Genomic DNA, 68701 nt, shown 5'->3' with positions numbered 1-68701 from the left:
TTTTTCATTAGCATTAACATCTGTTTACTTACCACTCAAGGAGAAATGTTGCGAGTTCAGAATTAAACATCATTTCTTTACACACTACTTCTTCACCCTCTCATGCTTAACTGAGGGCAGACTGGATGCTACAGTGACTCACTATTGCGAAGTGGTAATATTAGATGGGAAGGGCCAGGGCTAGCCGGTTAGCATGCTAACTTAAGTAGAAGAAAAGAGGTGATAGAAATAGAAGCAGAACAAGAGTTAACATTGCTTTCCACCACTGGACACAGCTCTTGGTGAGTAGAGGAACGAAGTTTGATCCTGAACTTGCAACTTTTCTATTACACTGGAAAGTAAAGAGTTGTTAATGCTAATGTTAGTTATGTAGCGATAGCAAATACTTACGCATAGCACCTTTAAGGCCAAGAATTGATAAGAAGTATATACACGTATACAAGATAAGTTATAATTGTTAACAAATTGTGTACCTTAATAATGTCTCCTTATATTTGCTCATAGCTACATTATAGTCTGTTGTAAACCAATTATTAAGTATTTATGTACTGCTTATTAATACTAAATAAGGGGACTTAAAGTAAAATATTACCCATGATACCTTCTTCTACAGTGCCTGCCATAAACTAGTGTCATGTATGTTTTGGGATGTTGTAGCTCTGATTAGCTCGCTGCATTATTTTGGCCCTCAGGATTTCTTTTTTCATCTGTTCTCGATGTCACCACTTCCCTGGTAATTAAATGTTCTTCATCTCTGTCTGTCTCCCTTTCTCTGCTTTCAGCGTCTCGGTCTGTTTGTCATCTGGACGCTCCATGGTATTTCGGTTTTTATCAGTACAAACACTTGCATTCATCCATTTGTAATCTAATAAAGAAATGGCAGCAATCTGTATGTTCCTTTTGGGGGACTGGATGACTTTGAGCACCAGATGCTGATGTTCCCCCAGAGTCGTTACCGTGATGGAGCCGATCCTTAACTGTCTCCAATAAAGACACATACTTCCTCACACACATAGACACCTCCTCCCCTCGCTTAGTCAGTATGGAGGGAGGATTAACCTGCTGGTAGCAGAGTAAATCCAGGGCTGTGCTGCCTCCGCCTCTCTGTCTCTGTGTCTGAGGAGGCCTGGTTATCCCTTCACACAAGCTCCCTGTTCAAAGGGGCGGTTGCCGGGTATTAATGACGTGTTAAAGGGGCGACCATGGGGGATTTAGACGCAGCTTGCTGTAAGGACAGGAGATTTGAGAACACGGACCAGTGGTTAGTGCTTACTGAGGTAAGATTAGTTAGAGACTGAACCCCCAACACACACACACATACACAGACAATGACAGACAGTTCCTATATTATTATTTTATATACCCAGAGGATGGCGTGGTGGTGGAAGGACAATACCACCGTGCTTGTCTTATAGTAAATATACCCCTGTAACCCTGCTGACCTATAGGACAACAGTAGAAGCCTTCAGGATCATTGTCACAGCAGAAAGAGTGTCTACTTCTTGAAGTCAGTTTTGAATGTGTGTGATTTATTTCTTTCTTCTCATCTTTTTAATTTCTTTTAAAGGGGTTTCTTTTCTTTTTGGTAATGATTTTTTATTGGTGAAAATACAATACACCAAATACAGAGCAAAGTTGCTCTGCATTTTACATTATTCAGCAATACTGATTAAAAAAGAAAATACAAACAACAAAATAGGAGGAAAAAAGAGAAAGAGAAAACTGTAATGCTCAGGAAAAAAATGTACAATGCACACACTTTCTTCCTTTAAAAATAACAGTGACGGCTCAAAAAGACAAGCAACACCCCCACACTCACCAAGGCTCCCCAGGTCTTCCTAAACATTGTGGGTCTTTTCCTTTCATTGTAGAGGATCTTCTCTGGAGTACAGTATGATGTTAATTCATCGATTTAGTGTCTTTGGGAGGGAGGGAGATCAGATTTCCAGTATACTAAAATGCTTTTTTTTCCCCAGCTGTACTAGCACATAAAATTAAGTGCTTAACAGAGTTATCAATTTTCAATGGGTTTGCGTCTCCTAAAATCCACACCTTTGGATCTGTGGAATATTCTTTTCTATAATTCCTGAGGTAGTTTTAGTAATATGTTTCCAAAACTGTGCAATCATTGGGCAATACCAGATCATGTGAAAAAGATAAGAATTTGTAATTTTCCTTTTTTGGCACACAGGTAGGTTTCTGCTCTTTCAATATATATTGTGACACTATATTTTATGTATATGTAAAGCAACTTGAATTGCTTTTGTGTATACAGTTTGCTATATAAATGAACCTGCCTGGTCTAACCTTGGATATTTAACGTGTTTAAAAGTTTAATTAGCATGTTAGGACTTAAGTGACATTTCAAACTTGTGAGACAGAGTTGCAATTGTCCAACCTAAAGTATGTGATAACAACGTCCCAGGTGATAAAATAAAGGCCGATTTATACTTCTGCGTAGGATTGATGCAGAGCCTGGGCACGTGGCCTATGCCGTTTTGAGCATTGAATGTTGGATCATGTTGGAGTTGGAACTAAAACATGTTGAACAGTTACTTTTACCGAAATTACTGCAATGCAGAAAAGAGAGAAGACATTGGAGGAAATGACGTGTACGACCACTGAACCGATTGAGGCAGAAGGAGGGTGAATTATCAGTGAATTTCTGGCCACTGTGACACATGGCGCCCAAATGGACCCATCACAGTTGTAGTGGTCCGTTTCGCCGCGATGTGTAGTTACATTTCTAGGGAGGTGCACATAAGGCTACAGTGTAGTGTACGCGGCCCTGCCGTACGTACGGCATCGAATCTACGCAGAAGTATAAACTGGCCTGAAGTGCAAAGAGTAGGCTATTGTTTGTGAAGGAGACACCGATGTGCCCCGTTGGCTAAAACTGCAGTGTGAATACCGTTTGTGTGCGTACACGAAAAGCAGATGAAGTTGCCGCTAAATACGACTGCATAGTTATATAGCATAATGGATAAGATGTAACATATGTATTCATGATCAGGTAGTGTTGGTGATTGACAGATGTTTCTTTTGTAGTTCAAACCCTAACTACACCTGTTGAAATGTTAAGCTGCTGTAACACTGTGGTCTGTGGTTATCATGCAAACAAAAGTCACATAGCGGAGCGTGGTACTTGTTTCAACTTTTTTGTTGTCGTGGGAACAACGGCAAGAACAAGAATGCTGGAAATATTTTTTAAAAGTTATGCAATTTGCAATGCAATCAAATAGTATACTTTTATATTTTTTTGTAAAATGAATAATTTAGTAGAGCCTTATAACATCAGACTTTCCTAAGATTTATGATCCTGCACTATGTGTAGGATTAGAAAATTAGGCTGACTCCCATGACTTGGGACTTGGGACTCTGAGATGTACGGGCTGAAACCGACATGTAGTTCACCCTACGTGCCAGTTTTTGCCAGGATTGTTTCATTTATCTACAAACAACAACTTATGCCATAAGCAAAATCTAAATTGCCACCACATTTGTCTTAAATCATAGCAACATATCCATACAGTGAAATATTAGTATAGAGATATAAAATATTGTTTGAACACACAGAGCTTTGCTGTCACTTCGGGCAATCATTTGCCATCACCACAAGTGGACCTGGTGAGAGAAAGACAGTTAACATACATAATAAGCTTGTATCAATGTTCATAGGACATACAGTGTAATATTTTTCAGTCAGTAGTGCACCACAGAAGTTTACAGCTCATCACCAGGTCTCAGTGTCGCTCCACTAATCATGGGACACATCAGTTCAGAGGCTTGAAGCGTAGCTGCTGTTTCAACAAATATGACCATATATGGTTTTATCCTCATTTGGAAAAAAAAACTCAATAGCTGTAATATCGTTGTGATTAAATTTCCCAACGAAACCTGAGGAGGATTCGGATTTCAGTTGTCTGGAAAACTGAATTGCCTTATTAAACTGTCCAATGAGACTGATATTTGATTTGTTAACAAATGCACCATCTCCACCCGTGGTACGCTTTGGCCTTGGTAGCGCTACTTTAGGTGTGTTTTGGTCTGTACCGGACTCAATCTTCAGACAACCTTGACAAATTACAGCCTACGTTGTTTGAAAGCTCAAAGTCTCCTGATGCTATCTGTGCAAAGCATTTTAGGATCCTCATATCACTGCAATAGCTGCTGACACAGGATTGGTTCAGACTCGCGGCTATGGCTCCAAAGTGTTTTCCACACAAAAGTTCTACTGCTTTACATTCCCTTTTTATGCCAAAAAAGAAGACTAGGGTTATGACTGTAATCAAAAGGGTTGAAGAACAGTGCCGGTTAAGAAAAAAATCTGTTCGAATGACTGGTTCTTGCGTGGGGCTGCATATGTTTACCCCACCTCTTTAGCTGGTGCCACTGTGGATGTAACTTGGCTGATAATTTGTTATCTCCCCCTGTTGTGCATTTTCACTTAAGCTGCACCTTCTAAATGACTTGGATTGGATGTGGCTCTCCGAATAAATCAATGCTTTCTGGTGCTGGGCAGCTGCAGTTGAAGCCCGAAAAAGGGTAAAATGCTATGGACTGTGTGTGAGATTGCAGGGATGTAAACGTAATAGTGAGGGAGTAATATCGAAAATAAGAATATGCTGTAGAAAGTGTGTGTATTTGTGTGTGTGAAAGAGTGAAAGAGAGGGAGGGATAGAAAAGGAGAACAGCAGAGAAATTAAGAGACATATGTACAGGTGCTGATAGCTAGTCGGGATCAGTGCACTGAGCAAGATGTTAAGGCTGGGTTTCGTCACCACACACTCCCTACCACAACCCATGACAAGCCTACCTCCTCCCCCTTAATCCCCCCTCCCTCAGTAAGCCACTCTGCCCACCATGCACACACACATACACACACACACACACACACACACACACACCCATCCAGCCAGCTACCCCTCAAAATACGATCCTGTGCAATCTCCTGCGCATCAGCTGCCAAATGAAGTTCCTCTTTAGAAAAAAAAAAAAAAAAAAAAACGCGGCTGTCGAATCGTCTGAGGCATCGTGGCTGGCGGCAAAGGCAGCCCTTGTGTTGAAGCCAATAATCCGGCGTCAGGGCTTCAGGTGCGCAGAGGGTCGTGATTGACAGGGCTCGATATGAGGCCCTCGCCTCACTTGACATTTGGGTTTCATAAGGTCTGGAACAAAAGGCAGGGGCAAAATAATCAGAGAGGGGAGCAGGCAAATAAATCTGTTTATTCCTCCTCACCTGCCCCCCTCCCTCACCTCTGCACCTCCCCTGCTCGCCCACATCACAGCTCAACCCTTCGAGGGGAAAGAGGGAGGGCACGATATTACCTTTTCGGAGCCTTAGTGGATTCACGCACCACGACAGCAGGTCACTTTAGGCCCTGTGCTTACCTGAGATATTAGTTTGTATGTGTGGTAGATAGAGATGTGTATTTGAATGGCTGAGGCGGTGTGTATGTGTGCACAATCCTGTCTATGTATGAGGGAGAGGCAGAGACAACAGGAAAGACAGGGAGACAGAGGCAGACAGCCCGATGAAGGAGGGGGGATTGATGCGGTGTCATATTGTGGATAACCATTTGTAAGCCTGTGTGTGTGTGTGTGTGTGTGTGTGTGTGTGTGTGTGTTTGAGCAAGAAAAAAATGAAAAAGGTAACATGTAACGATGATAGATGCCCTTCTTTATCATGTTAGAGCAGCACCGCAGCTTTAATATACAATTAGTCACACACATTATAACCAATCCAATCCTAAATGTAGCTATAAGAGGTGATAACAAATTCCGAGAAAGACAGAAGAAATATGAAGTTTAATGCAGCATGAGATGATTAAGATTTTCGACAGTTACTCAGTCAGTTAGTGCAGCTAAATGACTGAGCACAGCAGTTAGGCGAGCCGCTGACCCAGCAACAGTGTGTTTCTTCTACCCACACTGAACGTCTACTCATAGTGATGAATGTAGACTGACGTACTGTACACACTCATTCCCTCACACTGAATGGGTGTGTGCACACGGGAGACGCATTGAGGGACTGGGTTCCGATCATGCTGTATTTCAATTAAAACTGAGCAATAGGTGTTTTAACCGGATAGTATTAATTAGAAGGGGTAGACAAAATAATGTCTTGTAAAATGATCTCAAAGCCCTCCGCACACACACAGGTGTCTCCAAATGCGCCGCTTGATCAGACCTCAGGTGTAAGTAACAGGGTATATGCAGGAATCAGTTCAGTACCTTTTAAGACCTTTTAAGAGCTTTTCAATATATTTTTTAAGACCCCTTACATCAGCAACACGCCTTTAACTCACAAGTACTATACATTGATTTTGACATCGCAAAACTAAACGGCCTGTAGTTTGCGATAACCCATATGGACCACTGTGTCAATACGACAGAATTTATATAGGCCAGGAGGAAACAAAGCAAAAGGGAACAAGCTGAGTGACTAACCCAAAGGCAAGGTTTATTAAAAGTACTAAAAGTAACACGCTCTGTCTCTCTCTCAAACACACACACACACACACACACACACACATACACACACACACACACACACAGGCACACAGGCACACGCGACACTGTCATTAACAAAAATCTCTGTGGTCTTTGCATGCTTTGCTGTCTTTCCCATTCACTTTCTGTTGCATTTCCACTAACAAATGAGGCCATACAACATTTTCACACAAAACATTGTTGGGAATTACATCGTCAGCATGCTTTTGCGCAGGTGGAGCCTTTACAGCACTGAACTGCAACACAGCCATTAGAAGGACAAACACACACACACACACACACACGCACACAGTCTTATGAAAATCATTAATTTCAGAACTCAGAAAGGAGTGAATGAAATGAGAGGAAACACTTTTAAAGAGAGGAGGCTCTCTAAGTTTTGGACGATTACATCACCTATAACACTGACGGGGAAAATGAAAGCAGTAATTATTGGTAGCTCATTCAACTTTATCCCAGTCACCTGCTTCGTCGTTCACTTGAAAAATACATGGCTCACAGCATCTATACACGTAAAAAAGGTAAGTGAGTGTAGATTTCTTCGGAAAGTGTAAAAATCATTTCATTCAGAAGCCTTTGGAATGAGCTTAGACACTTTCAGACTTTGTACAGAAGAATGCACAAAAAGGAAACTGTCTAGCACAATGAGACCTTTAACCAATAACAATAACCAATGCACTTCTACTGTCCCTGTACAATATCTTTCCCTACCTGCTGAAACCGCTGCCGCCAACTGCTTGCCCTGCAGGAATGTTTGGGCTACACTCTTCACATCTTTGTGATCCACTACTTTGGATCCCTGTTCATCTTTGTGGGATCGGGAAACACTGTTTTAAAAATATCTAAAATTCCTTCGTTGGAATTGAGAGACTGGGGTTTTACCGCCATTTCAAGACACCGCAGAACCTCTATGCACAAAGTGTTGGTGTGGCGCCCGTCGTCACTCTGAGGTCGGCAGATGAAGTGGCAGCCGTCTTAGTAACCTCCTGGGTTGTACGGGGTAGTGGTGTAGCTGGTGGAGAAATGCACGATCCCTGCTGTCTGCGTCCTATAGGGGGTTTGTGACTAGCACTGCGCATATGGGACCAGATAGTGGATACACTTATTGCTTTCTTACACACGGAACAACGTGCCTGCTGGTTATTTCCATTGACGAACCTCAGCCATGTTTCAAATTCAGTGTCCTCCAACCACTTGACCGAAAACTTGCATTTCCCCATTACGTTTGTTAGTTTATAACCCATAAAGGGACCTTCGCATTGTGTCGACGAACTGACAGTCAGTGGTTGCGAAATGTCTGACCTTTTTCATATGATGTAAAACTTGGCCTGGATTCCACCAGGCGCAGGTCTATGACGTCGCGTCTGCAACGCGGTTTAGCCTACACAGAAGAACCCCATGAGCGCTACATGGCTACGCGATATAAATAAATAAATTCACACATACAAACTCTTTGGACAAATAGGCTATTCACATGGAAAAAAAATAGCTAAAAAATGTAATTGCTCGTAAAATTGCGATTAAGACGTTTTAATACTTTGTAAGGGCCTTAATTTTTTCTCTAAATTGATTAATTACATTTGAATACTTCTCAAGACCCCGCAGGCACCCTGAATAAACTGGAGCAATGTTGGGAATTACTTTGTGCCACCAAACTCTATGTACTAACAGAGCTGCAACGTGGGAAGAGTTATTTCTGGTGCCTGTGGTTCCTGAAGTAAAAGTCCCATTTATTTATCCCACAGACAATGTTACGTGACTCCCAGTTGGAGCCGTTCTATGGCTTGGATCAGCATGAAACTCTCCCAGTTCAATCATCAGTCCAAATGATTAATAACTATGTTACAAAATATATAATTCTCTGATAAAACGTTGAAAGTGCAAGCCTAGGTGCATAAAATTTTGGCTGAGAAGTTGACCATGACTCCCAAGGTGGATTTTGGCAACAAACAGCGAGTCACCAAGCTTAAAATTCATGGGCATTGTAGTACTTAGACCCGCCTGCCATAGCAAAATAATGGACAAGACATCATTTCTTATAAATGAAGCTGAAATAATTTTTAAAAAAAGGTGGCCATAGCATCAACCTACAGGGTTGTTACGTTATCTGGGAGAGTCCCATGAAAAGGTTGAAATGGGAATGCAAAATTGGGAAACCCACTTCCGGATCCAGCGATTCCTCCCACTTCGCAACTCGTCAAGAACCATAATGATGTACTGTAAGTGCAGCCCTAACTGAGGTGCGACAAAGCGGTTAGACTGAAGGAGACGTCAGTCAATTAAGAAATAAACTCAGTTGCAGTTTTGTACATGCTCACACAGCCAAGGAGAAGAGGCCTAATTAGGCAACATCAGTGAAAACACCTGCTCACCTGCCCCACAGCAGATGTTGGATCAACCTTTTTTGGTGCGTTCTGTATACAAAACACACAGGGAATCTGACGCTCCATGCAATGTCAAGAACAAACGTGCGGGAAGATACGCATATAGACATCTAAACAGAGAACCCTGAAACTGAAGCAGCTAAATGGCATTCAGCTGTCGTTAATGGTGTTGTTTACGCCCGTGCCTTCCCTGCCGTGACACGTCAAAACGTTTTCGGTGAAAAAAGACCAGACAGTAAACCACAAAAGGTGACTGAGACCGAAAAGATTGGTCACCGCCGACTATATGGCAAGTCAGTAGCAACGACTGGGGCTCTGCCAGTCAGCACTTATGTGTGTTCTCTTAAGCCGAGCGAGGAGCTCCTGCAGGTGCGTCATTCAAAAAGAGAGAGAAAAAGTGTTTATATCGAAGGAAACTGTAAAGAAATCCCGTGTCATCGTTTGACGACACGTCGCTGACACAGAATAGAGGGGAATGCCAAAGAACCAATTGACATTCAACTTCATATAAGCCACCATTGTAGCAGTAACAATAATTTAGATTTAATTTAATTAAGTGTTTTTGTCAACCGCCCTATATGATTTACATCCCATACAAGCAGGCCGACGTACGTGTGAGCGAGCTGAATGAGAATTTAATTGCAAGGTTGTAAATGCACTCTGTGGACATAATAGCAGACTGTTTTAATAGGCGATTCAATTAAAACACAACGACGACAAAAAACAAAACAAAAAAACAAACAGGAAAAACATGACACCGAGGGGCCATATGTTTGCTTCTGCCTGGAAGTCTCCATAAAAAACAAAAACAAAAACAAAAAACAAAACAACAACAACACATAAATCAACAGATAGTTTCCAGATTAATCCCTGTGACATCTTTTAGTACAAGACCGAGCCCCCACGTGGGGCGTCTGCATAAATCGCATCCTGTTGGAGGTGATTGGTCGGCATATGGGTGATTGGCAGGAGGGTGGAGCGCAGTAGGTGCGCTTCTCTCTCCCTATTGGCTGTCTTTAATGGCCGATCCTCCTTCGGACCGCACGCCATTGGCTCCGGGGACCTCGCGGAGGAGCCGGGAAGTTGTAGTTCTCCACGGCGGACGCACATCTGTAGTGCTTATTAGCGACTAATGTGAATTAAACTACACGTCCCGACGTCACGGTACGGGGCTCTCGTAATTGTTGTGAATATGTAATTGCGCTCGTGCGACCGGTTGCTTTCTAAATTTGGCTTCGCGAGGGGCGGGCTCCCGCAGTCGGTGAGGCGGTCGCTCCGCGCGGTCCTGCGTGAGGATGTCAACCTTAACGGGGGCCGTAGGAAATTGAGCGGCACACGCGCGACGACGAGACGCCGCGGAGCAGCTCGGGCGCGGACAAGCGGGGTCGTCATGTGCCAGAGGTCCACGCTTCGTGGGGGGAATCAGAGAAAATAGAGGATCCGTTGTTCGTCCGGAGGATGATTTAAAGCTCCGTGCGCACAGAATAACGCGCTGGGAATTTTGGAGAAGACCGAGGCAGCCCCCCCGCTGTGGTTATCGCACCGAATGGACTTTTGAAATAACGGTCCCGCAGCCTCTGACCAACCAGAGATCCGGAGATGTTTTCGCTCCTCGCGGAACCTGCGCACAGCCCGCACGCAGACCACTGACCTGGCCTTTTACGCACGAGGGGGAAAGGTCCGTGCTCGCACAGTTTGTTCTCGTGTTTATGTGGATGAACTTTGCAATACGTTTTTAATGATTCGAGATCTGAGCAAGATGTACCCCCCGGCACGGCATCCGGTAAGTAGAAAGCAGTAGCAGCCGAGGCAGAATGTCAAAACAGCGCAGATTAACAGCCGCGCCTGATGCGTAATCAGTTTAGATCAAGTTTCCGTGCCACTGCGCGCTCGCAAGGACAATTGCGCTCATTGTCAAACTGCTGCAGCTGTATGTGTGTGTCTGCGAGTGTGCGTGGGCTAACGTGTGAGGAGACGGAGTAAAACCAAAAGGCCATCCGTATCACAGAGGCCTATTGTCATCTACAGTCTTGCCTCTGTGTGTGTGTGTGTGTGTGTGTGTGTGTGTGTGTGTGTCGTGACACTGAACTTTAGTTCTTCCTCTCCTCCCTTTACACGCTGCTTGGTTGGGGTTGAGGTCCCCCACCAGCCGGGACAGCCGTTCAAGTTCACTGTCACCGAGTCCTGCGACCGGATCAAGGAGGAGTTCCAGTTTCTGCAAGCCCAGTATCACAGGTAAGAGTTTGGATGGCGCATGGCATGGAACCATCTTCTCATCGACCATATATTAACGAAATGCTAATGAAACCCAATGCATGGGGTTGACGAGTGATTATAAATTTGATCTGTGTGTTAATCTGGGTCCGTGGAGCCGCAACGCTTCGTGGTTTAATCGATTAGTTGATCAACAGAACATTTATCAGAAGCATTTGCAATCAAATAATTGTAATGAGCAGTTTTTAAAGAGCAATGGTTCCAGATTCTCCACTGTCAGTATTTTCTGATTTCCTTGCTGTTCTGTGGTAAAACATTTTTTTTTAATATTTTTGGATTTTGGACTCTTGGTGTTGCTTACATTATACAGGCCAAACGACTAATCGGGAAAATAACCAGCAGAATAATCAACAGTGAAAATAACTGTCAGTTGGCCTTAGCCCGTATTATAAACTGAAAGCCCCAGAGGATCATTTCTGTGCCGCTGACCTGCCTTGCACTAGTCATGTATGAGTCATACAGCGTGACCGAAATATTAGGGAAATGCATGATACGATGCGAGGACATACAAGGCAGACACTGATTTTTTTCATCAGGATTTGATTGAGATATAAAACATGCTCAGTGTGAGGTAAATATCCATCTGGAGATCCCATGAAATGATTCTCTTTAGATCCTGGGGCTAGAGGTAACACACCGGCAGTCCACATTTGTCTCAGGTCCATCTCACACTGGTGCCTAACCACATGTAAACCCCCATCAACCTTGGTGTACACGTCTCTCTCTGCAAGTGCAAGCGGTGTGAAATACTTTTTTACCCGGCATGATGAAGTGTGAAATACATAAGCACGATACCAATGCATAGTAATCGCTCACCTCTGGCCAGCTCGTAATTATCGCCAAATCACCTGGTGAGATGAACCGGCGGTCCAGTTTGCTTCCCAGTCCTGGGGCTGATTGAGCTGAACCAAGGATAGTGCCTGCTGCATGTGTGTGATCGAACTGCTGCGTACCAGTGAAACCCTAACAGCAAGGAGACACTGATTTGGTTAAAAAAAAAAAAAAGAAAAGAAAGAAAAGAAAAGAAAGAAAGCGTTGAGAGTGGTTCAAAATCACGCTCTCTTAGGAGACTCTGTTTTTATGGATGTCAGGCTTTATTTAAAGTTCAGTAAAATGTCTTCTGAAAAGTAAAAATGTGATTTGCCGTGCTGTTGATTTACCTTCTCGCTGAGAAAAATCCAGGCCTCTGAGCTGCTTAAACCCACTGGACACTTTCAAGAATGCACTGGCGTCCACCTTGAGTTAAAACCCTTATTTTTGAAAAAGATAACCTAATTAAGAGATTCAAAGTGTTTATCCAAAATCGATAACCCATGACCCATAACCGATACTAACCTTTAAATCCCTCCGTTTGTCTTTATTTGGCACGTCAGTGTCCTAACTTTACCCGAACAAAGGCTTTGTGCAGTGATGTGTCGCAGCTTACCAGCAACAAACAACATCTGAAAGAGTTAAGCTTTTGTGTAACCACAGTTGTAAAATGGATCCTCAATATATATGGTTGCTTTTTTTGTTGATGGTGCAGTTTGGGAACCACTCACACTGTAAGAATATATGATGACATTTCTGTGGTCGTTTATTGATCCATTAATTACTGCACTGTACCCGCTGAGTAAGTGTCTATGTCTGCAGGCTGGTGTGATCCAGGCAACTCTCCTTTCCTTTTATCTGTCGCACTCAGATTTAGAAATGCAAATTTAAAGTAACAGGATGTAGTCATTTAGAGGCTCAGTATTCGACAAGTGACATTTCCAATTTCATTTTTTTTTTTTGTGAATTTGTTTTGTGTGACAAAACATCAAAACGTCTTGTAGAGTATCATGATTTAGAAAGTTTATTTAGTCATTAATTATTTCAGGTGTCTTTTTTTTTTTTTGTTTCCTTACCAACGTGCGTGAGGGTTGCTATGGGTCCGATCATTACATACACTAACATAACATTTACCTTCTGCCTCACAGTCTGAAATTGGAGTGTGAGAAACTGGCCAGTGAGAAAACTGAGATGCAGAGACACTATGTTATGGTGAGTTTCATTGACTGCTATTGTGCGTGTGTGTGTGTGTGTGTGTGTGTGTGTGTGTGTGCGCGCGCACGCACGCATATTTGCATTAGTGTTTTTGATGTGTGCAAAAAGAGGAATAGAGAGGATACATTTGCTTGACCCTACTTTGATCTTTGTTTTTTTCAGTACTACGAAATGTCATATGGACTCAACATCGAGATGCACAAGCAGGTAGGAAACTTTTTTTTTTTTTTTTTTTGCTTGCGTGTCAAAAGGAAGTAAAACGTAAAACTGATTCTACACTGTAGAAAGTGTCAGAGGACTGCAGATGATATAGATCAACGTGAGGTTTTGGTTTTAAATTCTGATTTTTGAAATCAGTAGATCCTGCAGGCCAAACTGCTGTCAGTTTCAAAATGTTCCACCATGTTTTTCCAGGTACCACTTTTTGAACTGGTATTCACAGTTTCGCTAAATTCTGCAAGAATACGTACGTTTTAATTTTTTTTTTTTTAACCTCCTTTTAGTAATCCCTTTGCCTTTTTGTGGTCAACATATTCCTTGCTATTGTTAGCTAAGCAGCTGATCTCCCTAAAAATTTGTGATCTTAGAAAAACCCAAAAGGTCATTTAGCAACACTTACTGCTTTTTTGAAGATATTTCCAGAATCCTAAAAGATGGAATAAATGTTATGTTTACTGAATTTTTTTACTGAAAGATTTATCATGTAGCAAACTACTCTTTTTCATAATCCAAAGATGGTAGCCGCAAATGACATATCTCCTGCCCCAATTTGTTAACCACAATTAAAAATGGTATTATTATCATTTGTATATATAGATGTTTCTTTCCAATATTTAAAATTTTCCTACATAATAATGTGTGAATATTGGGCTTATGTTTTACAAAAAGAGTCATTTCTGGCAACCTATATCAGGAAATATAGTCGCAACATGAAACTGGGATTAAAAGTAAAACAAACAGAATACCTTTTCATCCAAATAGTTACAAGAGTCTTCGGAGATTCTGGAAATACCTTCAGTTTTGTTAAGCAACCTTCTGTATGTTTTAAAAAAAATGACGGGTAATTATTTTTTAGGAAAATCGGATACTTAGCTGTGATTTGAATGTAACGATACAACATGAGATGCACAAAGCGAGGTTAGGCTTTAGGGAAAATCAACCCAGAATGCACAGTATGTTAGAAATGATATATTTCATCAACAAAATCTGATTTATTGTACTGAGTAAAAAAAAGAGCAGGCTTAAGAATTTCCCCCAGTTTTCATTTGTTCTATTTTAGCGTGTTCTGTTGCCACGTGAAGTTGATTAGTAATTTCACATGTGAATAATAATCCAGCAGTTTAATTGAAAGAGAAAATGGGCTGAAAAACGGCTCCAATGAACGAGGATTTGGCCTTTAACGAGCCTTTACATTACCGCTGCCTTTTTTTAAACACTGATGGTCATTAGCATAAATGTCTGTGTTAACCACACATCAGCTGCCAGGCTAAATGGGCCACAGCTAACAAGCTACACATTCATTTCCAGAGAAATGGTGTGTGTAGTGTGTTTTTGTGTGTTTGTGTGTGTGTGTGCTTGTAAGTATGAGAGGATGTGATAAATGCTTGGCCTTTGTCTTGCTGTGTGTGTTTTTGTGTTTGTGTGTATCTATTCTGTGTTTTTTCTTTGCTTTGTGTGTGTGCGTGTGTATGAGTGTGTTGTGGGATGTGTATAACAGACATTATGTAAAATTGTACATGTTTACTTGGTGTGTGTGTGCATGAGTGTGTGTGTGTGTGTGTGTGTGTGTGTGTGTGTTTGTCTGTATGTCCACTTTGGTTGTTTATTTAGTTTTCTGTGCACTATTTGTGTGTGTTGTGTACGTGCTCATACAGTATATTTTAGATGTTTACTGGGGGGTGTGTGTTGGTCTTTGTGTTTGGTTCTATTGTATTATGTGTCTGTGTGTGTGTTTGTCTGTGCATGAATGTTGCGCACACACGCAGCTTTTTACTGGCACACTAATCAGACTTGTCTGATTAAATATGGGATGTCTACTATAAATCCTGCTGTTTGTGTGTGTGTGTGTGTGTGTGTGTGTGTGTGTGTGTGTGTGTGTGTGTGTGTGTGTGTGTGTGTGTGTGTGTGTGTGTTTATGTTTATTGGGAAAGGGAGAAAAAACCAAAAGAGAGAAAATGTGAACGGTGGCTCTCTGTGGTGCCCAATGATTTCTGTCAGGAAACAGTTTTGGAGAGTGAATCCTTAATTTCAGCCAGCAGTCTGTGAGTGCTTGTTTTGAGTGTGTGCGTGTGCCTGTGTGTGTGTGTGTGTGTGTGTGTGTGTGTGTGTGTGTGTGTGTGTGTGTGTGTGTGTGTGTGTGTGTGTGTGTGTGTTTGTTTTGGAAGCAAATGATTTTGATGTGCAGGCTGTGTTTGTGTGCACCCTCACGCCAGCATGGTTGTGCGTTAATGTGTGTTTTCTTTCCATGGCATTCGATATGATAGTATGACGTGTGTGGCTTATGCAGGGTTTGGGGGGGGTAATTGGGGGGGGCTACAGTCCCATTAAGGCAGACAGCCTCCGCTACCAAACGAAATGCAAATATTGCTTGTTTAGCATTTTCTGAGGGTAATAGGCCCATTGATTTTTGGCTCTGCTCTCTGTTTTATTTACACAGAAGGGCTCTGGTGCCCGGGGAGTGAAATGTACCAATGCTCGTTAAAGAGAAATTGACTCGTAGACGAAGGAGAGGACGGGCGGGGAGGCAGGGAACCGGGGAGGGGTGAGGACAGATATCGAGGGGGGAGGGTACGAGGGGGTGTAGAGCATGGGACTGCGCTTCGAGAGGACAGCTAATCAATTGCAAATTAGAGAGACTGAGAGAGGAATAAAGCAAGCCAAGGATGGGCAGAAAAAGGGAAGGAGGAGGCAGGAGAAAGTGGTGAAAGAAGGAAGTAATAAGACATTTTGATACTGAAGAATGGCAGTGTTTTCAATGAGATCTGACAACTCATTTTAACTGCAGCAGACAAGGAGCCATTTTTTCCATTTGGTGGGTTTTGATCACCTAATGCTGCATTTGGAACAAGATTAAAAGCTCATTGGAACCTTTAATTTATAGTAAATACCATTTGAAATTACGTTCTTGTAATTATACCTTCATATTTTGTGATTGTTTACAAATGTACAACTTTCATAGAGACATTTTAACAATCTTCAGATTCAGGTTTCACTTTAAATTTCACTTCAGTATGTAACTGGAGGGTGAACATGGTGGTATACTCTGTATTTTAGTGGTTTCCCCCATGGGAGTCGGGAACCACAAGGGGTCACAAGATTAATCTGAGTGGTCCTGAGATGACTGAAGGAATAGTTTGACATTTTGGGAAAAATGCTTGTTCCTCTTTTTTTTGCTGAGAGTGAGAAGATGAGAAGATCGATACCACTCTCACGCCGTATCTCTCTGCTAAATGTAATGCTACCGCCAGCAGCTGCTTAGCTTAGCTTAGCATTAAGACCGGAAATGGGGATGCTCTAATGCTCACTAATTAACACTTTGTATCTTGTTCTGTTAAACGTTTAAGCCATACAAAAAGTGACATTTAAAAATGACAAGTTGGGGTTTTACAGGGTGTAATGTCTCAGACTAGTTTTTGCTGTGGGCGTAAAAAACTCTCTTTAATTGAGTCGGTGCCAGGCGCCTGTTTCACAAAAGCAGGTTGCGAAGAGTTGCATCATATCAACCACAAACTAAATCTATACATTAAGCACTAATTTTGCAGCTTGAGCTGTTTGTATCCTGTCTGTATGGCGCCCTTTGTTTTCCCTCCCTGTCTCTGCCTACCTATCACTCACGCACACACGCAGTCGCAAGGGACTACAGCCTTTATATGGCGGGATCCATTAGGTGTATTAGCTGGTGGTGAAAAGTGGTGCTGATGTGGTGCTTACAAAGCTCCACAGGGGAGATGGACATTTGATCTTCTATCTGACCCAATCTGACTCCAGGGCTCCTGCCTGATCTAATTTCTTTGTTGTTAGGAGTTGAAGGGGGAGTATTTGAACTGTTTTCTCATTCTTTTGGGCAATATCTTTGGTGATAAGTGGTTATAGCTGGGGGTTTTTTGTGTCACACGAGCTCACCATGCTGTTATCTCAAAGAGATCACTGTAATACAGGCATCTAAGAGATTGCAAGTAGGTTATCTCAGGTAAATCATGAAAGCGTATTCCGTGGTAAATTCTGCATTAGCCCTCTTCCTGGTCTGTTCACAGGCAATTCAGGCCATTTATTGCATGTTGTTGATCTGACCACAATGGGCAAACCATAAAATAAGAAGTTTGATTTTCTACATCCCCTCTCTAAGCTGCTGCTGCTGCTGCTCTGATTTTTCTCTTTTTTAACCGGAGGAACTTTTCTCCAGTGACTCACATACAAGGTCAAAGATAAATTCAGCACACATGATCTTACCTCAGAGGTTGCTGGGATTTATGTGACCACAGAGTCCTCTAATCTAGCAATAAACTCCATGGATCGACCTGGTTTGAGTCCCAACCTTAGTAGACTCTCTGGCCAGTCGTTTCTTATTGTTTATTCACTGTCAAGACGGTGACAGGTCCAGGTCAAAGTTGGGGCCTGTTCTCTGCAGAATCCAACCCTCCAGGTTTTCACAAACCACTGGACACTTTTCGAGAAAAAAAAAGGCCTGCTTTTTCGCTTTTGTGTCTGCAAGTGTGAACAAACATGTTTGCCAAACGGGCTGTCATCCCTGCACTCTGGCCGAAAGTCAGGATTGTTTGCCATTGATGTAAAATGTCACCTGAAATTGGTTGCGTTGCCTCGTGGAGAAGCATCTCCATTTCCTTTTCTGCTCCAGCGCTTTTCTCTCCATTTCTCTGCCAACATCTCTATGTCAGCTCTTCTAAATGAATTGGTCGGAGGTTCAGGTTTTAAGAGTTGTTAGTGGAGATCTGCATCTTTACAACTGAATCTTAGAATCCATATTTTTTTTACGCTGATGTGTGTGTTGGGCAGTCTTTCAAAATAAAACCATTGCACTTTTAAAGTACTATATCAGAAGTTTTGCATGTTTTAGCCTGTTTGCTACAAGATGCGTTATGGGTGCAACAAATGATTATTGCATTATCGATTCATCTGTTGAATATTTTCTAGATTATTTGTTTGGTTCATAATATGTTATGAAATAGTAAAAACCTAAAGATAATTCTTGTAATACCACGGAGGACTAAGAAAACTGGCAGTTTTGAGGAGCTGGAGCCTGTGAATTCTGTGGCATTTTTTCTGAAATTACTTTTACAATTCATCGATTGTCGAAATAGTTACCAATAAATAGTTGCCACTAACTTTTTTGTTAAAAAACTAATTGATTAATCGACATATTGTCAAAAACAACCAGACAGCCATAAGTTTTCATTCATTTCTGTATGATATAAGATATAATTAGCAGACTCTGAAGCAGACCAGATTAGCCATCATTTGGTTGAGTTGTGTGAACAGCAGATTGATTTGAAAATACAGCCAAAAGTTTAAACTCTACAGAATGTGTTTTAAAAATGCAAAAATGTCAAGCGTACATTATTTGTAGTTATTTATTTATTTGTTTATTTAACTTTGACCGTACAAATAAACATTGTTACATACAGAAAAAAGTAGTGCAACAGATTTAATGCCTTTACTGTATATACTGTAGGGCTTGTAGCTGAAGCGAATTTGCAGCCCCCATCCCTAGTTAGGCTTTTAAATTGAGGTTAAAACATCCAAACAAATAACTTCATAAAACACAATAAGCATAAAAACAACAGGACAGATACAACTGACTGTGTGCATAAATGCCTGTGTCTATGTATTGTACATGAATGTGTTAACATTGACATCTAGGTTTCACATTAATGTTGCTGTTTAATCCACTGTTTGACTCGTGTGCTGAGGACTCCAAGTTCCGATTGTGATAAACATCACACGACGTGGTAAGTTGCGATAATAATTGTGAGCCTTTTACTGAAGACGACGACTGACCAAAAGTACTGTAGTTCTACACCTTTGAGCTCTGTAGTTCCCACTTGCTGCCCCTATGGTCTTGACTCCTTCACTATTATTGACAGATTGAACACTGACAGATTACATCAGGGGTGAGGCCGTTCATACACTTAAATATTGGTGGGTGGGGATGCCTGGCTGGCCTAATGCCTTAACACGCTGACTAAATAACTGCAACGTCCACAGTTCGGTCTAACCAAAGACCGTTGTTGCACGTCATTCCCCATCCCTCTCTGTCACCATTTGCTGTCAGCTCTCTACTTTCTAGTCTCTAATAGAGCCATTAAATGCCCCCATTCTGCCTATGCCCCCTAGAACAACACATGGAAGCTTTTTCTGATCTGACGCCTCTATCAGCAGGAGGACATCCTGTGCCTGTGCCTTCCAAAAACTGTTATGAATCACAGTTGAAAAATAAATCTGTTTCATGATATGACAACGCTGTGGCTAAGGTTTGGTTAGGTTTAGGCATAAAAACAACGTCTAGGAAAAGATCAGGGTTTGGGATAAAATTACTATTTTTTTGAGGATAGGGGAGCTTCGTTATCATGGTTAAACACGTGGTTGGGGTTAGGAAACAGTCTTGTTCAAAACAATGGTGACTGTCAGTTAGAAGCAGCAAAAGAACAGCAATCTCTCATGGTTAAGTCAGATTTTTTATTGACCAATAGGTCCATAGGTTGGTTTGGGGCACCTGCTGAAACAACTGATGCTGTTGTTCTTCTTGGGAGGACAGTCTTTTTTTTTTTGCCAACTTTTGATAGGTGATGTCGTTCTAATTGTGGCAGTGCCTGGCGCCTCTTTGGTTCAAGTGGATGTGGCAACAACTTATATAGCACGATCCTCACCACTGTAGCTGTCTGCCATCCTGTCACTGTCCCATTGATCATCTGTTTCTTTATGCCAGACCAGACGAAGCAGTCCTTTCATTTTCTTCAGCTGCAAGGTTGGTGTTAGCCTTATGGAGGATCAGCAACTGATTCCCCAGCTGTAAAATACTGAGCGTGGCCTCCTTTCCCCTCTACACCTAACACTAAGGTACCGTTGAGCAAAGTATTTAAACTCCAACCAACTGCTTCAGTGGAGTTTCTCAGAGTCTAATATGTACTGGGCAGTTCCCCGGTGTGCATGAATGTGAAGCAGAACCAAGCTGAAAAAGGGCATGTGTGCACAGCAAGTCTTCCATGGATAAACATTAAATATAAAATGAAAATGTCAGTGTTTTAGGTTGTGTGTGCAGCTGCAGCTCTGAGTTAATCGCAGGTAAGCTGAACTGTAACCCTCCCTCGAGTCCCCCATCTGCCTGACGCTAAATGGCTCCCTAACTCTACCGATAGTTGGTGCTCAGACATCCCGCGTCTTACAAAATTCTCCACATGCATGGCCTCGGATGTCTTGTCTTAAAAGCTCAGCACAACACTCAGGACCATTCAAGAAAAAAAGCATAATCAGAAAGAATGAGAGCCCGTGGATGTCTGAGATGTTTTAGGGTATTTTCAGACACAGCATCGTAGTTTGTGCAGCAGGAAGTGAAAAATCAAGCTCGAGCACTGAATGAATCAATGTACTCAGTGGAACCTTTTGAGTACATTGGCTCTCAAATCTCAGGGAATGACTGAAAGTGTCCGAAGAGTAAATCAGACTATGTTTGTAGAAGTGCTTCTGCCCTTTGGTTTTCCGTTTGTGTATTGTCTGGTTGAGCACATTTTTGGAGGACGTGGCTGCCTTTTATAGTTGCACCTCTCCTCTGCGTCATCTTCTCTAAACTGGCAAAATCTTGCTGCTCCTTTGGCCTCAGTAAAGGTTAAGTCAGACATGTAAAAGTCAACTTTGAGCGCCTGGACTGGTGGTCTGTAACACTGAACACCTCCAAAGTTTTAGACATAATAAATAAGAATAAACTTATTTATCCAGCACTGTTTTCTATAAAATTCAGCTGAAAGTGCTTTTTATAAATAACGGTTGCTCTGCATTCACTAAACTCACTATTCTTTTAATTGTCAATTTGATTGGCAGGAAATTAATCAGCAACTATTTTAATAATCCATTATTTGTTTTAGTCAAATTTCAAGCCACAATGCCAAAGAGTCAATGGCCCCAGCAACTTGAATATGAGGATATGCTTCTTTTCTTTGTGTTATGTGACAATGACCTGATCTGGGTTTCATACTGTTAGTTAGAAAAACCAGGACATAATAATTGTTACTTGGAACCCAACTCCAGTGTATTCTCAACAATGCTGTGAATGGATTAGTATTTTATTTGCATCCAGTTCATCATTTAATCACACACTTTTTTCACCAAATGTGATTCTTTTTTTTAAAAAGCAGAAGATTGTTTATTGTAAACGGGATTTTGTTCTCACTACTAAGGTTTGAATCTTACAGAAAAAAAATTACTCTTGAGGACTAAACATTATAGATTACATTTCAGTTCACCGTTACCTTTGAAAAAGTTGTTAACTGAATTAAGGTCAACTAGAGAAGTTTGAATTTGAACTGGAGTAATCTGCGCACAGATTCACTCAAAAATACTGTGACACAAATCCCTTCGTCATTCAGCCAATAGCCAAGATATCAAGCGTGTCACAACAACACTATAAATAAATCTCAGACAGATTAGTGCCAGCAATTTCCACATAAATTTACCTGCTGCAGGTATTGATACCATAATGCTCATCCCAGTCAATCACAAATGAAAAGAGTCTCTGCTATGTAGTTGTATGCATTTAGTCTCACAAATATGCCTGTGTTTGTATTTACATATATATATATATATATATATATACTTACATTTATACTAGCGCTCCCTTTGGGATAGTGGATCAGGCAATTTCCTGTTTAAAAAAAAAATCCTACCTGATGTGGGAGAGAGAGTGCCGTATAATCTTTAAGAGCCAACCCTTGGGTTCGGTAAAAACATCTGATGAATACAAAGAAGCCTGTGGTGGTGTGTATCTGCTAGTGTATCTGTGGTGCACATGGCTGTGTTTATGTGCGTAGCATACTGCCGCAGCGTTGCATGTGCTTCTGTCTGAAGGGTTTGTATCAGTGGGTTTGCTCTCATGGCCTCTGGGGACTTCTGTTACCACTGATACCAGAGCAAAGTTCACCTCTGTCAAGGTTATATAAACGAAACAAGTGCCTGACAAGGTTAGAGATGTGGCCTCGTCTGCATTTGTGTCAGACCTAGAGGAATTATCTCACTTCTCATGATTGTGCTTTTTCGCTTGGCTCTTAATTTACATCATTGAATTGACAAAGATCTCCCATGTGGCTTACGTTTGCCTTCAGCTATCTGCTCGAGTGGACTCCTCTCCTTGTGCTCCTCAAAAATTCTGAGGTGGGACAAAACCTGGATTTATATTCACAAATCATCCATCAGGCTGCTGCTGATTGATGTTCAGGGAGAGCAGCAGTAAAATAACCTTCCGGAGATCCTGAAGGATATAGCCTGGTTGATACCGGATTTTTGAGGCTGATAGTAATTTCAATATTTGGAAGTTTAATAAATCCGATAACAGTGTATCGGCTGCTGATTTTGTTTTTTAACATAAGCATGTAAAAAAAAAAAAAAAACAATACTCACACAGATCATTTAAATTTTTTTTTGTGATTAAAAATTATCGGCCAACGTATACACCAATAACGACATATCTGCAGTAAGCTGATGTCAACCAATATATAAGCCTAGCTCTGAGGGGGGTAGTCACTGTAAGTGAGGTACGGAAGCTTGACTGTCATGAAGTTAGCGCTAAATCTTGCTGACAACATTGTCTCTCAAATGGTTTTAAAAAGTCACAAATCTTGTCATTGCAATGCTTCTAACTCCACTTAGTAAATATTAAGATATAAGTGCTGTGATCATTGTGACGGTACTTAAATGAAATCCAACTAATACTATATACACATACATGTACATACATCCGCATCAAAGTCTGTTCACAGGTGTTGGACTCATGCATATGTTAAAAATGTTGTATAAAGCCTTCTTATGTGGCTCTAGACGGAGCTGCACAAAGTCTGATAAATTGCCTCAAGTGATGTCATTTGAGGCAGTGTTGGCTGGGGCTGAGCCACTACAAGATTGAGAATGAAAGAAATCTGGGGCTGTGGCGTTAGAAGGACGTGAGTTCAACAGGCCTCCGTAGCCCGCTCCTCATCTCTGTTTTGAGGCTAACGACCCGAGGCTACATTAGGTGCTACTAGTATACCATACCTAAATTTACGATTGGAGCGTTCAGCAGTCAAGTTGCATTGTGGGTAATGTATGCACCAGTTTGAAAAGGAAGTAGAATGCATGGAAGAAAAAGTACGGTATCTCTGTTTCTGCTGCATTGATTTTAATCTTTTAAAAAAAATCAACAATATTATAAGAGTGCAATGCTAATTCGGTGGAGTACTCTTTTAATATAGTTATTTTTAGTCCATTATTCTGTCATGAATGGTTTAGACAGAAGGGTAGGCAGTTAGTCTTTGGCATCTTGACAGAAACGACACCGAATGACTGAGTCTTGTCATATCTATAGTGTATTTTTTTTTTGTTGTTGTCTTTTTTTTTAGCAAATTAACAAAATCATCTTTGGCTACTTTTTTTGGTTTTAATATTAAAATGTATCTGAAGAAACAACTGGATGAACGAAAAACAACTTGAGATTATTGGAAAAAAAGGTACCATCTCATAACTCTATTTTAAACTTTAACATGGGAATCAACTCTTGTGGCTTTTTAGGTGTTGTTTTGCTACTTATTGTGCAGAGATCACATAGAGATCACCAACATTGCAAGCAAAAAACTGCAAGATCGCAAAGCCACAGATGTAATGTCCTACATCAAGAATGATGATCATGTAGCCTAAGCGAGAGTTATTTTAAAATGAAATATTCAACTGTAATGAATAGTAGATAGGAGCACAAAAAGCTTCATCCTTCCATGTGTGTGTATTTGTGTGTGTTTACAGTATCTGTGTTTGTATTTCTGTGAGTTGTTCAGATACAGATTCCTGTCCTGAAGCCTTTTACAGCTCCAAATACAACATAATGACTAGTAATAACTGTAGTGACAACAGCAATAAAGGAGTCTGCAGGCGGGCTGTAGCCTACTCTGCTCCATAGTGGATGTGTATTATAGTCATGGGAAATGTGAAAAAGTTTGTGTGTTTGTCTGTGGAGGTGTAGTTACTAAAAGGGTGTGGGTTGGATGACTGGATTGGAGGGACTCGTTAAAACCTGAAATCTTAATCGCTGAAAAATTAGCTTGTTATTATTTTCGTCCAGGCATGTTTGATTTCTGTAAAGTTTTTTTTGTGCACAGCAAATTAGCAGAAAGCTCAATCACTCCCTGATTGACATGCAAACGTTCACATTTTTGTTTAACTGTGGATAGTTATTGATAGAAAAAGTTATAGGATAGAAAAAATAGGAGCATCATTACAACACGTCTTTATGTTTAGTCAGACTTCTTGGCCGATACGACCTACTTTAAGATAAGCACTGAATGATAAAGTTGTTTTGGTGACACTGGTGCTCATTACTGTGCTGTTTCGGCAATGTACTTTCCAGAAATCGTTTTTAAATCAAACAATGTGGGTGGTATTTAAATATCTTATTTCCTGCATTTTTGGAAAGTTTGAGCTTCTCTTTGTCTTGCTCTTTTCATGGCCATTTCTGCTCATGCTATCCTCCCAGTTCTTCTCTTGGTAATTACGATACTTAACTAAACGTCCTGAAATTTAAAATGCACAACTTCCCATGAGCCAAGAGATTTTTCTTGGGAAAAACCCACCAGACGAGGTGTTTCTAAGAGCAAGTGCAAAGGCTTTCAACAGCCGAGTATACATCAAATTACTTATTGAACTGGCCTTACAGACGCTGATGTGGAAATAATCTAGGTTATTACTTTAGTTTAACACACATTAAACTGTGTTGATGTGAGCAGTTGTGGGTTGTGTGCAGAGGAAGACGGCCTTCTTGTCTGTCGGTGAATTTGAAGATAAAAGTCTTTTCTGCGCCCACCTCTTTGTCTTGCAGGCGGAGATCGTCAAACGGCTGAACGCAATCTGCGCCCAAGTCATCCCCTTCCTCTCTCAAGAGGTAAGACTCAAAAAAGGCCTGTCACTGTGAGTTAAGACAGAGGTGGGTGAGAGAGAAAGAGAGAGAGAGAGGGAGGGGGGGGGGTAGATAGGAACCATAGAAGGAGGAAAAGAAGTGTGTGGTGGATTGTGAGGCAAAACAGACAGATACGGACACACACAGGCATGCACACTAGCATGTACACACACACACACACACAGATTATCCTGGGCTAATCCTCCCTGCTCGGGATAGGCAGATATGCTCTGAACTTATTAAATGTCTCCCACTAACTTATGCAGGAGGCAGTGGCTGAGCTGTGTGTGAGAAAATTCTTTTGTGTTTGATTTTATTTTTTGTCTCTCTCTGTCTCTCTCTCTCTCTCTCTCTCTCTCTCTGTGTGTGTGTGTGTGTGTGTGTATTTGTCCATCTGAATACACATTAAAATGAGTTAATTTTCACTCTACACACATGCACATACAGTAGTGCGTGTGAGAAGTATGTTTTTATAGTGTGTTTATTATGAAATCTTTAGGTGAGCACGTGTGTGTGTGTGTGTGTGTGTGTGTGTGTGTTGAGCTGATAAATCCTTCTGGGGGAGGTGAAAGTGTGTGTGTGTGTGTGTCTGTGTGTGTGTGTGTGTGTGTATCTGTGTGCGTGTGTGCGTGTGGAGGGGTGGGAAAAGCAGGAAGGAGTGAGGTGAGTGTGGAACGCCAAAGCTCTCCTCCAGATTAGCCATGGATTAGGAGGGTTTAGGGTGGATTAGGAATAATGGCATTAGACTGTGGTGCTGCTACACAGCCCTGAGGCCCACAGAGAGGGGAGGCAGGGAGAGGAAACAGCTTTTACTGCTTTTGTTTTGATGCACAGCCTCGTTTACTGAGTGCGCATCTGAAATGCAACACAATCATATTATTATTATGCAGCAAATCACGTCGACCGTGTTTTTGCATGTGTTTGTGCGAGCTCTTTGTTTTATTTTTATTTTCGTCATTTTCTGATGTTGTTCCTTCCTGCAGTTTGATAATTTTTCTTGACAGTAGTATTGTTGTCACTAATAGGATGATGCGTCAGCCAACCTACTGTATCCAGAAATAATTGCTCAGAAATATTTCACCCAATAAGGAGTAATGCCACCATAGAATTATTTATAATACATATAATTGTGCCTATATAGAAGAGGTTGATCTTACACAGAGTAGCTGTCAAGTAACCAAAGTTGGCACCGACCCCTGGGTGATAGTCATGTTATGCTTGTTCTCTGACTTAAATCATGATTTTTACGAAATTTATGCTCAATTTCCTTTTAGCAAACTTATCATATATTCAGTGTTTCCCGTACATAGGCTCTAATCGGGTGGCCCACCCAGGTAGACCAAGACCCACCCAGGTAGATAAAATCACTCGCTTTCAACTTAGCTAAATCTTACATTTGAACGCCTGATATTGTTGTTCATGTTTGTCGCTTTTTTCAAGAACAAAAAAAAGGTTTTTGTAGACAAGCGTTTGTACTGAGCAAGTAATGAAATCAAATGAGGTAATTTAGTAAAAAAGTAATGTTTTGGTATCTATGCCAAAACTCTGTTACAGCATAATTTAGCTTGACTGTAATTTTTATCTGTTTTAATATAACACGTGAATTTCTAAAATATTTTGTAATGATTGCAGGTGGCTTTTGATATTTAGAGTCTTGTTTACCCTTGCAACAGTGTAAAAGTGTACTCTACACTAAACAGTGTCAAAGGTTGTTTGACAGTGTTAGTAAAATTACCTGTTTTCTGCATTTGATGTCAGGTAATTTTTGCTCATCTCATTCAGCGATTGCAGACACTTAGAAACGGCATTTTACTAAAAGAGCAGGGTTTCAGATGTTTGTTTCTGCATCAAGTATCATGTTACAGTATAACAGGTAAACTCTAATTGTAATGTAATGAAATGAAAAGGTCTGCATTGGCTGAAATGGCACTTTTTTACAGAATTTTTTTGCATTGTCCATCCCAGATCTCTCATTATTAGAATTATTTGACAATAATGGGATAAAAGCTATTTGCCAATATTCAAAGGAATGATGGATCTTTTTGTGTGCATGTGTGTCACGTTCAGGCAGGTTCTACTCAGTCTGCAGAGGTGTAGCTGAACTCGATGGTCAGGTTCATTTCCACACCTGATAAGCTCTTTCATCTCTGGCCCACTTTGATGTTTTGCTCTCCTGGATGAATCTTGCTGCTCTCTCTCACCGTCTGGATCTGTCTTTTTCTCTCTGTACCCTCTGAATGACTTTGCCTTGTTAGCTGTCTGTCTCTCTGGGTATCTGTCTCTTTCTCTTTCTCACTGCAAACAGGTCTTTTTCTCTAAATTGAAGATTTTGCACCTGCACTATTTTGAGATGTGTGAGGAGACTGGGCAGAAAACAGACCACAGGATTGCATAGAATTTAAACACTGGGCTTCTCCATAAGATATAGTTGGAGTTAATATCAGGATGTCTGACCACTTGTACCACTGTATATATTGGACCCATTAGCAAACATGAGCCGTTCCCTTTGAAATCCAACTGTTTGGTTTTCAAATTCTGCCCCCCAAGAAGGAATTAACTGGCCTGTGCAAGTTACACCTGGTCAGAGCCTTGGATTTTAGCAACACACGGTGGATGCTTTCGCCCAGAAACTGGTGGGTTAAAAAAATGTCTGCTTCAAAGTACAGTAAGATACTGTAGCTCGCTCTGTTACTGCACGTTTGTGGCTGGTTTAATGAGATGAGCAACAGTTTGTCGAGCTGCATGATGCTTTGCTGATTGATATAGTGTGTGTCAGGCTGTGTAAAATTTGCTACGTGGTAAAAACTGCCAGTTAGCTGTGATACATGTTTGAGAGAAAAGGGGAAGACTGATGGCTCTGACTGAAGAATGCATCATTTAGTTGTGATTTTCGGAGGAAAAAAAATCACAAACCTGTGGTAATTCACAGGTGTGCAGAGCACAGTGTATTACTATCTTTATTTTAATTTTATAGGAGGAATAAATGTGCAATAATGTTGCTGCAGTTCCCTCTGTTTGTCCATAGGTGACATGAGCTTCATAACCCCACTTTAAAATCCAGATGTCTAAATTCAACAAGTCTTTTCTCCGTCTCAGTTGCTGTTTCAGTATCTCACTCCCTCTGATTGTTTCTCTGTGTCTTTCTCTCTCTCAGCACCAGCAGCAGGTGGTGCAGGCGGTGGAGAGGGCCAAGCAGGTCACCATGGCTGAGCTCAACGCCATCATAGGAGTGGGTGCATTGCAAGCACACACACACACACACACACACTGAAAAAGAAGATGCTCTAAGAAAGATCTATCAGATCAATAAATCCAACAAATTGGCCAACATTTTTCAACTTCATTGAACTTGCTTTCTGCCAGGGATTTAAAGCTTTTCAAGTCTGGCAGATTTAAGCAGCCACATTTAGCTGATCACAGATATTTGATTGTCATTGTACATATCGGACGATAAGCGTCAGGAAATTGCAGTACAGAAATCCGAAAGACACTGTAGGTTTGAGGTAGTTTAGAAACAATATTGGCAGTTCGTCAACAACAGAGCACCGACAAGTTTACTTTTCAACAGCAAAATATCCTGCTTAGTCCATATCTTGATCACAACTCTTTAATAACCAAATTTAGATTAAAAAAAAAAACTTTTTAAAATTACAAAATCATTAAATCCTCCCACACACTGCCCTGTTTACTGCTGGTATGTTTATTTATTTAAAATGTTTTGGTCTGCTCAGACCTTTTTTCAGGAGACCACTGACATGTTGTAAATGAATAAATAAGCCAGCGAGACAGTGTGTGTGGGATATTTTTTCCATTTTTATTGAAGTTCTGCTTTCCGCCAACGCACCTTCGGTTTCATTTTTATTCAACTCGCGTTCCCCCAACGCAAGTTGTGCTTTCCTCCAGCACACATATTTAAATGTCCAGAACTTAGGTGTACAGAAACTTTTAAAATTTTTTGAGGAGACTTGAAGATACTGGAATGAGCTTCTGAGATGCAACACTGGTCAGGATCCAGATGTTTTGGGCACCATATGGTGCTGATAATGTTAGTTTCTTTCCCTTCCTTTCCGTGTGTTTTGTCTCTTTCTCTCCTCAGTTTTGCCATCCTGTCAAGTCAGAATGTAGCATGAACCAGTGTTTCTGTATGTGCTCCAGCAGCAGCAGCTCCAGGCTCAGCACCTCTCCCACGGCCACGCCATCCCCATCCCCCTCACGCCCCACCCGGCTGGCCTCCAGCCCCCCCTGCCCCCTGGGGCCGGTACTGCCAGCCTGCTGGCGCTCTCCTCCGCCCTGAGTCACCAGCTGCCGCTCAAAGACGAGAGGAAACACCATGATAACAACAGTGAACACCCGAGAGGTAAGGCCGGTTCTGTAAGTAGGTATGGTACAGTAGGAGTCGATATGTTAGGACAGATTATTTACCTAGATAAATTTTAAATATCATTTTGTTTATCTGAGATAAAACTTCCATATTCAATACAAATTGTAGAAACTTGTGTTGTTTTGTTTCACTCATAAGCAGACGCTAAATATGTTAGAAATAAATACTGAAGCTTTTATCATTTGTTCGGTTAATGAACCCAAACCAGTTTTACATGTCTAGAATATTCAGTCAAAGTTATGAATTATATCACCACTTGTATTGGCTGATGCTTAATTGTTAGTGCTCTGAATGAACAACAATTAAAGCTATTAAAAACTGATTTGTCATTATGCCATTTTAATTGGCCTAATAGGGAGTGATACACAACCACCATGATGCCTCTTTTTTCTTGTACACACAGAACGCCTCTAATTCTTCTCCACACTGACTTTGAGCTCAAGCATTTAATTACCTTACATAGAGACTGTGTGCGTATGTGCGTTACCTGCGTGCGTGTGTGTGTGTGTGATAGAGACAGTCTGTGCCGGCTCTTGATTACTCTGTTGCAGTGTGGCTGTGAGGGTTTTTACAGTGCAGCAGAGTAGTTAACCTTGCCCCGTAGCTGCAGTAAAGCTAACAGCTGCCAACTCAGGTAATGCTCACCCCGATTAGGAGCACAATCAATAACAACGCAATTCCATCTCCATCTGACTTCCAGAGAGTGAGTGTGGATGTAGGGAGGAAGGGGGTTTTGTTATTTGTTTTTAACAAAGTTAGTTTTTAAATGCATTTCTTTACTGTAATTTCTGTTGCAAATTGGGTCACTTTGGTACCGAATCCAGTGTCATTTTAACCGTCTGAGCTCCTTAATTTACAAATCAGGCTACTTTTTTGGACAGTATCTCCATTAGCAGTATTGATGAGTTGACAGACAAACAGCTGATCATATGTACATAGCATGTATATTTAGGCCTGGTTAGATCAGGGTACTAGTCCTGATGTAGACAGGCCGTTTATACAAGTTATTAAATGATGCAGCACTTACATTGGAAAAGTGCAGTTCCTCTTTCTGCTGAGAGCTGATCGTTGTAGCAAATACGACTCAATGCACTAAAGGTACCTTTAGTTCTTGATTCATTACTGAGTTTAGTTTGCGTGACTCCTTGGTTTGGGTCTTTCTCTTTGATAAGAGAGTGCTCATGTTGTGAATGTGGTGGCCAATATAATTCTGTATTTCTGCTTTGTTGCCCTACATTTGACCTTGTTAACATGCTGCAGGCTAGCTTTCAAATGCTAATAAGTATTGATTAAAAATAAAAAAGTAAAATGCAGAATTCGCTGTTAGTCTTAGCTGGCATTAAAAGAGTACTCCACCAATTTAGCATCGTGCTTATATAACACTGTAGGATTTACAGTGGACTTGCAAGGATCAGAACTGGCGCGGCAGAAACAGAGATGTGTCGTCTTTTTTTATCCCGTGCATTCTTCTTCCTTGTCAAAACCTGATGCCGACATTACCCACAATGCAGCATGACCACCGGCAGCTCACTTGGAGATTTGGGTGCCTTATTTTAGTAGTGGCCAATGTAGCCTCGAGCTGCCCCTAACACTTGTAAACAGTATAAAAACCGGTGTTCCCAGGTAACGTGCTCATTAAGCAGAAGAATCGGCGGTAAAATAAAAATCCACCATTAGTTGTGTTGTTCTGTGTGTGTTTGTGTTTCATAATCTGTTACACTGTGTTTCTTTGCACGTGTTCTTGTGCCTGTTCTCCAGACATTAAATGCTTCAATCAGTAATTTTCCTTATTTTCTTGTCTCTTACCTTCTCAGACAGAGACTCAGTCAAGGTAAGCCCATTCTTTATTTCTACCCTTTGCAAAAAGACATGTTTGGAACATATCTTCATTTCTGTTCACTCTATTTAAGATCTTGCACCCTGCAATATAAATTGAAATACAGACAAGTAAACAGATTAATTGATTTTGCACACATTAGGCAGCAATTGCTTCTCTTTATTCATTTTTATTCTTCATAAACCTGCTCGTGGCTGAAATCTAATGTTATGCATAAAAGGCAAAGAACATGAAGTGAATTAAGTGGGTGATATATGAAACATGCCCTCCTACTTGAAAACTGTGTCGACAATGAAGGAAAAAGTAAACACATAAAACTACTTAAGACTGACATACACTGTACTGTGAGAGCACAAACATGTTATTATAATATGGTATGGAAAATATTAGAGAGAAAGGTATCACATCGAAAACAGTTGCTATTTTTAAAAGGTTTTTAATGTCAGGTCTTAGATTTTAAATAACATTTATACATTAAATATTTGATGTTAAAAAAAATTATGCCACACCTTCATATGTTCACACAAATTATCCATTCTAAAGTTTGTATGTATATTTAAAAAAAAAAAACTTGACTGCAGCTCATCACACTGATATTATTAAGTAATGATAAGACATGCATCCAAAATAAATAATAACTTCTATAAGAACTTTAGTTTCTTATAGAATATTGTCATTTATGTATTCTACACTTGTGCTCTGCAGAAAAATCATGTATTTGAAATATCTGATAAGTGAACATGGTGCCAAATTGGAAGAAAGACCGGGTGAAAGAGAAACCCCAAGATGCGCAAAGAAAAAAGCACAAGTCTTGTTAGTGAAGGAAGGAGGGAGCAGAAAGAGGCTGCACAATGGATCAGCGTAACTACCAGCGCTTGTAGTAATTACTCCCTTAAGCGGAGCTTTTTTTTTCCCAAGGCAAACATTTGGTTTGTTGAATACTCAATGAACAGATTAGCATTTCTTTATTCCAGCAGCCCGAGCTCACACACTATTACACACACACACACACATGCGTTAGTTTATCTTGTCATGTGTTTTCTTTGGTTTTTGGGAGTAGGTGGAGACAGAGGGAATGTTTTAATATGTTATCTCCTGCCCCCAATGTAGTATATCCTCCTCCCTACACACACACACACACACACACACACTGAGAGCTGTAGGCACCATGATGGGAGCGATTAGCAGTGTACGCGCGCGTGCGTGTGTTTGTGTGCGTGTGTATGTGTGTGTGAGGTCGTCAGAAATCAGCGGTAAAGATAGAGAGACCAGAATGATGAATGCTCTTCATTAGCACCCTGTGAGAACACACACACACACACACACACACACACACACGCGCGCACAGTGCTGCTCTTTGACATGGCGGCCAACAGTCACTTCATGAAACCAATAAGCCCCTTGTCAGTGGTCTACAGTTGCCTTGGCAACAGTCCACAGGCTACAGTCCGTGTGAATCGCACGAACATCTGTGCTTTAATGTCCTTGGCGTTAGCACCTCACACACTGACAAAGGTATGTAGACATACATGTGTGTCTGCATACTTATTGCTGACAGTACAAGCAGTCAGTTATGTAGTCATGGTGTGTTCAAGGACTGCACCTCCCTCAGGTGTGTTGTTGTAGTTCATGGGACTGAGTACACTTATCAAATGAAGCTAATTGTTGGTTCACTTACTGTATCAGCGCTAATTGATTTTTGCCTCTGGGGTTTTTGTGTACTCGTCATGATCCCCTTCAGTCCACCATGCGATGAATTCCCTTCATCTGAAAGTGCCCGCAAATAAGCAACGGATTCTTCTCTTTGATTATGTACTGTATGTTTAGAGAAAGGGGGGAAATTAATTCCTAAGGAGGCCACTTTCAAGTTTAGGCTGACCTTTACAATGAATCACCTGTTGAAGTAAACACACTGGAGCTTGTTGGTAGCCTGATCGCTGCAGTGGTAATCGGACTTCTTGGTTCTTTTCGTCTTGGTTTTTTAACTGGTGACTGAGATTTACAGTTGCAGTCTGCTTCTCTTTGTTACTGGTAGGACGTTCTTTCTAAAAAACCTGTATACAGCGTACAGTCTGGCCCTCCATGCTGTGTTGTCTGCAGGATAAGAACCAAACTGAGTTGAACAGAAGGATAGGAGGTGATGGATTAGACCAACTGACCTGAACCCAGGTTTTTTTGTTGGTGTGAACAGAGCCATCATTTTTGTGGATTAGTGCGTGAAAAAAAGTAAGATTTCCAAATAGTACGCACGTGGTAAGAAGCAAACTGGTGAAGTCTTGGTTAAGGGAAGGAAAGAGAAAACAGGGAAGGTGGAAGAGAAGAAAGAAGAGAAACGACGTAAAGATTTAATACACAGTAATGGCACTGTTCATACTGGATCCATTTAATATGTGGTACAAATGGCTGAATTTGCTGTGAATGTGTACAAATTATATTGTTTTTGAGAAAACAGTCTCAATACAGGGTCCATTTAGGAGCCGTTCTGGACTTTTTCAATAATATTTTTTTGTCTTGCCCAGATGACATGGAAATGTAGGTGTTCACATTTCCATCTTTTTCTGAGAACTTTATGCACCTCGCGTCCAAAGCTGAGGCTACTTTCTGTCCTTGGATACAGCAGTGGAGAAAACAATCTCACCTCAAGGCCCTTTTAATAGCTTTTCTGAAGCTTTTGGCCATAGTACATGATATTATATCCCATAAAACATTTTTATACTGCTTTTCTTTTAGCATTTTCAAGTGTTCATTTTTCTGATAGGTTTGCTTTTAGTTAGTTATTTGATGCTATAAAAATGGGGTGTGACGTCATGACTGACAGCTGTGCGTGTACTCGCCATTGTGTCGGGCGGGTACGTAGGCGGGACCTCAGTATCGCGCCTCAACCTGCGGATCACAACTGCGCAGACTCTGGCTCCAGATGACGTAACCAGAGCAAGATGGCAGCGCCCGTGTCCAGGATATTCTGGCTTCATTTTTGTACAGTGGGGGGAAGTGTGGAGACGTGTCGTCCATCTTTATTTACAGTCAGTGCCTTGGATCAGTAGGATTAATATGGGTGGGGAAATTGAAAGAGCAGCAGTTGAAAGTCCCTCGTTGCCGTCACTGAGGCGACTGTCCTTTATCAGCATCGTTTCAGCATGGTTCCCCAAAACACCATGTTTGTGTTCAGGTGACAAAGCCCTGTAGTGGCCAAAGTAATTACGGCGGGAGCAAAGGAGGAAGTCAGATGACCTTATTATAGAGTGACAAAGCTCACGTGAGAGAAAAAAACATCGAACCACGATCTGTCCCTAAACCTAACCAAGTTGTTTTTGTGCCTGAACTTAACCAGATCTCAACCACTGCATTGTCACATCCTGAAACAAATTTATTTGTTTTATTTTACAGTGATTTGTAATGGTTTTTAGATGGCACAGACAAAGATTTCCAGCAGATAGGGGCGTCACATCAGAAAACGCTTCTGTGTGTCATTCTGCAGGGCATGGACAGACAACATTTTTTGTCGTTAAAATTGGAGGACTTTTTTCCACTGAGGTGTCCTTGAGCAAGACCTTTTAAACCCCAACCACCCCAGAGGAGCTGCTCAGAGCCCAGCAGATCAGACTGGGGTTGTTGTACTGGGCAGCTTCCAGGTGCGAAAGTGTTTAACTGTATGAGTGTGATCAGGGCGTTCCTGAAAAAGTGCATTGGTTTCAGCAGTACTTGGACAAGTTCATCTTTAAAAAAAAAAAAAAGGAAAAGTGCTTAGAAGTAACACAAAACTTTACATTAATTATACATAAAGGTGATGACGGTTTATAATGCTGAAAACATCTGTACCGGCAGCAGGCTCAGACTCAGCTAATTAGCTTACTGAATGTAAACCCCTCTAATTTGTTTTTGAATTTATAAAGCAACCGAAAAATCCACACTGAGGTTTACTAGCCTTCAATCCATGATGCCCGAAAACATTACACCAGGGAGTCAGACTGTTTGTAAAACTGAAAAAAAAAAAAAAAAAGGACAACAGTGGAGGTTACAGGTATCATTACTGGGACTTGCAGAATCAATTTGAAATGGGAGGCAGATATAATTATGATGTGCTTGTAAATTAATGCTTTCGCCCAGCAACACCCGCACAGTTCTTCACACTCACATTGCTTCTACTGCCGGTGGAGCCTTCATTTGTCTCTGCAGCAAAATTAATTTGCCTTGATGTTTTTGAAAGAGCTAATTTGCAGGCTAATTAATCGAATCAGTCAGAGGGGGAGAGAGAGAGAGACAGAGGGAGAGAGAGAGAGAGAGAGAGAGAGCCTCATCCTGCTGTGTCTCACTCAAAACAGAGACACACATGTACACACTGACATCTCAATATTGTTTGCCCATACGGAGTACTAAAATGTAAACAGTTACAAGTGCTGCACGCACACACACACACACGCACACACACAAGCTCACACACGCACCAAGCCTCACTCCTCCCCCACAGAATCTTTGTCATCAACACTTGCAGCACGGCAAAGGGCAGTGGAAAGGTTACAAGCGTGAGTTAGTGGAAAGGTCGAGTTAAAGGTCCCGCTTTATTTTTCTTCTCTCTGTCTGTCGTCGCCCGGGTAAGGAGCGCCTCCCAATGAGAGAGAGAGATCAGCAGGGACAGGCAGAGCAAGAGCGGAAATGTTTAGTTGACCTTATTTTGATCTTTGCTTCTCAAAGAGGATTAATCCTTCAGTAATGGTATTTAAAGGATGCCATATTTGATTAAGAAAAGAAGAGACATCAATGGACCAACTTCCCGATCCCCCAGTTTCAAAATAATGCTGCTGAGTTCAAGCCACGCTGGTGTCGTCAAAGTGTGAAGGATGCAGCAAAGCTTTGGTATTGTATGATACGTTAAAAGGGAAAAGATTTTGACAGGCAGAGGTTTTAAAGTGATGTGAAAATCCAGCTGTGGGGTGAATCAGTTATTTTGTGTCTGCATGATTCATCTTTTGTCTTTCTGTTTGCACTGCTGACTGGCTGCACGCTTAGCGCCATATTTGTCTTAACTTAGTAGTACTGGAGAAGTCTCGGCACATTCTAAAGATTTGTAGAATATAAGTTCTAGCTCACATTTTGCTTTTCACTCTGTTCGGAGCAAAAGAAAAGTCATTTTTCCTCCGTCTATCAAGGTCTGTAGCAGCTAGTTTTGCCTTGAGAGTCATATCTCCCTCAGCTCTGCCTCCATTAGTCTTTACCGTGTGGTCTCAGTTCAACTTTGTTTCCTGTTCTTAGACTGTGTCCATTTACAGTTAGGTGCCCACTGGGGTTCAGCCTAAACTCGACTGGTATCTAGTCATGCAGATAGTTTTGGTTTTTGTTTGCGCAGTTCACAGAACTGCTTTTAAGACATATACTGTAGAGGTAGAAGCAGTTTTAACGGAGATGCAGTGCACATGTCACATACAGTACAATATGTGGTCAATTTTGGAGTAAACAGACTTTTCACCTTTCCGGGACAATTTTTACGCAGGTTTCTGGCCATGTTTTCCCTACTGTTATACGATGAGTTTTGGCCAATGCTGATGTGTTTTAGAAACAAATGATTATGTTTTCTTCATCTTCCATTAAGTATGCGTTTCTTGTTTCTTTCAGAGCTCATCTGTGTCTCCCTCAGCCAGTTTTCGGACCGGAGAGAAGCACCGGAGTTCGAGCGATTACTCCTCCGAAGGCAAGAAGCAGAAGACAGATGATAAGGAGTTGGCCTCCACACGCTACGTGAGTGAATATGTTGAATTCAGCCTTTTTCTGAGTTAAAGAGAAGATTTATCACTTAAACTTAATTTTTTTGAAGGAAACATCAGGGGAAGGGAGAACTTAATCTCTTGGTTCTCGTGTGATCACATCGCCCCTGTACTGCTAAAACTACATGAACTACACTTTTTGTCAAAATTGAGGTTAAACGGAAATATTCCCCATTTTAGAGATGAAAACAAGAGTTCCAACTTTGTAATATAAAATCCACGACATCCTGGCAGACAGCACTGTTCATGAAATTATTGAACACAAGCCACATTCAGTCCCATACTCTTTGATTTTTTTTTTTGGCCAGTTGGCAACAGAGAATTGAATTTTAACCCAGCACGTTGCAGTTTATGGCTTGTACCTCAGCTAAATGTGTCATCTGGAGTCTCTGCAATGGAGCCATTTTGACCATTTTAGCTAAATATTGTAACAAAATGTTTAAAAAAAAAGATACCGCATTAAAATTAACAGAGGAATGAACAAAAATAGTTTACGGTCCTCTTTCATAACCTTAATTAAGTCCTTGATTTTATGATAACCCTATTTCATTACCAAATGCGTAATTTCATTTAATATCAAATTAAAAGGGTGTTGTATTGGGTAACGCACTGATTATCTGTGCTTTTTATAGACAATTAATGTAGGCTAATGATTTTTTTTTTCCTGTCAAACATCAGCAAGTGGACATATAAGTTTTCAAGACCTGAACACCATCCATTTTATCCTAAGTAAAACATGCAGGCTGCACAGTTTCTGTGTTTCACAGTTTTCATTAAGAACAATGTAATTTAGCCTAGTCTATTTAGCAAACAAATGATTCCAAAATGTTTTCACCACAGTAAAATTAAGTAAAAGTCACTAATGCTTCGTCTCTGTGTCCATGCCAGGAAAGTGATGGAGAGAAGAGCGATGACAACTTGGTAGTGGACGTCTCCAACGAGGTACAAAACAGATTACCAGTATGGCATCTTCTGTGCTTCCCGATCAAAAAAATGAATAAATAAATCCATCTAACTCTGTCATCTTGGTCTGTGCTCACCCACCACAGGATCCAGTCTCTCCTCGAGGAAGTCCTGCCCACTCTCCGCGGGAGAACGGATTGGACAAAAGTCGCCTGTTGAAGAAGGATGCTCCCCTGAGTCCTTCCTCCATTGCCTCCTCGAGCAGCACACCTTCATCCAAGTCCAAAGAGATTAATTTGGTGAGTCATTTGGGTAATTATAGCCTTCTGATCATCTTTTTTTCATCAATTCTCAGGGTAGTTTTCTATTTTTAGGCATTTTGAAAAATGGAAAAAAATTTACGTAAATCATTGGAAAAAAATGTATAGAACAGAATGAAGGTTTCGGTGTTTAAGATGGTAAACTCTTGTTGGTCAAAAGATTATAAATTATAAATTGAATGTAAATAAAATGCAAACTCTAGGTAAAAAATCCTGGATTATATTGTATCAGGTGCAGAAAACGTAACAATATTTTTTATCGAATATCAATTTTATGAGTCATGAACTTAGTCAAAGCATGAGTGGTGCCTCTATTATTAAAAGTTTCCGTTGTGCTATTGAGTTTGGAAATGGTTGCTTGTGTCTTTTAGATCTAAAAAAAGCTTCTGCAAAGAGATATCTGCTGCATCTGAAGTCAGTGTTTAGACCAGTGTTTGAAACTTTTTTGATTAAGATTACTTTGCTCTTTTGTGTTCCAGAATGAGAAGTCCACAACACCTGTGTCCAAGTCCAGCACCCCAACATCCCGATCTGATGCCCCAACACCCAGCAGCACCTCCAACCCGGGCCTGAGGTCTGCACCTGGTAAACCGACAGGTGTCGAGACGCTGAGTGAGAGCTGCATCATATTCACTGCTTTGTGTAGTTTTATAGAGTAAACCTGGCCCGAATTTATATGACTTTTTTAAAGACCATGTAACCTTTCAAGTAATGCCTTGTGATGTTCATAGATTGTAACTGAGAATATAGTTTCCTGTACACACAGAATATCTTTAAGTAGAAAGTATAATAGATGTAGTTTGGCTTAAGCTGAATCAGAAATAGGGCCGTGCCATATTACTTTTACATGAGGGTACAGAGAAGAACAGTGGAAGTGAAAACCTTATATAAAAAACAACTCTTAAAAAACAACACCACACAGATAAAGTAGACACTCTGACCTCGGATGCAAATGTCACATCTTGCATCAGACAGTCTTTTGTCTCGCAGCCCCTGGTCTTCGCACGCCACTGGCCGTGCCCTGCTCGTACCCCGGGCCATTTGGTATGGTTCCTCACCCGGGTATGAACGGAGAGCTGAGCGGAGCCGGAGCAGCCTACACGGGCCTACATAACATCTCCCCACAGATGAGCGCGGTGGCTGCCGCTGCGGTGGCAGCTTACGGACGTACACAAGTGGTACGCGTAAAAAAACACAAACGCATACATTCTGTAAATGTAAACCTTAATACCTCAGTCAGTGTCCAAAATTAACTTTAAGAACTGGTTTAAAAAAAAATGAAACTACCATTTACAACTTATACAGAGAAAAATAAAATAAGATACAATAAAACAGTTTGGGATTTTGCTGCAATTTTTTCCATTTGAGATTGTTTTTAAATGTGACTTTTGACAACTGGATTTACAACCGTTGACGCCACATATGTAATCAGAAGATATTGAAAAAATGGCCTCAGATGGCAAACGACTGGAAAAATGTGCCCTGCGTGTAGCATGACTTCATCACGTAGTGTGATTTACAGGTCAAAAACATCTACATATCAAGATTAAACCAGGCTAAAATTGGGCTGAAAAGCAAAGTTTTTTAGATGTGTGGGTTACGTATTAACAGCCTCATTATATTTCAGTTGCAAGAATCTGCTTTACATTCAAATGTAATCATTTAACTACTGCTGAAACAACAGGTACATACGGTATACTGTATGTAACTTGGATGCCTAAAATCCCCTCTACTCTTCGACCAAACTTAGTTGGGCTTTAATTTTGGACGTTTAAAAATCCTTTTTATCACCGTATCAGTGCTTATGGACTGGTGGTTTTTTAGTTTATAGTACCCTCAGAAGCTGCAAACATTAGTATTACTTCATCTATTGTTTTAAAAGAAATGATAATTACAACTTAATGAGATTTACCTCTCTGTGACAGACAGACACACTGCTGTTCCCTTCTATTATATCATTTCAGTTCTAGTTTTTTTTTTTTTTTAAGCTGTTGTATATTGTTGAATTGCTCTTAAACTTAAACTTAAACTTAAACTCTCATGTTCTCTAGGTGGGATTTGATCCTCACCACCACATACGTGTCCCTGGCCTTCCTCCCAACCTGTCGGGCATTCCTGGTGGAAAACCGTACGTTTCCTGTCCTCATTCTCAGATGTTACAATTTCTCTAAGGAATGTCACAAAATGAACATTTATTCCGTCTTGTTTGCTTTTACCTTTCCTCCCACATCTCTCCCTCTCTTTACTCGCCATCTTTTCTCCCTTCTCGTGTCCCTTTTCCTTCCTTCAGAGCCTACTCCTTTCACGTGAGCGCTGATGGACAAATGCAGCCTGTGCCTTTTCCTCCGGATGCACTGATCGGCCCTGGCATCCCGCGCCACGCACGACAGATCAATACTCTCAGCCACGGGGAGGTGGTGTGCGCTGTCACCATCAGTAACCCGACGCGTCATGTCTACACCGGCGGAAAGGGCTGCGTCAAGGTGTGGGACATCAGTCACCCGGGAAACAAGACCCCCGTATCCCAGTTGGACTGCCTGGTGAGTGAGCTACAGTGACCCTTACATTCATGACACTGAAATGTTACATCATATTTGGTTAAAATACAGCACATCTTTCATTGTTTTACCTGTAGCTAACGCTTACAGCAACTAGTTTATTCATTTGTCCTTTTTAATGGCAGTAAAAAGTTTGTGTGTGTCGGTCACATCAGAACAGAGATAACTACATCCGCTCCTGTCGACTGCTTCCCGACGGGCGGACTCTCATTGTCGGGGGCGAGGCGAGTACATTGTCAATCTGGGACTTGGCCACACCAACTCCACGGATAAAAGCAGAGCTCACTTCGTCAGCACCCGCCTGTTACGCACTGGCCATCAGCCCCGACTCAAAGGTCTGCTTCTCCTGCTGCTCCGACGGAAACATAGCCGTCTGGGATCTTCACAACCAGACTCTGGTTAGGTATGGAGCTGGGAGTGTGGTGTGTAAGGATGGGAGTAATAGACGGTGCAATCACAGTTTGATGCCCACGATAATGTATCACAGTACAGTTGATTCTGCCATTCTCACTGCAACACAATTTATCTATACATTGTGATATCTGTGAAACTTAAGGAAGACCTACGCCTGAAACGCCAAAATAATTTTCGGGAAAGCAGCAATAGAATCAGTCAATCAAATAATCACTCATGTAAGTTTAACTTTTACAAAACTGGGATGAAACATTGTGAACTGTGTGTGCAACAAAGAGCCTTGAGTCTTAGCTATAAACTGGATAAAGGTTTAACTGCCAGAAACCAAAACTCAAATCCAATAAGTTTGTTGTTTAGCCCTTATATGTGGAGAATAATTTTTTTGAGTAACATTTACATTTTTTGTGCTGTCAGTGTTAGTCTATGTGCTATTTTATTGCTCTTTGTCCTCATTATGTGGGACAACAGGAAACCCGCTGCAAAACAGTTTTAACTGAGTCGACCTGGTAGTTTGTTCATTGCCTCGCTGTTTTTCCCGCTAAAAATAATAAAACTAAATGAAAATGAAATGGATAAAACAAATTTCAGAGTTAAAACGTCTGTCCCAAAAATTCATCCCTTAGCTGACCGGTTTGGATTAGCAACTGTAATTTCACCATCAAACCCAGTGACAATAACTCTAATCTTGGAGGTAAACAGGTAATTCCGCTAACTTTATCAATGTGAGCATCTATTGAGTAGCAAGTTGACAGCTGATATAATTACTTGTAATTATTCACTACGGTGTCAACATTGGCCACTGTCAAAAACAGTTCCGACGTGCCACTGTATTGGTCCTTGCATATTTACACTACCGTTACTTACCCATGTGTGATCTATGCCAGAGAGTGTGTAGGTTTTAAGTTCAGCCAGTCACTTAATCATCCCGCAGTATCACTGATAAGGTCTCCCGTCGCTTGCAGAAGCTGTGGCAATCACTCAGTCGCTGCTCAGCAGTTTATGGATTGTACTCGGGGAGTATTTCTGTGTATTCTTGTGCCTCCAAAATTCCTTCAACAAGTCTTTCAACCTGAGGCCTACAAAATAAAACTGTGAAGATGCATTCTTTCCTTTTTGCTATTTTAAGAGCATCTCTTGTCTCCAAGGCAAGATACAGATATTCATATGTGTTCTTCGATTTTGATGAACACTCTCTTGTCGGGTTTGGGTTTGTCTGACTCTTGTGTTTTTCTGCAGGCAGTTCCAGGGCCACACCGATGGGGCCAGCTGTATAGATATCTCTAATGATGGGACCAAGCTTTGGACTGGAGGTCTGGATAACACCGTCCGGTCCTGGGACCTGAGAGAGGGACGGCAGCTGCAACAGCATGACTTCACGTCCCAGGTACACAGGACACTCCACACGCAAAACATACACTTCTATTAGTGCTATTAAATGTACAGTTATAATGTATGTTATCTCAGTAACTTAAACTAGCTTTTTTTAGGACCTGCTGTTGTCACCATGTGTCTGCTAAACATCTGTGTGGTTTGTGTAGCCGTAGTGTGGGATAATTTCAGTCCCACCAGCAGTTTGCAGGTGTAAGTTATGTGACCGAAAGGTTTGGTTCTGTACAGTTTTTTTATTATTTTGTGATTAAACAAAAATGCAAAAGATTGATGAAAATCATGCACCACAGGACAAGTCACAGCTATTTGCAGTTTGTGTGATTACACTCTCAGGCTTTGATTTACTGCAGTGGTTGCCATGCTCAGTTCATAACGTTTAACCCACGCTAATGTCCAGACTGAGCTCTGGTTTTTTTGGCCTGTCATCAGATACCTTTAACGCTAATGATACCGGCAGTTAGAATTTTGCTTTTCCAGGTGAGTAGAAGAGCAGTTATGAGCAGACCATTACTGCAATTTTCCTGAAAAGACCCATTTCACAATCTCAGTGTGCGCAGGACGAGGTAAGTGTGCATTAAAGAGAGCTCAGAGAGGGTAGGGCAGACAGGGAGAGCCATAGCCAATAGAAGGCGTTTGCTTTCCAATGATAGCTTTTCTAACCTCCAAAAACTGCTTCACTCCATGGGTTTTGCAAAAAAACAAAAAACAAAAAAAAAACAGAATGTATATGCCCTGTATGTTTTTTGGTCTATATAAGCTGAAAGAAATTTTGTAGAGGTTTGTGTAAATCATCCACCCACCTCGTGTTTTTTTTTTTTTTTTTGCTTTGACCAACAGTCCTGCTGGAAGGATTGTTGCATACTCAATACGATTTTAGAAACTGAAGCCGCCATCTGTCTTGACAGATTAGTAAATCAGGGACTGAAATGTTTATGACGGTGTAGAAAAGCAAACAGTGGACCTTTGCCAGCATTCATGGCTATGGTAATATCATTACCCACCCCCACAGACGAGCACAATCTCCACGCACTCAAAAAATTCCTGGAGTAGACTAATATAAGAGATGATGTACATAAACTATAAGAGATATGACTACCATAACTGTTGGGTTTGGTTGCAGATCTTCTCGCTGGGATACTGTCCAACGGGCGAGTGGCTGGCAGTAGGGATGGAGAACAGTAATGTGGAGGTCCTACATGTCACCAAACCTGACAAGTACCAGCTCCACCTGCATGAAAGCTGTGTGCTTTCACTCAGATTTGCTCACTGTGGTAAGAATGAACCGATCTATTAAGATAACCAGTATTTTTGAAAAAGTCTTACAGGAAGGAAATGAATGCACGTACCAAGTCTCGGGGAAATTGGCCTGTTGATCAGATTATGTGTGAATTGATGAGAACTGTCGATGTCTTGCTTTAACATTAACTTAACTATGCTGAGTGATAATGTGCACTAGAGAAAATCACAATTTGTAGTAGGTCTATAGCGCAACATGGTAAGCAAGGGAGATGGGAATGTGTCTAAATGTGGCAGGTGGCAAAATAATGACACAGGGAGGCGTTGTACTGCCAGAAATCGAGCTGAACCAAGCTAAAAGAACATAAATATCCAAACCAACAATGACTTGGTAGTACTGAAGATCAGCCAACATAGTTTAGGCTAAAAGGGTGTTAGCTTGGAGCACCAGTATGAATAATCTACTACAACAAAGGATATTAATCTTAACATTTTCATCACTTAATGAATAAATTTGCCAACAGGCCAGTCTCCCAGAATCTTCATCACATCTAGCTAGATGTTTTATTTTGAAGCCACCAGTTTGTCTGTGTGGTAGATGACTACTGTAGGATCAAACTGATGTTTCTGAAGTTTTTTAGTTATAAAAATCTGGAGAAAAAAAAAAGTTTAGTTATTGGTGGATCAAGTCGCCCTCTAGTGGTTAAAATAAGAAGCTGGTGTTCAGTTGCTGCACTCTGTGATCATTTGATCACATTACTTTGTAATCATTTTTTACACCCACCGTATAAAACCACCCTGCGCCCCCTCTCATTTTAACACAGTCTTTCTTTCTTTCAACACAGCATTCAACATTTTCTACGCAGTTTCAACTTTCAGTCTCCACTGAAATGTGCAGTGTGTGACTGTCAGTTAACTTATCTACATAGTTTCTTAGATTTCAGCACCTGATGTATCCCAGATAGAGACGTTCTTTAACAGTGAGCTCTTCCAATAAATGGAGTTGCCACTGCACTAGATGTCAATTATCTACCCACCATAACTGAGCTACTACAGAGCTACTAAGACTGAACTACAGACTCGATAGACAATCAAGACGAGATTTGTTTTCAGCCAGTTGTTGTGCCAATTCATTAACTGTCCTTTGAATTAGCAGCTGCACCCTCAGACCAGATAATTATTGTGCTTTAATATGTCAGTTTCCATTAGCATCAGTGTCCATTGGCATCACTCATGTTTTGGCAAAAGCTTTTATTGAAGAAAAAATAGCTGTTTGGGTAAAATGTTTAACACTTGGGGCAAAGGTTGTTTTTTTTTTTCTTGAGGTGGCCTAATGTGGTTTACCATCCTCTGCAGGGAAATGGTTTGTGAGCACAGGAAAAGACAATCTGCTCAACGCATGGAGAACCCCATATGGAGCCAGCATATTCCAGGTAAGTGTGGAAGAACACACAACAAGAATATAAACATGTGTTACAGGCAGCTGAGAGGCAAAATACAACACAGTCTAATAGCCAGGAGGTTACAGATTGTATGGAAATATCTTTAAGAAAGGCATCAGACACCTTTCTGCTCATTGACTGTCAGCTTTTGTGGGAAGATGGTCAGTAAAAAAGTGAAATGTTTAATTATAGATAGGACAGGTAGTGAGGGTGTACACACAAGTCGAGGTGCTGAATACAGATAAAATCAGAAGTCTTAAAAAGTAAAAGTGTAGCCACACACTCAGCTCCCATTCTGACTATATAACAAATATTTAAACAAGAAGCCTTCATCAGGGTCCCAAAAAGAAAAAGTCGAAGTTGCAGTCGGAGCCAAACGTGTAACTGCACTTGAGCTTTCCACAGGTATTGTGGACTGGATGGAGAAATAATCAGATCAAGTCTTCTGTTCAACGGCTGTCTGTCACACAGAGAGCCTTCATCCTTTTGGGCTTTTTCTCAGTGTCAAGCACACATCTTTTATTCTCTTTACAGTCAAAGGAGTCGTCCTCAGTGCTGAGCTGCGACATCTCCATAGATGACAAGTACATCGTGACGGGCTCAGGAGATAAGAAAGCAACAGTCTACGAGGTCATCTACTAGGAGGGCTGCAGTCATTAAACAACAAGGCTGTCCTTCCATCCAGACACTCCGCGATATCTCCATCACCTACGTACAATTTTTGATGTGTATATAAAATGGATTTGGAAGGAACAAACCAAACATTTTCTCACGAGTCTTTCTTGGACCATGACCTTTGGAACTCCTGGCTGGTCGTGGATCAAAACGAACAAGCAGAACCAAGCACAGGGATGTTGTTTTTAAAGAGTGGCTTTGCGTTGTTGCGAGGATGAGCGAATGTCCATGTGCGCTACGTCTGGAGTGGATGCTGCCGTTACAGCTTTGGCCAGATAACATTCCTTTATGTGACCCTTTTTGTGTAAGCGTCTGATATATTTGTTTTTTTCCAACATGTAGACAAGCGGCTGTATCACAAGCATCACTGATCACATATACTACTTTGCCTATGTGCTTTGTGTATATCTTATATAAACTAGGTGGCAGAGTAGGGCCGAACCATTCCTGGCCGACTCAAGAATATCTGGAAAAATACTGATTTTTCGCAGCATAACCATGACTAAAAATGAGGGGATTACTATAGTGTCAATGTTAAGATCATGGCACAGGTCTCCTCTCAAAACCCAACACCCTTGTTGTCGTCGTCTGCTGCTGACCTTAATTCACGTCCTGACATCACCGGTGCTCCCCTTGTTTCTGAGCTTAATTGCATCCTGCAGGCGTGTGGCGTTAATTTGCGAGGATGACACAGTTCTCCAGAGGACACGGGATACACAGGAGTAGCCATTACGCACACGTGAACGTGTTGGTGAAAGCAAATATAGGAGTGACTTCATTCGAAAACAACTTACTGTGGATATTTGTGTAAAAATGGTAATTTTCCGTATTTTGATGAATTGTTTTTAGTAAAGTAATGTCTAAAGGCAATATATTAATTTTCTTTTGTTGATTATGTCTTGCCCTCACGCTCAGTATGTTATTACCTCATACCAAATTTGCCTTTTTTTTTTTTACATTTTTTTATTTTCTTTCTGGCATAACTATCTAAACATCAGCCTTGCACATGAGAAAAGCTCTTAACTTTATGTGGAAGATTACAGCCTATTCAAAAAAAGGTTGCTTAATATCTCACGTAACCTTGACAAGATGGTAGACTAACAACATTTAGCTCCTACAAGGACTGACAAACAGCGCCCACATGATACAAACAGTGGCATTGTCCAGAGCGGAGTGGTATGGCATTTTGGGAAATACACCTTGTAGCTCTTCTTGTCAAGATTTGGATGAGAAGATCAATACCACTCTCATGTCTGTACACTAAATATAACGCTCCAGTCAGCTTAGCTTAGCATAAAGACTGGAAGCAGGGTGGAAAGCTTTGCTCTGTCCAAAAACAACACATGCCCCCTAGCAGCTTGTCGTCTTGTCGTCCCCGTGAGGTTGCAGGGAAACCAGGAGTGAATAGTCTGGCGCACAGCTCTCTGTAAAACCACAACTTTTCAACATTTTTACTCTTTGGTTTTTTGTGTGATTAAATACATGTTTTCAGTCTTTGTGCTAAGCTAAGCAAACCAGCTGCTGGCTGTCGCCTCATATCTAACGAACAAACATGAGAGTGGTATGGATCTTCTCACGAGTTTGTGTCTGCTGCCTCCGACATTTCTTTTCCGCCCATTTTCCTTAGATATTTCTATTTATTTTTGTGATCCTCTGTCATCTTCATCTGTGTGTATATGTGTGTGTTGTGTGTACAGTATGTGTATGTGTGTTTTGAAAACAAACTAAACTAACAAGACTGCCCTCAGTGCCCTCGCTACAGACTGACCTTTGCACTTGGTTCTGCCCCTTAAGTTCAGACTCCTCTGGATGCTGACTGGATTCTGTCTGACAGATTTCAGTAAAACTGTTTGGTGTTGGGAGGTCAACTGGCCCTGCATTTCCTGCCCGGATTTTCTGTTAAGACGTTTGGGCATTTATTTGAAAAACACGTGGTCAGCACTATGGTCACGACTTCTCTTGGATTTACTTCTGTTGGCTTGTAGAAATAACACAGTGCCTTTATACTGCTACGCATCTGACTCCATTTCGTCCTGCCGTATGTTCTACTACACGATGAGCTGAAACCTGATGGACTCTGTTGGAGTGGTTTTTAACAATTGCTGTCCTTGAGTTTACAACTTGCAACATTTTAGGATAGATTTTATTTTAAAAAAAAGATCAGTTATCAGCAAAGTAACATAAACGGAGATTATCCAGTTTGGTTTGCATCAGTTGTCTGTTGTCCCCGTTTGAAATAATCAGTACCAAACTTCTCTTTGTTTCGCCTGCTTTGCTGAAAACATGCACGTGAATTACATGGTTCATGGCTACTGCTGTTTCAGTCTCATTTGTTTGAAGCATGGTGCTGTTAACCAGAAGTTTTGGAGCTATGTTATTCTTTGCACCACTTTTTTATTCCGCTTTCAAACTTTGTCCTTGTTGCCACTGAAATTCTGTTGCATAGCTACAACACAACACCCATTTGACTCTCTTCTACAGGTAGACACACACATCCAAAAACACATCAGCAGTTACTGGCAGGGATTTACGTCTCTCCTAGGTTCCGATCCATCCCTCATTAACCACCCATACCTAATGTCAACTATCCTCAATCTCGATTTAAACAGCCATTTTGAACTTTCTAACTAAACTTAACTATCTGGAGGCTCAGTCTTAAACATAATCATTTTAAAATATGTGCCTAAACCCAACCTCCTGGTTTAGCTACCGCCAATAAATTTTGTGTGATCCATAATTTCACCCAAATCACCAAAAGTTTTTGTGTGTGGTTTTTTTTTTTTAGCTGAGTGATTTAGAAATGTAAATACAGAGACAGAAACAGAGACTGAAATCATGTGTATTGCTATGTTAATGCCACAACCTGCATATTTTAGCTTTATCGTCCAATTCAACGCCCATTGAGTGAAAAACAGTGTTCAGATGGCAAGTGAGGAAAGAAAGAAAAAAAAAAAAACGCTAAACAGGGGGAGGCTTTCCAGTGGATCTAGTGTTTGTTGGAATAAAACTGAAAATGTAATAACTCATCTCATACGTACTAGAACATGTTATTGTCATGTTACTCAAAGCTGTCCTGTAACATGGATAATGTCACCTTTTTGCCATTTGAATTAGATGTGAAATAGCCTATCACTGTAAATTTCACTGACTCAGTTTCTTCCTTTCCTTTCAAAAGGACACCCTCTGATAGTAATGACTATCTTAGAAAAGATAAAAGTGACGACAACCAGGACCAAACGACATTTAATGGTTTATCTCTCTGGTTTACTTTCCAAACTGATGAAGAGAGCAGTCCTCACGCTCAGTACTAATCTGCCTGAGACCTACCTATCTGGCTTTACTTACATATAGATGTAAAGATCTAATAAGTGAGTTTGAGTCAAGCTGGGAAGCTCATATGCAAGTATGAACTCCTCCTCTAAGGTTCTGAGCCCATCTTAAAGCTCTTTGCAGAAAAATCAATGTACATCAGTTTTTAAAAGGCTTGATACTGTATTGATTTTTTTTTTTTTTTTTTTTTTTTTTAGTTAAATGCCAAGGAGAAGCATACCTGAAGATGATCAGCTCTTTGTTCAAGTTTCTTTACAACATTGTTTTTTTTGCAGCTGTGACACAGACAGATCTGTACTGATGTTTCAGTTTTAGAATTGTTTTTGTACATTTACTCAGTTTTATGGGAAATTACACGTACTGTCTGTACAAATATCTACAGTATGTGACACAGTTCAAGAAACTACTGATAACTAGTGCACTGATGTGAATGCAAAGGTGCATTTTGCAGTGTAGTCACTTCTTAAGAAAAACAGTCTTATGGATGTCATACAGGCGAGACCATATGAAAGATATTACCTTGATACATCTGATATTTTTATGATTTTTCTGACAGCCACACACAGAGACACTGTGCATTCAAAAGACTGGTCATGATAACTGTTTGTTTTTCCACAGTATTTGCCTTATGTTTTGCTTTCTTTCCAAAATCCGATACATTTCTGTGTTTGCAGCAGTCAGCTACGCTTTCAAATTAATATGACAATTAATTCGCTTTGCTGTCATGGACATCTCTGCTGTGCTTTCTGCTTTTGAATGAGTCATAAAATCCGTTGGCGCCTTCCTGTACTGTATCTAATACTCTGAAACTATCGTCCCCATTAATAGTGGAAAAAAAATAAGATTCATTTTGGTTGTACTCGCGCTCATGTCAAGAGTCGAACCTGAATGTTACTTGTCTTATCTGATTGCTACAAGTTAGCTGGCTAACATGACCTGTTACAGAAATAATGTTATGTACAATAATGATGTGTTGAGCATTTAGCTTGACTGGACTCATGAAGGTATTATGAATATACTGTAAACATGTAATAATTCAAGCTTACAGTGAAACTTCCTGTTGCTAGTTGAGCTTTTTTTTTCTTCAATACAAAATGCCTTTGCTCTCTTTTTTCTAGTCTGTGGTTGATTTTATTAAATTATTGTGTGGAGTATTTCGCCTGAGCCTCATTCATCTGCAAGGCCTGTGCTGGATTTTCATCATTTAGTATTTATGTTATTAACAAATAGCCTAATGCAATTAATTACAATGAAAATGTTCGTGACAGAACACTTGACTTATCCATTGGTCTACACATGCCGTATTTCATTCCTCGATTCACACATTTCTGTACGGCAACCTGTAAATTGACTCATTGTCAACCTGCCTCTTTTCTGTGCATGCCCAGGGCATTAATATTCTAAAGCTTTCCTTTACAGTTGAATATTGCTATTACGCCAGTACCTTGGGAAAACGTCTGCCACAAGCAGAAGTTAGTTCTGTATTATGGGTTATTTCTATTGAGCTCTGGTTCTTTATAACTCTTTATATCTGTTCAAGATGCTCTGCCCTTGAGAGAAACTAACAGTACAGCACAGCTATGTGGGGGGAAAAAAAACAGAACAACAGGTTCTAGTTTGTCCTTTGATTTGTTTACTTTTCAGCTGTGGACTTTAGACTAAATTCTTCTCTACTGCATCCCTAACCTACTTTTGAATTTTTTAACCAATGCACTGATTCTGAATCTCTGTCCTTCTTTCTTTTTTGCCTAGTCAAAAAGCAGATACTTGTCTGAATACACCTGACGCATGAAGTGTCCACATTGTATCTTCTAAGGCCAAGCACCAGTCGGGTTGATTCCATAACTTGACTGGCATTTTCACCCCAAACCATTTTCCAGGTGTTATCACTTTGTCTACATTCACTACAATCAACCACAGCGCTGGTAAAAACCAAAATATTTGTATCAAACAGCAATTAAATACCGTAAGTAGTAACGGTGGTGGATGATATGGACAACTCTAATATCACAATAATTATCACAATAAATCATCTGTGTTCACTTTGACGTATGGTGTGACAAAATTTTTCCGCCAAAAAAGCTTTGGATTTTGACTCCTAGTTTGTAGCAGGCATTTTCCACATCCATATTAAATGAGCTGTGAGAAACAAGGGTTTCAAGTGTTTTAGTGTGGCATTTTAGTGCAAGCTGACAGGTCAGCGCTAGTCTCTGTCTGACCTCCCATTGTGAACGTGCTGTGTTCACGCAGAGCACAGCGCTGGACTGTGGAAGTGGATTAAGTGATCTAAGTGAGGGCTGTGGAGGAGTACGCTCCACCATTACAGTGAATGATACTCCTGTTACAGCTCTCCAACCAGCACTTCAAACAGCCAAAAGTGGGAGAGAAGGAGGAAAGGTGGGGATGCAATGTGGGAATGAGCCACCCTACTTCAACATTTTATATTAAGAGCACTTGCAGCTTGCAAATTGCCCACTTTCCTGACAGACACAGAAGTTGGATTAAGCAAACAGGCCACACAATAGCAAGATGGTGTTAGCTTGCATGTGCTGAATCACCTTGCTGGTACATTTGGCTCATAAAGCTGAAAAGATTAATTTTCTAACGTAACGAGACTGCAAATTTGGATTTTCGTGACCAGCGCTGTCACATTTACTCTCCTTCCAAAGACCTTCATGACCATTTTAGTGACCTCAGAGTCTGCTGGCTTAATGTTTGCCAAGTGCCTCTTCACAGAACCAGTACAATACTCCACTAACTTCAGAGCACTGTCAGGCTCACTCTTAATTAATTCACTGTTTTAGAGCAGTGAAAGCCCACTCTGGAAGAGGATTATTAACGCAACGGAGTGAATATTTTCTGCAGTTCAAAACAAAGTGTGTGGTGCCCTCCTTTAGAATACAGCTCACTGCAAGAGCAGTGAACAAGAGTTTACAGTCACGCCAGCAGCTCGGTTCCTTCAGCTCAACGCTAACATCAGCATGCTAATATGCTAACATGCCGATGTTAGCCATCTCAGTTTAGCATGTTAGCATGCCGAAATGTACAAATGGGCACTGAACACACATTAGGGATGAGGCTAACGGGAGTTTTCTCATAAACCAAAGTCTTAATCAGAATAAAAAAAACCTGATGATGGTGCTATATGGAAAAGCTAGCGAAGCTGAAAACAAAGAACATGAAGCTCTCCTTCACAACTCACTGCCAAACTTTTTTTTTTTTTTTTTTTGTGACAAATATGGCAAAACACCACAGAATACTGTCATTGAAACCAAAGGGTCCAAACAGGAAACACAGCACCAATTGACTCGAGTGAGAGCTAATCAGTAAAATAAACCACAAATTATACTAGCATCCAACATAAACCACATTGGATTTTATTTCATCACCAATTAATGCATAGTCAAATTTATTTTCGTTCCAGTCACTACATCAGAAAGGCTTTCTTGCCCTCTAAGGACAGATTAAACCGCTTTATGAAAGTACCCTTTCTTTTGGCACAGCACCAGTCGTGGTTGCTAGGAGATTTTTTTTTTTTTTTTTTTTTTTTTTAACAAAACCTCAACACCTGATTAGAGGAATGGTGAGTTTGGTGAACAACATCCCTCCTTTCCAGTGACTGTATTGTGTTTTGATCATAGAACCTCTGCTGAACATAAAACCATTGGTCATTCTTTTGATGGGACACACAAAATCCCAGGAGACAGCGGTGGATATGCTGCTGTGTATCTCTGGTCTTTTATTCCCTTAGAAGACACATTCTGCACAACAAGGGACAATAACCCCTGGAAATGCCAGGATTTTTTTCACTAAAATAAAATGAATGAAAATAGATGAATTGCTCTGACCACCGGTAATGTAAGGCTTTTGTACTCTTTCAGTACTCTTAAGTATTAGCTGTGAACAAGGCAATTTAATAATTCCTGTCAGGCCTCAAGAAGTTACTTTAAAAGCCAGGATCAGAAAAACTCTGCTCTCAGATGGTAATAAAGGAAGAGTAACCTTTGCCTAATATGAGAGAACACGCTTTTCCCAACCTTTTTCCAGACTAACAGCAAATAAACAAAGGTATAACAAGCAAGACAATAACTCAATGTGGCATTTTATATAGCATTGCTTCAACAAGATTGCTAGCATTTCTGCCGACCTATTAACATGGGAACTCATGGAATGAAAGTTAATTTCTGGCAGTGCCTGTACCAAAAAATACAAAAGAAATAAAAATGATTACCCAAGTGCAGCAAAAATGTGTGAGTACACCAGGAGGGTGAGATAAGTAAAGAAAAAATTCATGTGAATAGACATTTGTTCTTTTGGTATTTGGAAGGACAGGTTATGTCATGTATGTAGGATGTACTTTAGTGTATTTTTAATGGGATTATATCACAGCTTTGAGCCTCGTAGTGTTCTCTCTAATGGCCTTGTATTGCATTTGAACTCACTCAAATCTGTCCTTGTCATACCTGACTTTCTAATTTTCATCTCCTCCCATTTCCACCTCACCGGTCCCATCACATCCCTGAAAAAGATTGGATGGGGGTACATAGTAGGGAGCATGTCCATCAGCTTATCCGTCGAAGTAAATTTGACCGTGATCCCGTAATGAGATGAAAGATTTGTAAGGATCTTTATTCATTTGAACGATTCAAAGGGACATTTCTCGCAACAACTGATGCTGCTAACAATTTCCTGCCCTGTTACAGGGAGGACTGATGATTAATTCATGTCTCAGCCGTCTTAACGAGGTTGTGCCCGTTAGTGGGTGGGAAGTGTGTGTGTGTGTGTGTGTGGGGGGCACTCTGCGGTGCTTTGATATCCTACATTCAAGGCTGTGTCACACATTAATGACTTCTTTGAGCTGTGAAACGAGCATCATTATCTCTTTCCAAAAAGGGAAAGATGAGAGATTTCAGCTCAGCTTGTAGAAAGACAGGGGAGGAATCAGTCAGTGGGTGTGTGTGTGTGTGTGTGTGTGTGTGTGTGTGTATGTGTGTGTGAGTGACAGGGTGACACTTGAGCATTGCACTGCAACTTGCATCTGAGGGAAAGGATGGAAGAAGCAGCTTTTTCTGTTTTCTACAGTTCAACCCAAACAGTAATTGATGCTGTTAAATCACATTTAAGTGGATACAATTAAATAGGTATTTACAGTAAAACCTGTCTCTTGATTTACTTTTTTGAAATTGAGTTAAAGGGGTACTCTCTTATTTCATATTGTTATTTTTCATTAGACTCCCCATTGGTACTTAAGTAAACTGACCATCAGGTGTAGAATGGATGGAACGCCCCTTTAACTTGTATTCATCTTAAGATCTTTGGAAGTGATGCTAAAACATTACTCTTTTGATACTTAACTTTCAGAAATATAAAAATATTAGATATAGTAACATACAAAATGAAATGCAATCTGGCACAATGCCATTTCAGACAGTGAACTGTAAAACTCCCTGATATGCTGTGGTGTTCCCAGAGACTTTGCTAAAACCTTTGCCTGACCCTATGGTTTTCCCTAAATATCATGACCAAAGGATACCTTGTTCTTTCTTTCTTTTTCATCCAACCCATGTGTGCTATTCAACCACTTTGCTGCACTCAACTCCCAGTCATCAAAATATTTTATTTATTAATTTTTTTTTTTTTTTTAACATTTAAGAGGCTTTTCATGCCTCAACATCTATTCTGTCACTTCACTGCTGCGGCAGTGAGAGTGGTTCAAAGGTCACGGCAAAGTAGAGAGAGCTGGATGAGTGAGAGGGTTTAAGTTCACACAGAGAGTGGAGGATTGTGTATTTCCTAAGAAAACAGGAGCAGCCATTTGAGTGGAGGTCATGGACATTTCTATGCATGCTGATAGAATAGGTGGAAGCGTTGGAGGAGAAAGGCCTCTTAAAACTAAATGAACCAAAAGCTCTTGGTTTGAATGCTCTTCAGCCTATACTCTGCCAAATGTACTCTACCTCGAATAAAGCACTCGGGTCAGAAGGGATGTTTTTTGAAGCTTTTAGGCTAACTCTGATTCCCACTCAAAACCAACTTTAGTTCCCATTTCTAGGTGAAACAAGGCCTTTTCTCTGCATTGGTTTCAGTGTTACTCTGGCATGTTTCTGTCTACACACTGGGAGACCCTCAGTGATTAAATGCATTTGTCTGAGGGTCGCTTTGCCGTCAACATGCCCACGGCCAAAATGTATATATTAAAAATGAAAGAAACCCGGCAAAATGCATGAGAAAAGAGTGATGCTCAAAGTTTTGTTTATAATGAGTGAAAATTAAAATGTTACTGAGAAGAAACTCCCTGCCTTTAAAGAAATGTTATATGCAGTCATATGATATCTTATATTTTATTTTCAGTTACATTCTGACTTTTTAGTGCATTCAACAAAAAGATCTCGGTATCTGTCAGATGAATTGTATGGACAATCACACACACACACACACACACACACACACACACACACACACACACACACACACACACACACACACACACACACACACACACACACACAAACTGATTTCAAGGGTGTCATGCTCTTAAAATCCACATGGTGGCAGCCTGGATGTGCACAATTATTCTCCACAATTAAATTCCACCCAGCAGTTTACAATGTTATGGCTTTAAAAACCAATGTTTAGTTTTACTTGATCAGTTCAATTGTAAATGATTACCAAATGCGACAGCGTGGCTGTTATTGTTTTCACCTTGTGAGTCTGTGTATGTGTGTGTGTGTCTGTCCTCATGGCAAAATGAGGTCCTGGAGACACCTACTATAGCAGGAACTACCACAGAGGCGGTTTTGAGTACTTTGGCAGCTGTTTATATGTCTCTCTGTCTGTCTGTGGACTGATTTTGTCACCATGACAGCGTCACAACTGTGCAAGATACAGTCAAGAAACTTTTCAGACGTGTAGCTGAGATCACAATGAAGGCCGGTGGGTGAGGTCCGACCCATGAGTACCGAGTTCTCACGTAATAATGTAGTAATGATTACTGAGTGCTCATGGGTTGGAACGTCCACATGTTGACGGCATTACAGTTGGTAAGATCTGGTTGCAAGATGGTCTCTAGAAGATATAAGCCAGTCAACTGATTATAATTTAGTGGCATATACATGAGTGGTGATGTATATCTATTTTTTCTTTTCAAACAGAATGTGACGTTTACTTTTTTTTTGAGCAGTTCATGGGAAAAGAACAGAAGATGTACTTAAGTGTGAATGTTCATTCTTGACCTTGGGAATAGTATATACATAAAATTATTGTACCTCAAGGACTATTTACCGGCTTTTCCAGAGCTTTCAACCACACATTATGGTCGTCATTCATAAAATACAGTTGAACGCTCCGGAAAAAAACTAGCACCTAGACCTCGAGGAAAGATACAGTACTTTGCGATAGTTACACATTTTAGATGTTTAGATTTTCATTCATCATGCAAAACCATCAGGGAGGTGTCTGATCAGTCCCAAATTCATTCTGCAGCATAACGATGAGCACAAACATACAGCCAGAGTCATAAAGAACTATATTCAGTGATAAGAAGAACATTTAGGCAAGATAAACTACTGTTTTCTTGTGTGATCATGTTTAAACTAATCTCTCAATTCTGTCAAATCTAAAAAAAAACAAAAACAAAAAACAAATCTTCTTCTAAGTCTTGAGTAAACTTAGACTATAACACTCCACTGGCAGGATGTTAATGCAGTTTCTAAACATTTCCAGCAATTTGAAAAGGTGTTTTGTGCATGTAACCAATTTATATAAACAGCAGGTGGCGATGTGGAGCTTCACTCTTACTAGCATTAACCATAGAAGAAGATCAATGCCCGCAGCAGCAAATTTCACATTTAGTCAGACGTGAGCATCAAAATGCTTCTGCAAACGGTCAGACCGTGGCTGCTTCGTTGCCGGACTTTACCTTTGGCTTGCACAAGACCTTACTACGCTGATAAAGTCGCTCGACTCGGCTCTCAGCCGGATAAACAGTCCTCTGAATATCAGGTAGGTTAGCCTGCTGCCAAACGCCAGCTAGCCAAACTGCGACGTTACAAATGTACTCGGGTGCTAATGTCGGCGTTAACTGTTCGAGCAGGTTGAGGTGGCTGGCGCCTGACAGGCAAGTGTGAAATCACGTTAGGGCCGGCTCAATGTTGACAAGCATTAAGGACACGGTTTATCATGTCCCTTGACCGTTTACTGGCCATAAGAGGTCAAACCACTGAGCTTTCGTTGTGCTCAGCCAAGGTCTTAACATCACACACTGTCCTGTCAACTGTGTTTCTGCTATTCACAATTCCTCCCGCTAGTAGATTCCCGCAGCCGGACGCAGCCTTCGCTCCGCATGTCATAGCAGAATAGTCCTGCCGCTTAATTATTCCACCAACCCAAGAAATGATACGATTCATATTTTAACAACTAAATGTTTCACTTTTACAGATCCAAAATGTACTGATAAAATGATAAGAGATCACATTTCTGATTGAAAACAAGGTTGTTCCGAGAGGGGTGTCCTATGGGAATGTACTTTTTCCGTGTGCATCTGTGCCCCTCAAGTAATCATCATTTTTACAGTTGAGACATTTCATAATTGGAACTGCACTCCACTGAACACTCGAGAAAACACAACCTTTAAAACAAGGTACTGAAATGTCATTTTGACTTGATCGAATGAACTTATGCTGTCCCAATGTACAAAGGCTAAACAACATTTGAACTTTGCAGCAGTATTTAATTGTCATCCAAACAGGGCGAAACCACATGATGTCCCCCACTTTAGACAGCAATTGAATTACTTTTTTCTTTTTGTGTGTTGGTGGAGAATGTAATTACATACATGTATTTACAGTAAATTCATTCATAAAGATAGAGGGGGGTACTTCTGTAAAAACAGAAACATTTAACATTTATATAGCCAAAAGTGTGTATAGTTTTGTTCAAAGGTTTTGGGCACCCCACTTTTGCACATGCCACAATTGCTGTTTTTAAGTTCATGAAAAAGTAACAATGCAATAACATTTGAAAAAAGACTAATAGACAAATAATAGACTTTTTATGTGTGTTTGCTGCAGGGGTTGTATTTACTTCTTTTCACTTAAAAAAAAAATTAATGCAATTTATAATTTGCCCAGGGCTGCTCAAATATAGTCAGTTAGATATGAATATTAATATTCCATATCACTAAAACACGATTCAAATGTAGTAAAAGTCAAGTACAAGGTTGGAGAGAATGCAAGTTAGGGTTACTTTTTATTAATGTTTGAGGTTTTAATGCTCAAGAGTGTTAAGTCGAAGTTGTAATTTAATAATTTGAATCATAATTAATGATAGTATTGGCATGCTGTGTCAACATTCAATCACCAATAACAAATTCATCCACACTGATGCAACGCCCAAAAAATGTCACCGGATGGCACTACAGACACATTTTCTGTAAGTTTGCGGCTTGGAGATAGTCTTGCTTAAAATGTACCAGCATAAACACGGCTATTTAGTGATTGTGTCCCACATTAAATCAATGTTATTGCAGCTATTTTCTTGGCCTTTTCATTTCCTCTCAACAAATGCAGTTAAAGGACAGAGTGTTGAGAGGGCAGTAAACTTCTTTGTTACAAATGATCTAATAGCGGATCCTAACATTTTAATCAGCTCCATAATCATAACGTTTCCTATCTTCTATTAGGGGGAAAAAGGCTCAGACGATGATTGGGTGTTATTGCAAGCTAACAGGCAGTGTTTCCAGTGAAAGGCACTGATCTTACATATAATTTCATTTATAATTCTGGTTGGTGAGTAGGTGGTCACCTTAATTCATTTGTATTTGGAGGAACTGATTAAATGAAAGGTTTCTGTTAGGACTGAGTGGTGTTTTAATTAAATTGTTAATTATGTGTATCTGTCATTAACAGTTAACGATTAATACATAAATACATACGTGTTTGGGAAATCTTCCTCTGTTTTACATGATACTCACTGTTTTGACCAAAGCCTTAAAGGCCAAGCCAACTTTAACTCACGCAGCAGTTTCCTAATCTGGTGATATGTCTGCCACAAATTGTCCTCAGTAGAAGTCATATAAAATGACAAACAAAACAAACATTTATAGACTCTTCTTGTTTTTCAGGAGAATTATGAGCGAATGCAAGTTCTTGTTGATCAACTGAAAAGCCGGACAGAGAAGATTAAATTGGGTAGGTGTGAGCACCTGACGGATTACACACTACACCAAAGTTAAATCCATCACTTTGTTGTTTAATACCCTCAATGCAAATTAGCGTCCGTGTTCAGTCAATATGGGTGATGAAATTGTTGGCAAAACACCTTTACTTAGCCTTATCTGTTCTAGTAAAATTGCTCATGGTCCGTCAGTAGATATTATGGTTTCAAGGGCCTGTTCTCACATGTGACTATGCAAACTGAAAGGTAAAAACTCTAAGCTCTTATACTGTGTGCACATGTTGCCAGTGGCATTTTTATTTACCGTAGATATTTCAGTGCTGTTAACAAATCTAACTTTGAGTAGATTACAGTATACAGTATACTTATAGTACATTTCATGACAGTTGATACAATACTGTGTAAATTAGTGCATATATACTAAATGGTTAGCGTAGTTTAATCGTGTAGGGTATAGGTTTGGTGTTTGGGTTAGGATCTACACTTGGACTCTTGCTAATCAGTTGAAAATATACACCGGACTATTCAAAGTGTTACCAAATTGTTTGGTAACATGTTATTTATTTTTATTAACTCAGGTGGGGGAGAAAAAGCCAGAAGACTTCATACTTCTCGTGGGAAACTCCTGCCTAGAGAACGTATAGACAGACTGCTGGATCCAGGGTAGTACATCGACTTCTATCCTAAGTTTGACTAGGGCTGTACTCAACCAAAGAAAATCTTGGTCAACTGAAATCATGCTTACTCTTTAACCAATTGATTGGTTGCGGGGGGTAAAAAATCTGCACTTAAGGCTATTGATTTAGCACTTTTCTCATTACGAAAGTAGACGAGAGCATATAGACCAACCAATCGACCCGTCGACCGGGAGACTACAGCCCTAGTTTCGACAGATTCAGAATTCATGGCTGAGTCATATCGAGCAACCAGATACGTAAAATTTTTAGTGCTCTGGTTTGATGTCATAACACAAACCACAGTGCAGGTAGTTCACATGTCTGATTCTTTACTCACTTACCTGTAGACTAAGACCAGGGAAAGGAGGACAGCATTGCTGTCATCAACTGTTTACTGGAGACCCCTAAAATAATCTGTCAGCACTGCAGACATCATGCTTTCATGCTCAAAACTTTGAACCTCTCAAGCGTAAAGGTGTTATTTCAAATTGGAAGCCTTTACATTTCTCCTCTGCGTTTGAAAATTAACTGTATTATATGTTTGTTTGTTTTTTTCATTTGGCTTTCTTGCAGGACCCCTTTCTTGGAATTGTCTCAGTTTGCAGCATATGAGTTGTATGGAAAAGAGGAAGTCCCAGCTGGCGGTATTATCATGGGGATTGGGCGGGTTTCAGGGTAAGCCCTTAACACCCTCTTGTGTTTACCAGTTGATCTGTAAGGGTCTAATTATACGCACATTATGTATATATGCAAGGTTACTTAAAGCAGCATCAATGAAAAAAGTGCCGCCTTCAGACTGACTCCAAGCCACAAAATGTATTAAAAAGACAATGTTTCAATCTATGTTGGATCTTCATCTTTTGACATCATGAACATCCAACTTGGGTTGAAACGTTGTCTTTTTATTTATTCAAAGTTAGATATTTCTGGCATTTTTGCCTTTTATTATGATAGCGACAGTGGGGAGAGACAGGGAAGGCAGGGGACAGAAACAGGGGATGACGTGAAGCAAAGGGGTCCAAGCTGGATTTGAACCTGCTGTGGTAGACATTCGGTTTTAATACATGGTACGTGCTCAACCAGGTGAGCTGCTAGCATGCTGCCAAAATGTTGTCTTTTTAAATAGGTGTTCCTTTTTGCTTTAATACATGTTAATCTCTCACAGTGTGTGCATACAAAATACAACTGGATTTTAAACCGCTGTCTCTGCTTTTAAATGTGCAACCAATATCCTGAACTGCCTGAAAAATACTCTGATTTATGGGTTTATGATAATTACATGTGGTGTTCATTTAATCTTTGTAATTTGTAATTAGCTTTTGTTTAATTTGCAGGGAATTGTCACTTGAGTACTCCAGGTGCACCAGACAAATATGTGTGTTTTTTTTGTTTTGTTTTTTTTCCCCGTAGGGTGGAATGTGTTATAGTTGCAAATGATGCCACAGTCAAAGGGGGAACATATTACCCAATTACAGTGAAGAAGCACCTTCGTGCACAAGAAATAGCCCAGCAGAACCACTTGCCATGCATTTACTTAGGTGAGTATTTCTATATTTGTAAGGGTTTGGTAAAACAATAAATATTTATTCACAAAAGGGGAAAAACTAAAACAGTTTTCCACTTTCATCACCATATTTTAGCATATACATATGAAAGTCATGCTTAGGATAAAGAGAAATATTGTATATCAGTAGCTCTATTAAATGAGCATACTAGATGTTTTATTTGTTTATTATTAAATTCTGTAACTTGGTCAGCCAAGTCTCCTCTGCAGTTGTTCAAAACTCAAAGGACCCTGTGGGGAAAACCCTGATAGTGTTTTTTTTTGTTGTCAGTGTGTAGACATGGGACATCCCAGAAGGACCTGGTTTTGAGTTGCAGGCTGCATCTCATGAAAGAAAAAGTATCTGTAATATAGCTAGGGGCCAGATGTTAATAATAATCAATGAGTTCTCTAAATATCCTGATGTTCTTGTCCCCCTCAGTGGATTCTGGAGGAGCCAATCTGCCCAGACAGGCTGATGTCTTTCCAGATAGGGATCATTTTGGACGCATCTTCTACAACCAGGCCAGGCTGTCTTCAGAGGGAATAGCACAGGTGATGCTTATTTTCTCATTGTATTTCACGTGTTGTTCACATAATACACTTACAGCAGTATGATGGGACTTTTAACTCCTTGGCTTCATAATTAGCTCGTATCCTCTTGGTCACTGTCTTCTACTATAGCCTGTTGTTGTTATCTTGGGTAGTGCATTTGCTTTGATTCTTGCCGAAAATGGCTTGACTCATAGACCAGTTCTTTAAAGCTGAAAGGCTTGTCTGAAAAATGAGATCAGAGAGCAGAGATGGTAAATTTAAATGAACTGCACTGTTGTAGGTTATTCATCTTTCATTGCTTGCGGGCAACTAAAATCCATCTTTCCACTGACTGAAGCAGAGACATCCTTGTATTTAAAAACTAAACAAAAACAAGGCTGTCTGGCTGAGAGCTGGTGAACGCAATGGGTGCTGGTGAGAAGTCAGGTCTTGCACAGGTCTTGGCTCAAATCTCTTCAGTACACACAGAAATGATAAACACAGCAGAATATATTGATACAACTTTACCAAATGGAATGCCCGTTAATGCACGCTAATACTCTCTCTCCAGGTGCCCAATATTAAAGGTTATTCAAGGATTATCCTTCTGTGGCATTTATTCTGTTTTCTTCAGATTTTTCCTCGAGGCATAATTAGTATTACTGCCAGATTTACCACTACAATGCTGTATTAGAATATAAAAGCCCAATTGCTAGAGCCCATAATATTCTTGGTAATTGCATTGCCGATTCAAATCTTCATTGAAAGGGACTCATAAGCAAAGGGGCACGGTACAGTGTAGAATCAAAACTGAATTAGAATTCTTACTGTTTCACTCACTGTTTGCCTTAGGGTAAATGGATTTCATGATTGTATTACATTAATTTGGTATCAGAGCTTTCATGTCTTGCCAATGCAGTTTGTCAATTCTTGATGTTGAACATGTTTTTTAACTAGATTTTTTTCTTTTTTTCCTTCTCTCTGTCAGATAGCTGTTGTGATGGGCTCATGCACTGCTGGAGGAGCGTATGTACCGGCAATGGCAGATGAAAGCATCATTGTGCGAAAGCAAGGAACCATTTTCCTTGGAGGACCTCCATTGGTTTGCTAATTTTTCCATTATGGTAAAATGTGTAGGGATAGGGTCAAACTTAGAGTCAAGTTGACAGATTGGTAGTTCATATACCGTGCTATAGTTTTCACCAGCATCATAAATTTAAGCACAAAATATCATTTCCCAAAGACACGTTATTTTTGATGTTGTAATTTCAGATACTGTGTGATGAAAAATACAGCAGGGACATTATGTTTGTTGTTTCAGTTTTGCTGAGAATCTCTCTGCCTCGGCCTTGACAGGTCAAAGCTGCCACTGGAGAAGAAGTTTCTGCAGAGGACCTTGGTGGCGCTGATCTTCACTGCAAGTATGAAAATAACGGCATTTTACATGATATTACATGTGTGGGATTGTGATCCCAAGTTCCTATTTTTAAGAAAGTGTCATTTATTAGGTGAAATACTAATTTAGGCTGTTGTGGTCCACAGGGAGACTGTAACTCCACCCTTAACCCTAAAATCCCTTTGACTTAAATCAAGGCTTTTCTTTTCATTGTTTCTGACAAATTTTACAAATATTTTCCAGTGATGCCATTTACAAACTTGGCTGACACAGGTTGCATTGGATAAGGTCACAGACACTAGGCAGGATTTGTTTTTCACTTTACAGAGATACCAGTATTTATAAATTGTTTTATTGCACAACAAAATGGTCTCTGATTCACATTTACAGATTTCAGCATTTGGGCGTTGGAATTCGTGCATCGCCATTTTCTTTCCTTTCCAATTTCTTTTGCATTGATGAAACACATGCTGCTATCAGTGTTATTACTTTAAGCAATGATGTATGTGCTGTAAGAATTTCCCAGTGATTGATTTGTTGCCTATTTTACAGAAAGTCTGGTGTGACAGATCACTATGCTTTAGACGATAATCATGCGCTTCATTTGGCAAGAAAGACGGTGCGAAGTCTCAACTACAGGAAAAATATTGAGGTCAGTCCAGTATCATTAACAGTTGCATTTTAACATTCATCAAGTTATCCCGTCTGTACTTTCTGTTGACATTGAGCCTGTGTTATATTTTTCAGGTCACCACAGAACCTACTGAAGCCCCTCTCTACCCTGCAGATGAACTCTATGGCATAGTTGGAGATAACCTGAAACGCAACTTTGACGTTAGAGAGGTATATATCCAGTTTCCTGTACATTTTTTTAGAAGAAGAAAGATTGTCGGCTATACTTCAAGAAAAATATGCTTATACATTTCCTCGATTGATTTGAACATGCCAACACTCTAATATAGATCTTTTCAACTAAGTGATGTGAGGGTTTTTTAAATGTGTAGTTTTTTTGTTTTGGTGGGTAAAGCCACTTTTTTTAAATTGTAGATCACTTGATAAAATAGTACATGGAACTACATAATGGTCAATTTGAATGGTCCAATCGGACCATTACTTAGATATTACCATTAATTACCATTACCATTAGAGCATTACCATTAATTAAATAGATTTGTTATAGTACTACCCTCAGAAAACAAGATTTATAGAACATAGAAGCTGTACTTATACTTACAAATTATGAATAATACAAATAAACCTGTCTTTTTACAGGTTCAGGATGCATTTTAAACAATAATGAGCTGTCAGGTCCCTCGATCAGGAACTGAGTCGATAATAGATGACTGGCATCTATCACTTTGTTTTTGCTGTCTCTGGCAGTGCTTTCCAAATGCTCTCCTCTTGCCTGTGCCTTTGATTTTTGATGTAGACCCAAGGACAAGAATCACTGCTAACTCTAGAGAGGTCAGAGGCTTTGTAGTGTAGAACAGTATTGACAGTCCATTTAGGATGGAAGATCAACTGACTGCTCCCTCTTTACAGCAGTTTTTCTACTGTAATAGCCTTTAGGCCTTAACTCACTGAAGTTAAATCACTTAAGTAAAATTGTTTTCTTACTTATTCTTCTTAACAGTTTCTGTGGAAACACCAAAATCAATGAATTTATCCTATTAAGTCTTGTCTATGTAGCCAAAGCCTGATACCACTGTACCTTATTCCTCTCTGCCACAGATCTCCGCTGTTGTCCTAAAGCGATTTTAAAAACACATCACTGAGCCGCACTGTTGCACTTTGTGACATGATTCTTCATCGCCATGAACATGGGCATTGTAATTTATTTTGAGCTGACTGAACATATACCATCCTGCTGCGATAACCACTTACTTCCACCAAATCCATGGCTAAAAAGTAGTCCCCAACAAATGCACTTTATACTTCTGTTTAAATAAAGTTTGCTTAAAAAGTACAGTGTCCAGCAGTTTTAAGTATTTACTTACTGTTGAAAAAAAAGAAACTATTCTGTATATTTCTGACCCATTTAAAAAGTTACGTCTTAAGTAGGAAACGGCCTTTGGATCTGCTGAGAATATCAAAATTATTGAATATTGCCAGCCATACCCTTTAACACATACAGGTTTCAGATCATACGTTAAAATAAGCAAAAAAACATATTTTATTCTTGTTTTGCAAGTCTTTTCTGTTTTCTGTTACCTCCTGTTTGACATGGCATTACTGGCTTTTCTAACTTTAGCTCATTTATTTGATTGCAGGTCATTGCCAGAATTGTAGACGGCAGCAAATTTGATGAGTTCAAGGCTTTCTATGGAGACACACTTGTTACCGGTATGTGAAGTAACATTATTTTTTCCATTTTCTTTAATGCAGAAAAATATGTTTTTTTTGGCCTCTGGAATCTGCCAACCTCACCATTTGATATCCAATATGTGTCCCTCTAGGATTTTCAAGAATATTTGGTTACCCTGTTGGAATCATTGGCAACAACGGAGTCCTGTTTTCAGAATCTGCAAAAAAGGTAAATATCCTTTGTACCCAAAGATGAGTGAAACGGTAAAAGTGAGCGTTCTCTTAAGAATAAGTATGGATTTCTAAGGCCTGTTCACAGTATCTCCACATTGTTACTAAAACCTAAAATCTTCATCTCACAGTTAACAAAAGATTCAGATTGTACAGCAGCAATTGTGTGAGTTTGCAAACACAAGCGAGGTCTGCATACAGGCAACAACTGTAAAGTGTAAAAAGTCTCATGATCACGTTGAGTTTTCAAAAGAGTTAACGTTGTACTGGTTATGTGCCTCTCAAAATGTCTATGCTGAAACAGTTCAGATAGCATTCCCCACAGAGATTGGCTGCTTCCAATACTGAATACCAATATTTCTCTCTCTTGAAGGCGCTTTAGTGTTCGTAGATGGTTTTTGCTGACCCTTCACCAGGTGCCAGGTTTCTCTCATACGATAAGCTCTCAAATTGCACCTGTCTGGACCATCTCATGAATACGCTGATGAATGGCATTGTAATAACATAGCATTTAGAGACCACGGACAAGGGACAATCATAATTTTCATTCAATATAATTCACTTAATTTGCAAGCCAATCTGCCGTGAGCAGAGCTGAACTTAACACGGCTTTCGGAAAGATGAGGAACTGAATTTGTGAGTATTGACTAATATGTTTTTCAAACATCTTTTGCATTAGATTACAAGCTTGACATGAAAAAAAAAAAAGGTTTCTTTGATTCATTTTTTCTGCAAGGTCTCATTATGACAGTACGAACATTGGTTATCTCATCAGTGTAATTACTGTTGAAAGAGACTGACACAGTGCTTCAGACAGACACAGATGTAGAACAGACATGCTCAGAGAGCATATCCAAGAAAACTCAAGACAGCACATGCATTTTGAGATGCATTTTTTGAGACACGCTGTTGTCATTTAAGACATGCCCTGGCTTCTATTATGCTAACTGTTCAATTGTTAAAAGCTTTTCCCCCAGGTATTTGTGTTTGAGAAAGGGAGAGGTTTCAGAGAAAAGATTAGATTTCTGTTGTTGTGCACACATTCGGGAGCAAACTGATGGATCATTTTTCCCTATGTGACAGTTTCTAATAGGCGGCCGTCTCTCAAATTGCCTCCAACTTCTGTATACACTTTGCAATGAAAGGCAGGCAGCATCACTGAAAGAAAGCCAGTAACTGCCAAAATAAATGAAAAAACCTGAGTAATTCAGCAATACAAAGTATATGGAAAAGAGGTGTCTCCAACAAAGTGCACGGGCTTTTGTGCTTGTTTGCATGTGCAATAGCTCCTGGCAGCTCTGTGTTGTCTTTTGAATTTTCCTGGCGAGACTGAGAATGTGATTTCACAAATAGCTGGAAACTTGCAAAATGTTGCCCAAAGTGATGCTCTTAAATTCCCCAAGCGATCGGTTTGCTTGATATCTGGTGACAAAAATACATTTGGCTTAAAAACTGACAATTTCTTCGTGTTCATAAACGAAAATATGCAGACGGTCTAGTTTCAGTGTGCAATTGCCCATACACCTCTAGTACTTCCAGCAGCTCAGTATTTATGCTTGTGTGCTCTGAATACATTCTCTATTACATATTTACACTGCTGTTTCTTTTGGCAGTTCATTTAAAGTTTATATTCTTGTTTATTTCTTGAGATATGAGGAAAAATAAATTATTACTACCCTACCTTTTTATTTTAAGGTAGTCATACTACATGTCTGTATTATTTCCTCTGGGTGGAGGTTTCATCGAATATTATTACATTTCTTTCCAGGGGACGCATTTCATTGAGTTATGTTGCCAACGAAACATTCCCCTTATTTTTCTACAAAACATAACAGGTTAGTGGGAATTTGTAATGTCTGAGGTTTGGGGATTATTGACACATGAAATTTTGTTCTATTGTGTTTTTATTTTCTCTCGTTTGTTTTTTATATTACATTTTTGCCAATCCATCACCTTAGTTCAGAATGAGAAACAATAAAAGAATATTAATTATTATCTAAGGAGTTAAATAACTGTTAGAAAGATTGTGTCAGTAATGTGGCTTTTAATGGGATTTTGAGGCGTCTAATGAACCCTGTTTTTACTACAAGCATCTAATTCCATAATTTATATCATCATCAGATCATATGACATGATGTAGAAATCTTTCTCAACAATCTCTCAGTTTTACTTGTTACACATTAATGATTTATTTTTAACACGCTCAGGCTTTCTCTCTTGAGATAACAACGCACACACTCGCAAAGTCAACCCAGTGTTTA

General features: G+C 40.2%; 2 protein-coding genes across 6 annotated transcripts in view; both read left to right on the top strand.

Moving 5' to 3' along the window:
- Positions 1-10165: 10165 nt before the first annotated feature.
- LOC120805613 (transducin-like enhancer protein 4) lies at positions 10166-47665 on the top strand. Of its 5 annotated transcripts, none has more exons than XM_040156004.1 (20): positions 10166-10680; positions 11047-11132; positions 13130-13193; positions 13359-13403; positions 25261-25323; positions 28493-28567; positions 29494-29695; positions 31534-31550; positions 37167-37289; positions 38204-38257; positions 38365-38517; positions 39018-39150; positions 39529-39716; positions 40590-40666; positions 40829-41078; positions 41252-41499; positions 42747-42894; positions 44020-44170; positions 45492-45568; positions 46112-47665. In XM_040156004.1, exons 1-20 carry the CDS (start codon positions 10636-10638, stop codon positions 46217-46219), a joined length of 2307 nt encoding a protein of 768 aa, XP_040011938.1. In that variant the 5' UTR covers positions 10166-10635; the 3' UTR covers positions 46220-47665. The 5 variants fall into 5 exon arrangements, with proteins under 5 accessions (XP_040011938.1, XP_040011937.1, XP_040011936.1 ...); XM_040156003.1 differs by having other exon boundaries at positions 11035-11132; positions 29497-29695; XM_040156002.1 differs by having other exon boundaries at positions 11035-11132.
- Positions 47666-57384: 9719 nt separating this feature from the next.
- Positions 57385-68701, top strand: part of mccc2 (methylcrotonoyl-CoA carboxylase 2 (beta)) — a 16930-nt gene continuing 5613 nt past the window's right edge. The window contains exons 1-13 of the mRNA XM_040156186.1: positions 57385-57583; positions 59703-59769; positions 60334-60418; positions 61006-61107; positions 61843-61970; positions 62418-62530; positions 63498-63611; positions 63866-63930; positions 64458-64557; positions 64653-64748; positions 66176-66248; positions 66362-66438; positions 68209-68275. Of these exons, the coding sequence (XP_040012120.1) occupies positions 57452-57583; positions 59703-59769; positions 60334-60418; positions 61006-61107; positions 61843-61970; positions 62418-62530; positions 63498-63611; positions 63866-63930; positions 64458-64557; positions 64653-64748; positions 66176-66248; positions 66362-66438; positions 68209-68275 (1219 nt within the window). The 5' untranslated portion in view covers positions 57385-57451. The remainder of the gene's footprint in view (positions 57584-59702; positions 59770-60333; positions 60419-61005; positions 61108-61842; positions 61971-62417; positions 62531-63497; positions 63612-63865; positions 63931-64457; positions 64558-64652; positions 64749-66175; positions 66249-66361; positions 66439-68208; positions 68276-68701) is intronic.

This window comes from Xiphias gladius, chromosome 19 (genome assembly GCF_016859285.1).
Source record: "Xiphias gladius isolate SHS-SW01 ecotype Sanya breed wild chromosome 19, ASM1685928v1, whole genome shotgun sequence".
Classification (NCBI taxonomy): Eukaryota; Metazoa; Chordata; class Actinopteri; order Istiophoriformes; family Xiphiidae; genus Xiphias; species Xiphias gladius.
The sequence above is the reverse complement of the archived record's forward strand: the minus strand, read 5'-3'. Positions and strand labels throughout refer to the sequence as shown.

Excerpts from the sequence above, each read along its gene's own strand:
- LOC120805613 (XM_040156002.1), top strand. The coding sequence starts at position 10,636 with ATGATTCGAGATCTGAGCAAGATGTACCCCCCGGCACGGCATCCG. Across the intron at positions 44,171-45,491 it reads ACTCAGATTTGCTCACTGTG|GGAAATGGTTTGTGAGCACA; the intron begins GTAAGAATGAAC and ends CATCCTCTGCAG. Across the intron at positions 45,569-46,111 it reads ATGGAGCCAGCATATTCCAG|TCAAAGGAGTCGTCCTCAGT; the intron begins GTAAGTGTGGAA and ends TTCTCTTTACAG.